Here is a 60,948-nt window from a genome sequence, read left to right on the forward strand (position 1 = left end):
TTTGGAAATCCCCTTTTCAAATCTAACATATATTCTTCCTATCTTCCTCACAATTTCTGTCAGGACTCAGGACAAATAAATGAAATAAATTTTCATGAAAGCCCGGAAACAAAACACCAAACTACACGGGTGGAACATAATTCGCTAGCTACAAATGGCATTATTCACATTTTTTTTCCTTCAAGTTGCTTAATTTGATTTGGAGATTTTGCGGGGATTTGTGTTTTGTTGAAAAACATTGAACAAGGCATATAAATGCCATGACCCTTAGGTTCAAACAAGTGGGGTTGTATGCTCAAATCAAGTTAAACAAATGAAAATTTAGGGGGATGTACCATGCTTAATTAGTTCTTGCCAAAACTAGCATAGTGGACCCATAAAAATCCGAATTATGGCCAACATTTTAACTCTAATTTCTAAATGTTATAATGATCTTACAATATTAAGGTATAATGTTACAGATTCTGAAGGATTTTCATTTGATCGAGAATATTGCAAAATGAATTGGCCAAGTGCCAAAAATGTCAATATACTAATAATAATCATAAAATAAGAAGCGAAATACATTGAAATCTGATTTAAGATGCTTGATATATGGGGGATAAGAAGGGTTTTTTGGCAGTTCATTGGAGAAATATAGAGAAAGAAAACAATGGGGTAACCCCGCACATGGGGTATGGTCAGATTTGGAGGTTTGCGAAATGCTGCCTTTTTAGAAGAGCTGTATATTAAACTTACGTTTGTTGTTTGTTCCAATATTTTAAGGTCCCTTTTTGAGAGATGAACAAAAAAAAAAACATTTTTAATGTTTGCCAGCCTAGCCTCAGACATTGATTGGTTGAGTTGATTAGGAAGAAAAGAAAGAAATACATTGTTTGGTAGAATTGTAATGTGATTGTTTTTCTTCTTATTATTATGATAATGGAAAAAAAGAGGGGGGAGTTAGATTTTTCCAGAAGCCATTAAAATTAGTATAATTTGTAACAAAAATTCTATTGTGGGAAATATATAAAGAGAAATAAAATCCATGCCAGAAAGTCTAAGAGAGACTCTAAGGAGGGGTATCTACACTAAGATTAGATGATTCTCTCAATGGATGTTAGGTTAGGAATTGATGGGATATATCATATAGTAGAGTACAATGAATGAGGTGGTTGTAGAGTAAAAGCTTTGATGTTTAATTGTTTAGTGTGTTTGAAATTAGTGTTGACACCACAAATTCACCACAAAAATCATGTCATCAAGCAATGTAAAAGCTATTTCTTATTAGTTTTGCTATCTATGGAAAGAGAGCGTTGATGTGCATTAGTGAAATGGTTTCACACACTAGTTAAGCAATAATTTTTGTAGAGTAATAACATAAAAGGATTCAAGAGACACTTGTGTGATAAGGAGTCTGATATTTATAAATTAGAGTGATTGGCGCTAATGTATGTGGTGATTATCAACTATGATGAGTTGGTGTCAGCCCACAATAGTACCACAAAAAAGAAATGTGGAGATCATTAAATGTCTATTATTCTAGCCAAAATCAATAATCGATCATGATTTACTCAATAGTCTTTGAAGAATACCAAAAAAGACATGAGACTTTCTAAGAAGACAATACTTCTTAATTGCAAGTAATATTTACTTGTAAAACTTATTGGAGTGGACTCGCTAAATATTTCAAGGTTGTGATGCAAGATATCGACCTCAACTAAGATATTAGGTTCAATCATTACGATATCTCTAGTTAAATTTATTAGGTTAAGTCTGTCTAGAAGTTTTCTCTTGAACAAAAATGATTGTGGGTCTTATGTTCATCATACTTATTATACAGATTTTTAGGTAAATTTGTGTTTATTAGATGAAAATCATAAAATAAATTAATATATATGTATATATTTTATATAAAGCTAAAAAAAACCAATTTTTGTTAAATGATATTAAAAAGAAAGCGATTATTTATATATTTCTGATTTCTTATAATTTTTTCCTTTCCTTGTGATTTTACCAAACTTGATAAATTTTTTTTGAAAAAAAAGTAATATTTTTTGTTAAATTTTCGGCAAATCTTTTGAATTAATTCGTATGTTTCTCTAAACATGCCATTTTCATCAAGGGCAAAGACCCCATCAGCTACAAGGTTCCCTATCCTTTTCCCCCCAACTGGTCTTGCGGGGCCTTTTTGTTTCTACTTTCTACTTTGAAATTTCAAACTTCCCCCTCGTGCGTCAAAAAGAAGCCTACCGCACGAACTAGGTAGGGACATGAAAATTTTAATAATTTTAATTTTTATAACTTAAATTATTTGAAAATATTTCCTATTGATTACAATAAAACTCATTGTAAAAAATGATAAAGCAAATATTGATCATTTATTGTATACATTCAACTAAGATTATAAATTATAGAGACGTTACGTTATCATTTAATAACGTTAAATAATTTAAATTTTAGTTTTGAAAACTATTTATAACTAATTAATTGACTGTCTACTTTTCTCATAAAAAGTTAAGAAAAAAATAATGCATTTCTTAATAGGAGCGGTGATAAATAATGACATATTGCAGTACTTGTGCTTATATTTTCTTTATAAAAAAAAATATTTGTACCCGAATCAAGAATAACAAAATGGATTCTGATCATATGAGCATCTACAAAAATATTGGCAGGTGAAGAAAGTGATTATTCGCTTATCGGAAATGGGATGAGAGCAGGTATTTATCCGTAAATTTCTGCGACTCGCACATCTCACATATATATATATATATTATACTTTATGTAATAAATAATTATGTTTTTCTAATTCAATTGATATTTAAAGTCATGGTTCATACTTTTCAATTTGAGTGTTAATGTAATAATTAAAGATGTGTCATATTAATTTTATCAGTGAAGAACATTTTAACAAAAATGGTAAAATATAATTATAATTTTGATTTGTAAATTTGATGTGAATTCTTTTATGTTAAAGACAATATTATTCATGTGCTTTTAAATAATATTTTGATTTTGAATTAATTTATAAATCTCATATTGTTGTGTAGAAAAATGATATTAAATTCAACATGTATTATATTATATTTGTTTCATTCTATTTAACAACATTGAATTATTATTTACTTTTATGTATAAATTTATGATTTTGTTAATAGATTTTGGAAAATATTATCATGATATCCAAATTTAATTAGATTTTGTCAAGCTATTACAACATTAACGATAAAAATCATTATGCTATGATTATCTTTGTAACATATTAACGGTATTAGAAGGCGTTCCCAAACTCTATTTATTATCATCCCTAACTCAAATTTATACTAGTGTGATTAACGGATTTATATACCTATTTTTACTCGTGAGGTACATGCATATTTATATCTAAATTCATTATCCATATTTAATTAACTGCGATTCCTTAGTATTATATTTACTTAATAAATCCATAAAACATGAATATAAATATATTAATATTTTTCACTGAAAAACATGAATATTATTATAATACTAACACTTATGATGAAAAAATAATAAAAATGTATTGATTAAAAGTATAATATATAATTTAATTCTTCATTATAAAACCATTACAAATAGAATTAACAAACATCATTTCAAAAATTATTTAAAAGATTTCAAATTTAAATGATAAAAATTTGATCATATTATCCAAATATAAGTCGGGTCAGTTACGTATATTGTAGTACTCACTTGTGTACTTAAAGTTTTTGGTTTTGTAAGTAATTAATAATCATCCATAAATGGAAAAAAATCCCGATTGATGGATGATAAAAATCATTCTCATGAATTATTATGAGTCATTTTTACGGATACCCATTAATTTAAGTGTGACTGTCATACTTATTTCCGAATGTAGTGAGTTGGAGTCAGTGGCTGAGCTTGACCATAATTTTTGGGAGCAAAATATTAAAAAATATTCATAAATTAAAAATTTAAAATAACATAATTATATATATTTTTTTGGTGAAAACATAATTCTATAACTCAAAACCGAAAATAATAAGAAAGTGATTTAAGAATTATAAGGTTGATTAGATGATAACAAAAAAAAAAGAATAAAGACTGCGGGTCCGCGTTAAGAAAAAAATATTAATAATTAAAAACTAATATTTATCAATAAAAAAATAAGAAATATTTAAAAAATATCAACACATATTAAACTAATTTAACAGATAAAAGCTATTTCAACTAATTACAATAAAAGACAATTAAAAAATGATATAAAATAATATATGTAACAATTAAAAATTTAAAATACATAATTTTTAAGTATAAAAATTAAGATAAAATTTGTATAATTATAATGCTTAAATGAGTAACTAAATCTTAAGATAATAATATTATATGAGAAGTTATGTTACTTCTGGGCATATATGATAAATAAAACCAAAAGAAAAATTTATTAACTTAAATCTAGTCCTTTTCTGTTTAAAACCCTTTAAAATAGGTGACATAATATCCTTAAAGATTCTCCCCATTATTTATTTTAATTTTTATAATTGATTAACAATGAGGATTTGTCTTTATAAATTATATAAAACTATTTTTTACTGCTTTTGTCTTTCAAGTTTAAGTTGTTATCTCTCAAATCCACGGCTAATAGTTACGTACGAGAATATGACAACACTAATCCTTAAAAAAATCTAGTTCATTTTTCCCTCGAATTGTTACATTACCCAATGCAACCAGTGTCACCCATGTTCTTGTTCCAACTTGTTCGAGCATTTTTTGGTGTTATGACCAATTTTTCATTTCTTTGTTTGACTGCTATCTGTTTACGTTATCAATTAATTATAAAAAATGTTAGCATTATAGTATTTTTAATTATTAGTAAAAAAATTATACAAATCTTATTAAATATACATTTAATAGGTTTTAATTATAACAACCACTACCGTACGTGCATGATAAAATTGAACGAAGGCTCCCATAAATTAAACTCGTAAAATGTCATAATAGATGTGGACAATTCAATTGGGGAGTAGGGTTTAAGTTTTTTCTTCTTCTTTTTTTCATGTCACGGCGTTAAAATATTCGGCTACTGAAAAAAATTGAATAAGATTTAGTTGTCATGTATTAATTGAAAATAAAAATAAAAATTGTAGAGTGCGTTAATTAAATGTATAAAATTAGCATTAATTTTACCAGAAACGTATTGTGATTTTTTTTATTCGTAAACACAAAGGTACGGAATTTTTCCTATTTAGTTACTATATTTAAAAATATTCCCTTTTACTTCTTTCACATATTTTTTTATCTTAATTCTTTGATTCATAAGAGGAAAAAAGATTTTAATTATTTCAAGATTAGGTCAAAAGATAAATAAAGATGAATCAATAATTAATTTTACCAAAATTGAATTTAAATAATATGCAACCGATTCAACCTTATTTTTAGCACATTAATTATTTGTATCAAATCACTTATTAAAAGAATTACAATAATTTAAAATGATATTTGTAGGGAATAGGAATTAAAAATGGTACATAGAGGGATTGAAAGATGATGTTAGTATAGGAACCAAGAGAATTTTTTTATAAATACATAAATCAAATGAGTAATTAACAAACAAATTAAATTATGTTTGTAATTTTAAGTTAATTTTATGAGATAAAAGATTGGATTAATGGTTGAAAAGGGAAGCTTAAGCATGAGGGGAGGAGGAACCACACAGATTATGAGTTCATATTTATGGTATTGATATCTTCAATAAACGAATATTTATCCTTAAAAAATCAACTTAACTTATTTTATGTTCCAAATAGTTTATACGAATCTATATTTTCTATAATATATAAATAACATAATGAATACAAAAATAACAATATTATAATTAAAATTTAATTCATATAAACTAAGAATTAATACTATTCCATTATATTGTTCACATTTACAAGTCAACGTTTATATTTTGCTTTACAAATAAAATAATTTTGGAGTATTTTTATAAACAAATCATTATAAAGTTTAAAAACATAGTAATGAATTTAAAACGTGTCCTTAATAATAATTTGTTTAACGAACGAAGTAGAAGTGTTTGAAAAAGATGTGAAAAAACATATTTAATGTATAGTGGTATAATGAAAGCTAAATTTTAAATGTCTAAATTTTGGTTCTTGTACACCGTCCAAGACGAAAGTCCTAGTAGTATTACCACTCAATCATTCAACGATTTACTCTTAGGATGCGTTTGAATATAAAATAGGATGCGTTTGAATATAAAATTTTAACTCTGACAAAAATAATTTATCAAAAAATTTAATTTCTTTAATCTAAAATTTATTATTTAGATTCTTTTTCATTTATTCATGTGAATACTTGGAAGGTTGCATGTCATTTGAGACGAAAGCCTTGGATGTCGACACAGGGGCAATTACCTCTTGCGTGCAACCACTATCATGTTTCTACGATGCAGTTTCGACATTGATTGTTGAGAATCGTCCCGAGACTTTTCAGGATTGTTTCTAGGCTCTCTTTGTCCCCTGTAAGTTTATTGCTTTATGAGATTCAATGGGTTATGAATATGGTGGGGGCTGAATACACCATTTGAATGGGGTTGTTCAATGTACACCATTTTATCAGTAGATGTGCAAAACGTACGTGTAGTTGCCTTTGAGGTGGATTATTCAACTGGTTGGAGCTGGTTCTGTTACGTCGACAACTAGTTTAATTAGTTTAATTTGAGTTTCATGGTTTTGGTTGTGAGAAAGTCATCCAAAATAAGTTCATGTTGATAATTGCAAATGAAATTGATTAAAAAGAAGCATCCCGAGAACTGAGTGCTTTGAACTATTTTACATTATTGAATGTGCTCCAACAACTGAATTAGGAAAAACTACTTAGTAAGTTTTAGCTTTTTCGGTACCGCTTGATATTTAAATCTGTTCACACCAAGTTCATAAATTATAATGTGCAGAGTTTTATTTTGAAATCGAGACCTTTAACTAGGGTAATTCTTACCTTGAATCGTATGAGATCAAGTCACAAATTATGGAAACTTTTCTTGTGTGTTTTGCATCTCTATGATGTTCTTATTTATTCTTTGCCACCAATCTTAATTATGTTGTTTGATGCTTAGTTCCAGTTTATGTTGATCTTTTGCTGACTAAGTTATATATAATTGGGAAAATGTAATTAGATACAATTATAGAAATACTAACTTGAAACATTCATGTGTGATCTTTTGCCTGGTTAATTATCGAATTACTGGATTGTTGAATTTGGTGGAGTGTTGTGCATTTCCAGTTTTCTATCAAGGTTCTTAGTATATCCTTTTTCGAGTTTTAAACTGTATGTAGTGATGTGAATTAATTAGTATATGCTTTAGGTGTTAATTTCAAATTAAATCCATTATATTCACTTGGTATTTTACCAATCCTATTTCCTTCAGTGCCAAATTATGTAAAGTTTTTTTGGCTTAAATTAGTACCATTTTATCACCCACTATATGCTGATTAGATCATAAAAACCTATAATTTTACTTACTATCAGTTGTCAGTGGTCAGTATAGTGTGTATCATCCAAGTAGTTTTTGACTGAACGAACTCTAGGTCACACATTGAAGAGCATTAGGAATCTCTAGCGAGCGTATTCTTTGTCATAAATACTTGCAACTAAAGTTCTTAAGTAAATGCTTAAGAAATTATATATATATATATATATATATATATATATATATGTGTGTGTGTGTGTATGGATTCTTGAAACCTGCATCGTCTATATGACATTATATTAAAAGGAAAACAATTATCACACTAGATTACTATAATATCATTAATTAATAATCTTCAGGCCACCCCTGATTGGCATTGTATTAGACTATGTACAATTACAGTGAACCATAACTTCTTCATTAGATGCAAACTTTACACATGTTCAATTGATTGAGTTATCTGAGAAATTGTAGCAACATGTAGAAGATCCATGTGAGACCACATTGTTAGGAGGTGGTGGTGAACTATATGCTGTTAAACCTCCCTTCAATATATCAGGGTCTGCCCTTTAGGTCTCAAGGGGTCTAATTTCCTTTAGCATTGCAACAACATCCTTCATTGTTGGCCCCTCAAAATAATCCATACCGTTAGCTCAGGTTTTTATGTCCTTGAAGTAGTTAATGTGACTAATAAATTCCTTACACAATGCACCAAAATAAATAAAACACCGAGTACATAAATTAATTAGTAAAAAATTGTTCTAATTTGTTATGTCCAAAATGATTGGGATAATATATTTGAATTAGATTTTTTTCATTCGTAAGAATAAAAAATAACTTTTAACTAATTATAACAAATTTATAAACCAATTCATGGTATAAATTAATTAAAAAAGAACTAATAATCAACGCATCAATTCATATTATTAGATTATTTAGATCTAAAGAATTAGTTAAAACAAAAAAATATAAAAATATATATATTATAGCAAATGAACTATTTTTGAGGAAGTCAAAATCATAAAATCTTATAATAGTTTAAGATCAATTTATTTCATTTTTTACTTTTTCGAAGATAAACCCATAGGATGTGTTCGTAATATTCATCTTAATTATATTTATAAGAGTCAACAAGTAATCTAGCTTTCTTAACTCCTTCATGTGGGATTTTTACTGGGATGGAAGTAGAAGATACTTATTTTATAAACAAGTTTAATGATTTTGAGTTAGAATCTTAATATATAGCAAAACAAAATATTAAGATAAGAAAAAAGTTATCATTCATAATAATTTTTTTTTAGAAAATAGTTTAATCAAATTCAAACAGAATCTCTTTTTTTTTTTTTCCTTACAAAAGGACGAAAACAGAATTCTTTTACGAAAGGTACACGTTATTTCTTGGGAAAAAATGAAACTAAAAATAACAAGTCATCTGATGACCTCTTCAATTTCTTTATTTCTTCCATTTTTATAAGCTTTTGAAACAATAAATCAAACCGAGAAGATACATATTTTATAGGAAATAATATTTATTTTCTCAAAAAGTTAATAATAAAAGAAATGAAGAGAATAGAAAGCCCTGAAGACTACTGCTACAAGAACCGGAGACAGTAGTGACTAGTTTGTAATTATCCCGAAACACCAAGGGTACTTTCTTAAGCCCCCTACTATAAATTCTTAACCTATGAGCAATCTTGAAATCCCCGCAACCTTTGATTTTTATCTCGCTCTCTTTCATGCGTTCATCATCACTTCCATAAATTGCAACAACAAAACACAGAACAAGCAAATCAAAATGTCAGCGAAATGCAGCCAAATCCGACACATTGTACGTCTCCGGCAGATGCTGCGGCGGTGGCGCAACAAGGCCCGCATGTCGGCGAACAGAGCACCACCGTCCGATGTGCCAGCGGGACACGTGGCGGTGTGCGTGGGCAGCAACCTCACCAGATTCGTGGTGCGCGCCACGTACTTGAACCACCCCGTCTTCAAGAAGCTCCTCCTCCAAGCAGAGGAAGAGTACGGCTTCACCAACCACGGACCCTTAGCCATCCCCTGCGACGAAACGCTCTTCCGAGACGTTCTCCGGTTCATTTCCCGGTCCGACCCGGCCAAATCGAACCGGTTCTTAAACCTCGAACTCGACGACTTTCAGAGACACTACTGCCACGTCGGCATCAGCAACAACCTCGACTTCTGGCCCGAGTCCAGACCGCTCCTACATGGCCCCACTGACAAAACCATTTGGTAACTTCCCAATCGAACCAAACTAAACCTTATAATATTCGGCTTTTTATGCTTTTTTGAGGGTTAGTTACGGAGACGGTTCGGTTCAATGATGACTCGGCCGAGTTTTTGCAAAGGGCGACAATTTTAACCCCTCATTTTGGTTGAGATTTGAGTGAAGACAAGTTTTTTATATAATTATTATTACCTCATGAAGATGGGGTGAGGGGATTTTAAGAGTACATAGGGAGAAGCACATTATTACATTATGGTCGATCTCATTTTATTAGATGTTAGTGAGTGTATGTATTTCTTTATGTGATTTGTATGAGAGAACGGTTCGAGAAAATCCACTAGGATCGGTCTAGTAGTAATGGTTGAGATAGATGTACGAGGATTTTATATGTTTGATCCTCGTTGTCGTCAGTATACACACAAAAAAAAGAATGGTTTCAAGAAATGTCGATCCAGGAGATGGCAAAGGGTGGGAGTCGTCCCGGGTTCGGATCGGAATGGAGGCTGTGATTTCATGGCTATTTTCAAGCTGAGATATGAGTCTCCAACTATGGTAAAATTGTAAAGTACTACTGTGTATGTATTTGATTTGATGAATGGAAATGAAATTGTAGAGAAATTTCAAATTGGATTCAATTTCACCGTACGTAAAGTTAGTACTTTTTTATGTTTATTAATTCTATAGTATTAAGCACTATAATTGTGTTGACAGCGGTGTGTTTATAATTGTGCCATCTTTGACAACTAGTTAATTGGTGGTTAATTGACAACTATTTATGTAATGTTAGTTCGGTGCCTTCAAGTTTCGTTATTGTTTTTTATGTTATTAAATATTGCGATAAAGTTTGTTTGTTGGTTTGTGTGGACGTTGCAATCACGGTAGCAGTTGTGGGAGTTATAATGACACCAACCCACGTGAAAGCAACGCAAAGTCTCGCTTGCTATAATCGAACCGGTTTGGTTTGGTTTGGTTTGGTCCCAAGAACACTGATGAATGCGCGGGGTGGTCTATTCTTGGCGTTATTCTACTCTCACTTGCTCTCTTTTTAATTAACCACTTGTTCTTTTATTGTGTCGTGTATTCTATTTTTACTTCAAATTGTTTGTTAAGGACTGATTTAACGATGTTGAGATGGAAAACGACACAAGGAATTTTTTTCAATAGTTTAATATGTAAGCACAGTTAATGTAAAGGAATAAAAGTTTTTCTAATATCATCTAATAAAAAATCACCATTTTTGTATATAACTTATAAGTTAATTGTTATAAAAGATCTTGACACTATTAAATACTATTAAACACTCTCTGTTTTTCTTATATGTTTCTTCTTAGTTTGCTTGAAAATATTTACTACTAGTATTTACAAATATTTTTTTTAATAATAATAATATCATTTATTAGTATTTCGTTTAAATGTTTAAATTAATTCACAGTTATTCTTATTCTTTAAATAAGAACAATTTTCGTAAAATAATTTATTTTATCACGATATAATTTGTATAATTAATATTTTTTTTTTAAAAAAAATGCATTACATTGATAGACAAATAGTATATGAAAAAAGTTAATCGAAGCATTTTAGTACTATATTATATGCATGGCAACTGATTTTTTTTTTAAAAGAATTAGAGTAAACATTAATAAAAATATAAAACAGAATTTTAATTTGAGAAAAATATAAGAACTTCATTGACCAAAAAAAGTGAACATGATTACAATAATGCAAAAGAAGAGTCTTTGTTTTCAAGAGAGATAGTCATTATGCCAGCTACGTCCTCACCTAATTAATCACAGGTATTTATTCATATAAAATACTAGTAGTATGTTAACTAATTAATATGCTGTTAATAATTCCAATTAATCATTAGTGTATCCCCTTAACAAGGGAGACTAGGTTTTGCAAATACTATTATTTTAAAAAGCTATTTATTAATTTGGGAAAGTTGCAAATAATTTTATTAATAGCAGTTCTGACGACTGTTTCAATTACTTAACTTCAATTAATACTTACCTAGAATGCGACAACAGGACTAAATTAATGGGCTTGATAACCTTTTTCTTCTGAGATCCTTGATCCAGGTGCTTTTTTTTTTTTTTAGAAAGGAGAAATATTTTAGTGGTTGTAATCAACAGATAAAATAAAAGAATTGCAAAATTGAATAACCGTAATAAAATCTTAATATATAGACTATAGTATTATTAAGGATAAAAGAAGGAAATGACAAAGGAATGGTGTGACACACGAACTTGATGCATGTATGACTATGACTAAGACTAAGCTTTTGTGTGTGTTATTTTTCATTGAATGTATACAACCTGGAGAAAAAGAAACAAAATATCTTGTGACCAATGAAGTCTCATGGGTCTCCACCATGCATGTTCGAAGCATTGCGTTCATTCGAATCCTTTGACGAAATGTATGACGACCCAACCCAAAGAATAGTATTGCTGTCACAATCAATCATGGCTTTGATCTTTAAGCCTAAGTGCTCAAGATACGGAAAGAACAGTTTCCACGACTTTACACACATTTGTTTTCTGGTGCCAGAAAAATCCCATAGAGAAAATTAATATTGGTGGTGGAAGTGGAGACCCTTGTCACTTGTGTACCTTGGAAAACAAGGGAGATAGAAAGAAAGCAAAAGACAAATTGACACGTTAACATTTTTTCTGTAGGAACCTGAATCGTACCAATAATTTAGAATTTGGAAGGTGGTGGTGGTGACCCAATTGACATTCCAATTTAGAACACACCTCAAGATATCTATCGCAATCAGAATTCAATTTAGAATCATTCGTAATCCATCACTTTATTTTTGTTTGAGATGACAAAATTAAATTATACCAATATAGAAGTGTTTTATTTGTTTTTAACCCCACTAAAGTGGAACTTATTTTTCAATACTTCCTCTTTAGTTACTTGTTTATTATCAATAGTTTTAATTTAGATTTATCCTTCAAGTTTAGGCTTGACAGACCACAAGGGTTGTTTTTATTTATTGTTTGGAATTGTTTTCCATTTTTAAGAGTTTAGAGACCAGATTTTTTTTTTCATTGTCTTGGGCATAAAGGTTGTGATCCATGAAGTTTTGATTTTTTAATTAAATCAAAACTACTTAATTTGTTTTTAATCATAAGAATCAATTTCAGATTTCAATAAGTTTATAATAACTGACGTACACATCACACCAGAGTCCTCAACAAACTGATTAAACTTTCTTGGTGCCTGAGAATGGGTTTATGAATTTTGTGCAATTAGCTCAAGTGGTTTATTTGTTAAAAATGTCTCAACATTTTGGACTTTTAACTATCTTTCTTATACACTATTTTATTTGTTTCTAACTCATCACCGTCAAGTTTATTTTCTAACAATACTAAATTACATCTATTTTTGTTCTTTCAAATGTATTTTTATTTAAATGTTTACTAAAACCTATTTTAACTCAAATGTGTTATTCATCAGTTCATAAATAAGGGTCAGTTTGTTTAAATTTAGAAAATAATTTTTTTTATATAAGTTCTTATTTAATCATAAAATCATAAAACATCTTATTTATTTAAAATAAAACATTTCCTTCAAAATTAAAAAAAAAAGCTTAAACAAAGTAGCCCTATATCTTGTATGGTAATATTGTGAAAATATAAATAAAAAAAACGTAGATATAAAATATGGATAATATGATTAATTCATAAAAAAATTATACATATATTTACGTTTGATTTAGTCTAATTTACATTAAAATAAATAAAAACAAATCTATATTGGTGGGATCTATATCGGTCCTAGAAAGCAAACTGTCTAAAGAGAAAAAACGGGATGCCAATAGAACGGGCCTTCAGTAAATCATAGCTTTTGTTGAAAGAGTCCAGTTCTATTGGGCATTGGCATTAATGGTGGGGATGTGTTTTTTCTGCAATTCGGGGAGTGCAGGAAGGAATTTCCTAACTGTGGTTATGACCAAATTAATTAGAAGAAAGAAAGCCTGAATCTGACCACATTCTGGGCTTTATAAAATAAAATGGTTCCAGAAAACTCCTCCTAAATCCAATCTTTGTTTTTTTATCGTAAAAAGAATAAGGCTTAGGAGAAAGAAACATCACTATTTTGGGCCAATATTACCCTGTCTCCAGTTAATGAACAGATACGGGATTTTCTTCCGGTGTAGGAAGAAAATCCCACAGTTGACCCATAATACAATAGGTCGGGCTCCGTTACGTGGATAATGTAAAATTGGCCCATAATAGAATAGCAAATAGAATATTTTTTCATTTTCAATCAAAAAAAAAAAATTGCTTCGGTCCCCTTTTTCATGGGTCTTGAGCTCCAAACTCATAAGCATGTTGCCTCGAAATACAAGAGTTTTGGTCCCTCGCCAATCACCATGATTGAAACTTGCACAATGCCAAAACTGTTATCCTGGTAATGACAATCGTACCATGAAAATGGACGTATCCTCAGCCACGTAGCAATATCACCTCTATATAAACGGTGAAGAATATTCAAAATTGTTTGTAGGTCCTTACTCTGGAGTATAAGATAACGTGTTAATAGACTTTTAACTGACTTATGTGCATAGCTTTTTTTGACACTTTAAATTCATTATCTTATTAGTACTTTTAATTTATTAATGTGAGACTTATTCTCCTATAAAGAAGATGAAGTCAAATTGAAATCAGGAGATGAGGAGATATAAAAAAGTTAATAATAGTTTTTTTCTAAAAAAAATAATAGTAATAGTCTAATAGTTCTATTGATAATTTCATATTTAATCCTTTGCTGAAAAGGGAGAAAATAGATATGGAAACTGAAAGTATGACCCAGAAATGGCAGAAATTATGATCCACTAATGATGAAGCAAGTAGATGGAAAAATGGTACGAAACAATTCATGGAGTGGGGTACGGTATATTAATCACAATGCTGGTTGTTTCAGAACCAAAGGTGCAAGGTGCAGAAAATCCCAATGTTGCTTTTCTTGATTGGTCGTACAACAGCAGCTTTTTATCTTGATTTTAAAGTTCAAGCATTTCCATATAATCATTCAATTGTATACATTTATATAAAATTAATCCATCCAATATTCTCCTATAACTTTAGAAATATATTCGATTTATTTTCTTTATGTAAATTTAAAGAATGTAACCGGTGAAGTCTACAAGTCCAAATCCATAAAATTAGCAGGTAGAGCCTTTTGTTTTTCTTTGAAGCACTTTAGTCAAAAGTTTAATCTGGAAAGACGTCAATGAGGTGCTTTACATAATTAATAAATGATATGACTGAATATATTGTTAAAATTCAACATTTTATAGCTGTTTTGATTCAAGTGATAGAACCTTAGATTAGTCAGCATTTCATTCTACTTTCAGATGTAAAAAAAGTCTAAAATAAAATATTTTATGTTTTTTTTTTAAATAGAGAATATCTCACTAAAAAATTAAGGACTAATTTATCAAGATAGTAATATTCATCTAAGACTGATTTTTTTAATAGATGTTTTTTTCATACACAAGTATTCAAGAATGAAATTCTTGATCATGTATTTAAGGAGTTAGATTATCTGTTAATTATGTTATACATGTTGATAAAATATTTTCTATATATTAGTACTTGTGATATTATATGAAAGTCAAACGTCTTGACTTTGTGCAAGGCAATGTGTAAGAATCATAAATAGTGGTAATTGGAAAAATGTAATTAAAGTGAGGAGGCTAGTGGGCAGAATCCAATGAAGTGAAGATATAACTAGGAATTGCATGTGAGAGTGACATTTGGACCTTTAAAACATGTCCAAGAAACTAGTGTTGTGGGCATGACCTCAACTCCACTTAGTGTGTTTGTTTGGTTTGGGTTCTAAAATTAATTTTGGGTCTAAATTAATTTTACATATATTTTTATATATGCATTTTTATGATAAAAAAATCATAATTAATTTTTTAATTTTATAAATAACTTTTATATTAACTTTAAAATTTTGTATTAAATTTTTTATAACTTAATTTTATAATAAAATATTTAAATATAAATCATATCATTTTAAAATAATTTTAATCAAAATCAATTATATTTAAAATTAATTTTGTCAAATCCATCCAAAAGACAGGCTGAACCCCTTCCTTTCCTTTTTCAACTGTGGTGACTGTACTTATTGCCAAACACACACACAACCCAACAATTCACATTCATGACTCATGAGATGAGGCACACTTTCTATGGCATCTTGTGAATGTGCACCATCTCACCACTCCTTGTGACAAATTCACACAATTACATAACCCACTCCCACATATGGGCCACTCGGAGACAATCAGCCTCACCTAATAATAAACAAAATAATAGGATAAAAAATAATAATAAAATATTAAATTAGATTTTTTTTATTTTTATCTACATTTAATGTTTCAATTTTGGTTTCTTACCTTTAAAAAATTTCACTTTAAAGTTTCAAAGTTTCTATTAGTTTATCATGTTACTTTTTGGTTAATTGAGTGACAGGTGACAAACTGTTGGATATAATAAGTCATTTAACATAAATATTGTTAATGTAAAAATCTGACAAAAGAACCAATTTAAATTAACAAAAAAAATATAAGGATGAATTTGGTTGTGTGGAAAATAAAAGAATTAAAAAATATATTTGAATTAATGTAGAAAAAAGAGGAGTGAGATTCACACTATTTTTTTTTAAGAAAAATCTTCCCTTTCTTCTTAATTTGAACTTAACCAAACACATTCTAAATATTAAATTATCAAAAATTAAATTGTAAATAAGATATAAAAATTCTATTTTAACCTAAAAAAAGGTAAGACAAATTCTTAAAGTGAATCTTGAACTAGACATTAATTTCTCAAAAATAGTACTAATAATTAAACATTTAGTTTTAAGGTGATGTATTTGAATGAATAATCTTTCATACTTAAACTAAAAGTTTACTAACTCATGTCATCAATATCTTTTCAAATTGCCAAATGCTTTAAAACGAAAATTAACCCGTCATGAGTTTCCAAGGGCCAAGGGGATCATAATCTTCATGCATGTACAATCAAAACCCCAAAACCAAAATACTGTTTTATAGATATGCATCAATTATGCATATTCTCCGGTGTTTGTTTATAAACATAACTAAAAATCAGTAAATTATTAATCAAATGAAAACTAACATAATCAAGTGATAAAATATAAATGATTAATATATTGAAGTTAAGATTGAATTATTTGAATATTATTTAAATTTAATCATTAGCAGAAATAATTATTGATCAAACTTTACTTATTTTTTTTATTAAATTTTGAATTAGTCAAGATCTCTTTCCCTTGATGAAAAGAAGGATTAAGACAAAAAAAAAAAAACATATCTTTGATCTAAGTGAGATCGAACTTGGTCTTTTTAAATGAGAGATCCTAATAAAGTTAATCAGCCATATTTTTTGACAATAATAAATGACAAACAAGATTGATGGATACTCTTAGGAAATATCAAGCTAATAAGAAAAAAAATTAATGACAAAAATTGCTCCATCCTTATCAATTACAAATTTGCTATATTTTAGTGATGATTTTTTTAAAAAGATTTACATATAAATTTTTCTATCACTAATTTCAGTTTTTCCAACCGTGAAACGTAGATATACGTCTGTGATCAAATTATAACATTATATTTTCCTCAACTATTATACTATCTAATAATTTCTAATTAGATAATTTTATTTCAAAAATTACTGTTTAATTGAAAATTTTCTCTACATAAATCATATATAAAAATTTTATTTTAATATAAATTATTTTAAATTCATTTATATAGATCAAAATTGAAGTTTTTTTATTCTTTTAAAGTAAACTAAAATATGAATTATTTGATATTTTTTATTGTTGTTTAATTTTAACAAAATTTACCATAAACAATTAAGATAATATAAAGTTATAATTCAATGATTGAATCACACCCAAGCAATATGATTCCTCACATATTAAACTTATTTATGTATGTACTTAACACTAGTAAGATTTTCTATAATCTTCTTTAATTTTAAGTCATTGAAAGAGTTTAGAAAAAAATTAATTTACAGAAATTTAGTCAGTGAAAAAGTATAAATAATGTAATCTTTATTATTATTATTATTGTTTTATAATAATAATAGACAATCTTAAATTAATATTTCAATTTGTTTTTATAAGATCAACTCTTTCGGGTGACTTTAAAATATTTTTTAAAATTAAAAATTTCATAATATAATTTTGTTTTTTAATCTTCTTAAACTCATGTTCTTTGAATTTTACAATCTCATTTTAGTATAAGAAAACATATACAGTATGGCTTCTGAATTATCAACAAGGCATTGGCGTGAGTGAAACTGAACTTAATTTTCTTAAATAAGATTTCAAATTCAATTTTTATTGATGAAAAAACATAATAATATTTCACACTAACATTTTGATTAGAAGATTATATAGTTTTGCAAGCCATGAGGGTTGTAAACTGAAGAGCTTAATGAAACTCACCATGAACCTTAGGATTGGAAGCGGGCACAACCCTATTGACTTTATTGTGTTATGTGTTTCTTGTCCTAAAGTTGGTCGTCTCATTTTTCAATGCATTTGGAGATCATGTCCATTATCTTTGGGGTTCTTCCTTAAATATTGGACATTAGCATACATTATTTTGATGTGGTAGTCTTAGAGGCTTAAACTCAATTTCATCTCTCACACTTGTAATACAAAATGGCTCCTATATGGAAAAAGATCTATGATATTATACTCTAAAGCATATAAACTTATAATAATTTTGCATAATGGCTAATTTTGCATAAACGTATCGTGTTTGAATTCTCGTTGGAAAACAAGATTATTTGATTATGTCGCATGATTGTTATACCTTTGTTTTCATTAAAAAGCAAAATTGTTAAGTTATGGCACCATGAATAATTAAATAAAGACACTAATGAATATTGTCATAATTAACCTCGATTAAAGTTGCTAGAAAATGGATTGAGATCTGGATCATTGGATACAATACGGTACATTTAACATTCAGAGGAAGACGGGGAAAAAACACACAAAGCACAATGGAAAGTGCTGGCAGGAACTTTTTGCTTGTACAAGTACCAAAGGCAAATCGAATCCGAAGAAAAAGGTTGAAAAAAAATCTTCGGGGGTAATGTTAATGTGAAAATAATTCCTATTCTGGGTCCGCAGAGTGTATATATAATATGATGCCACACCCATTATAATTATATTACCCGATTCAGCCACGCATTGTTAAAAATTCTTTCGTACCAAGAAAGCAAGGTTGAAAATTTGGACACCAAAAGATCAAACGCATGGGTATACAATTATTAAAAATGACGCGCTATGTTTTGGTCATCATTGTATCCCACCAAGTCTATAAAACGCTGTTTCACCACCGCGCTTATTCACAGACATGCCACGTTCTACACTCTAGGGATTGAGCCATACTGAAATGAATTAATACTTATTTATGTCATAGACCTGATACTTGTCTTCTAATAAAGAATTTTCTATTATTCGGAAGGATCTATCGTGCCGAATAATTTTTTCTTGTATATATTTATTATCGAAGTCTCAGGTACATGAATATTTGGCAGAATAAAGAAAGATACATGCAAAAGATATTTTATCGCTCAAATAAGAATTTGATTTAAAACTATCAGTAATATATAATAAGTATGTGAAAAATAAATTAATCTTCTTACTTAGAGAATTCATCCATTTTTATACTAACATGACTGAGTCCGGGTCTATGAACCTATCACATATAACAGTCGTGTAATATATCTGATCATTATATTTTGATATTTCTAATCAAATAATTATTCTTAAGAGGATTTAGTGATGATAATCACCATCAAATTGTATTCGTTATTTACATATGGTAAAGGTCGAAACATATTAGCTAGGCATATATTTGATTTGGGTGCAAGTGTCTCATCAACCTGATTGATTACTTTTATGTGGTATAATACTCACTTTAACTTATTACTTACTAGGCAGTATTGGCTATAATAAACGATGAATATAATAACTCTATGATTTTGGCTCGGCATTAATATGAAGTGAATCACTCACCGAATTGACCTAATCTGCTTTTAATTTGATTTACTGATCATACGGGTGGAAAACATTCACTTTTTTTGTTTACCCTAGTTGATGAGAATTGGGTGCAAAAATATATTAGCGGCAGCATTGTGATAAGTGTCTCACACCTTTACACATGAAGATGCGCATAAATTATTGGCTTCGTAGCTGGAAATTTTTTGCCAAGGAATAAATTTCATGTTACTTTTATACATGCATGTGCGTGCAACTAGAGAAAAACTATATATAAGCAGTGGCAAATGAGATGCTTCCTAGTGCTTTTTCTAATTAAGTTTACACGTCTTTTCACATTCATGAGGATTTGTTTAAAAAAAAATTACATGTATTCGACAAATGAAAATAAGGTTTTGCTAAAAGTATCTACGTACGTGTAAAAGTAGTGTTAAAATAAATAGAACCAGGAAATTAACTCTATATTCTAATTGAAAATGTGTCAATATATAGATATAATTAATCTAATTAATATATATATATAACATAAAAATATTCAATATTTAAAAATTAAAAGTGAATATTTTTATTATTATAATTAGTTATTGATATTTTTAAAAATTATAATATTTTATACCGTTCGATTATCATTGGGCCGAGGAGGCAGGGATAGATAATTTATTGTTGATCTCTTTTTTACTCCATCCTCTTTGTGCTATCTTGCACATTCGAACCTGGGAGGTTGTTTACTCTTTGATCGTCATTGGATCAAAGACAATTCATATATTGTTGATCTCTTTTCAATGCTCTTCGTGTTATCACAATATTCGAGCTTGGGAGCTGTGTATCTTTTGGTTGTTATTGGGCTTGCCCAACCTAAGAGAAGACTCTATTCAAGCTGAAAAGTGTATAATATAATAAATAATAAATTAAATTAACTCTTTTAACAAGTTTCTTTTATATACATAATGTTCAAACTCGAATATTATAGAATTTTGTTTGAGAATAACCAGAAACATTTGCATTTTTTTTAATAAATATCATACTGCCAATTACAGGTAAAAATAAAGAACAAACTAAACATACCCTATTTATTAATTATTAACCACACTTAACTAACTCTAAAGAGTACTATTATGAAACCAACAATGATTAATGAGTTGATGCAAGATACCTTAATTACATGGAAATAGAGGGGGTAAAAAATACTACTATATTGTATCAGTGTCCACACATAGTACTAAACACTAATATTTGGGGACAAGAATTTGGAGCTAGCAGCAGTACGTGGGGCACTGAGCAGTGACCACAACCAAACCAACAATAAAGAGCAGAACGCCCACATTGTCGCTTGATTCGCAGTTACAGACAAACCATATATATGCATATATTTGTTCATTTGTTATTTCTATATATTCAATTCAAGGATGCTATTTTTCCAGCTGGCCAATTCATTGCAACAAATTAAGCAATGCAACAAGGAAGCATCATATTCCTTACTTCATAAATTTTCTTAATTCAAAATATTTCTTAGCTGCAACTCTTATATTAGTAGTGAGATGGCTAAGGTAGGTATATATTCATGTAAATTTTGAGATTGAAGTCAAGGTTATATATGTTTGATTAAGGGACTTGAATTTCTAACATCTTAATTATTCCTTTTCCTTTTAATTTAATTATTCAGTCAAATTTAATATTCTTTTACAAACAGATTAGAGATACAAGTACGAGGGGGAAAAAGATGGCAGAGAATGGAACCGTTGACATTAACATTACTGACTTTTTTGGTCTGCTGACATCAACATTACGAAGCCTAAAGTAGATGCCAATTCTTTTTCTTTTTCTTTTTTATAATTAAGTAGAAGTAGATGCCAGATCTTTTTTCTTTTTCTTTTTTTTTACATGAGTAGATGCCAGTTCTGTTACAATCAAAATCTAACTAATTATTTTAGTAAATTTTCGTAAGATATATTCATTGTGTATTTATGCTAGGAAAAGGATATTTAGATGTTGTTTAATTATAATTTTACATTATTATCTTATGATCAAATTTAAGAAATCTTAAATTGGTACACGCAAGAAAGTTTTCTATAATTAAATTCAATTATATAAGTTCAATGATTCCTGCGGAAAGATAAGGACTACACATAAGAAGAAATAGAACATTTGTCTGACATAAAATTTAGCAGCAGGAGGGATTAAACCCAAACTAGAACGGAATATCAAGATGGACTATATATATTGCAATATAAATCTATAAATTTTTTTCCTATTATACAACAGTTACCGGAAAACAAATATAATTATTAGATTTAGAAAAAATGATCAACGGTCCCCCCCCCCCCCCCCCCTTTCGTTTTATTTTTTATTTTTTTCTTACAACTTCTTGTTATTAATTGAGTGTCACCATCTGGTCATTATCCGAATCGCAATTCTAATGATTGTCAATACGTAATTATATTATCATTAGGCTGTGTGGTTGACATGATGTTGATGTCTTGGAATTATCGTAGCCCTAGTGCGTAATAATTCCTGTAAATGTTTGCATGTCTAATGAATAATCATGATGCTAAAAGACAAAGAGGACAAGTCTAAAGTGAAATAATGAGGAGAAATAGTAAATTTTTTTGACCCAAAATATGGAGTTTGTGACACCTTTGGTTGGGAGTTGGGACCAACCCATATATGGTGGATTTCTAATATGAAATTCATAGCAAATGTACGAGCAAGATAAGATTGATCCTTGCTCCTTTCAACACAAAAGTTTGGTGGGTGTGTTAACGATTGAAAATAATATCCATTAGCTTTGAATATTATTACAAGGACCCTTGATTAGGTATTGTGTTTGATTATTAGATAATAATACTCTTCTATTTTGGTTGTTAGCTTGTTTTTTTCACCTGTCATTTCTTAATTATATATGTGGTGATACCATTTCCAGTTAGCGTTAGCTTTCTCAATTAGTATTTAGACTTCTCGTCTATATATACATTCATTGAATGATGATAATAGGAATTAAAAATAGATATTTTTTAACGAATCAATTAGGAGGAGATATTTAATTTGCCAGGAATAAATAAAGTTTGAAGAGAAGAACGACTACATATAGCACATTAAATTAGCAGGGGTGCGCTGACTTTTTACATAATAATTTGTTTAGCACCAATAAGCTTAAGCTACATGCTATTCTAAAAAAGGGTGAAAATTTATACAAAGAAAATTAAAAAGCTACAAGAAAACAAGTCTCAAATATCTAACACAAATGAGTTATACCCTACTTTGGTGACACATTAACAATTAAGAGATCCATTGATTTATTGCAGTTGATTTTGTATTTGGGTAGCATTAATTATACAAGATCGGATTAATTATCTCCCAACCCCCAATAAGCGTGCAATTTTATTGTAGTATCTTGTAGTACTGTTGTATATAAGTTGTACTGCTCCTTTATGGCGAGAAACTGCAAAGTCTTTATTTGGCCATGACTATTTTGTTTGTAATTGACTCTGTTTCATCATTTCAAGAGGAAAATAAATAAAGTGAATATGCTTCACCAATTTCTTGTCTCATAATTAGATGATACTTTTCTTTTTATTTTGCCTGCATACAACACATTTATTCGTTTATTTTCAAGAAAATCATAAGTCATCGTTAGAAATTTAGAATAGTATAGTATAACATATCTTCTTTTATATGATCTTTGATCATACAGAGTCATAAATTTTGCTGCTCTCACCATTTACTTGAATTAGTCCGTTAAATTATTGTACAAAAACTAAGAACATTATTAAACACCTTTAGTTGTAAATTTTTTTATTAAATATGAAAAAATTATCTTGTCTTTAAATTTTTTTGTCCGATCAGTATCTGTTCTTTCATTTTGTTAATAGTATTTTTTCTTCTCTCACTCTACTACACAAAAGGCACAATTTGGAGCAATTAGTTTTACGAAGTACTGTTAAAATTAGTTCAAATGTATTGTATTTGCACATTGTTTGGTATACAAGAGTTAGGTACGTAGAAAGAATGTGTGAACAGTAGTTTGAAGAAATTTTGAGAATCTCCTAGATTGGATTATAGAAATTTGTCTTTTTAGTTTTAGTTTTAACCACACCTACTACAAGAAAAAAAAAAACTTGAATTAGTTTTGGATTTTGACCGACAGTACTATATCACACAAAAAAATGTTAAGTGACAATTTAGCATCGGCTTTGTGATAACCTCATAGTCAATGATATAAAACTTGATTTTCACCTCTTGATAAAACCTCTCAATCTCATAATCTTGTGTGAGACCCCAAAGTAAAATAGGAAGTGTCTCTAATTAATTCTTGGAGTAAATTACATTAATTATCTTTTTCAAGATTTTGTCAAGTTACATAAACTTTTTCATGCTTTAATCTATCCTTATACTGACCTTCTTTAACTTTTGAAAATTTTGTCTCAAAACAAGTAAAGGGCTGTGAAGTTATTGAAAGAATGGATGAGGGCGAAGTTTGTCTATTGGCATTGGCATTGGCATAAAATAAAATAAAAGAAGGGTGAACAACATATTATTATTTGCAGTTGGTGGTGAATGGTGAGGGCGTCGCGGTTTGGTTTTTTTATGTTAGTTGTGATAAAAAAAATGAGGTTTTGTTACTCCAGACAGTGACACCTGCAGACGCACAAGGTAACTAGTTCTCTATCACGTTTATTTTATTTTTATTTACCTTATTGGGTTACCCACATTTGTTTCGATTTAATTTTGGTTCCAATATCAAATTCACAAACATTCTTTATGTATTGTCCGTTAAAAGGTTCGATAAATTATTATAATTTTTTTTAAAATGATAAATTGAGAGAAGAGAGGGTTTGTGAATGATGGTGATTTTGAGTTTTAAACCATGAGAAACTTTATAACTAGTAAAATAATTAAAAAAAAAGAAAAGAAAGTAAAGTGTCTCTGCCGACGCAGTGAGATAGAAGTAGAGTTTGAGGTTTCTAGAATTAAGAATGAGGTTGGGACGAAAGGAGGTGAGTGTCCGCAGACGCTTGTGCATGAACTGGACCCCTAGGCCCTATCTCTGAAAACGCCATCCAAAAATCAATGGATAGGAGTCACACCGTGTGGCTCAATGGTACCTTCTCTCCTTCATAAATAACTCCTCGTGTCTTTTTCTTCTTCTTCTTCTTCTTTTTTTTCTTTTTAATTATACTAGTATTTATTTATCATTGGATCCTTCATAGTTCTTAGTTCTCTCTCTCTTGCCTGTTGCCTGTGTCAAAAAAGACTCAGAGAGTCAAAATAAGTTTCTATTTTAGATTTGGTGTCGGGAAATCAAGCATGCGTTTTAATTAATATAAATTTATTTATGGTTAAAATTAATTTAAATATATATTTTAATTAGTTAAAAAGTAATTTTATTCCTATTATAACAAAACAACTATAAATTTTTCGGGATGTGTTTTATTTTTAAATAACGTTGCTTTCTATTTTTTTTATGAAATATAGATAACTTTCATTATTATTGTTGTTAAGTTTAGTTTCGTTTGTACATTAATATAATTAGTGTATAATTTTTCTCTTAAAAATAAATTTATTGAAAGATTATTTTTTAATTTATTTACTTGTATAATTAAATTCTTTCATTAAATTTAATTTACCTAAAATAATTCCTAAATCCATACTTTTTATTTGAAATTTCTACAAATTTAATGGTTCCATTATTTAAATGTTTGTACTCAAAATATTTTAATCTAAATATATATTTTGTCCAAAAAAAATTAATAATTTCACTTCTTTAAAATATTTGCCTCACCGACTATGTAGTATAAAGTCATTTTACTTTTTATCAAGTTTCTAAATTAGGAGTTATTCAAATTATTTTTTATTTGAAGTTTGTCCCAAATTTCTATTTGGGTTAAATAAAAAAATTCAACAGTTTGGGTAGATAAAAAAAACTAACTAAAGGATTTAATCCAAATAAGTAAAAAAAAATGAATGATTCAATTTGAACAAAAATTATTGTTAGACAAGAATGTCATATTATTGATCACAAATAGAATAGCAACGGGATTTCCGTTATTCACCTTGCTAGATCCATATTTATAAAATATTCTTTAGGGTTCATTAGTGTTGAGGCCACGGATGAGATGTTATATAAGAATAAAATAAGAACATGATATTTTATAATCTTACTTTATGTTTGATATATTCTAAATAATATTTTTAAGTTATCTTAACTTATATTTTATACCAAATCAGATAATGATAATTTGATAAGTGATTGTAACGACAATGATAATAACAATGATGATAATTGTATTAACAATAATAATAATAGCAGTAAAATAAAGATGATGATGAGCATAATGGTTATGATAAGGCGGATAATAATGACAATAACAATAATAATAACAACAATGATTATAATAGGAGTAGTGGTAGAGACGATGATGGTTGCGATAATCATAATAGGAATCATAACGATAATAGTATCAATGAGATGGTGATAACAATAATACTTATGGTGAGATTGATAATAATGATAATAGTGAGGATGATGTATGAGTAGTGAGAAAAAGAGAAATTGAATGATTATTTTATTCTATTATTTTTTTATACAATCTCATCTCAAGATAAAAAATACACTATACCAACAAGATATGATAACACTAGCATAAGCAAATCATATCTTAATGGTGCACCAACCAATTTATTACATAGAGATATAGAATAGTTATCATATATATAGATATTTATATTTATTTAGTAAAAATTAAAAAAAAAAATAGGTTAAAATAGTTCATAAATCACTTCAATCACAACTTTTAGTTATTCTGAAATTTTTTGAAAAATAGTTTAAAGGTTAAAAATATAAAAGAATACTAGAATTTTTGTTTGTTAGTAATGATGAGTAAAAATAACTTAATAATACGGAAATGCTACCAATTAGTATAAAAAAATCTCATTGACGTATAACAATAGAAAAATCTTAAACAAATAACTTAAATACACAAATACTTATGTCCTATAAAGTGGTAAATATATAAAAATTTAGAGCAAAATTTGTGCAATATTATATAGTTAAGTAAGAGTATTTAAGTTATTTTGGGTCATTTAGACATGATAATTATTGAATTTTAATCTTTCTGTTAGTTTAGCATTAAATATTTGTTATTGAGTCTACAGAGATGTTGCTTGACACATGAGTTGGTACAATATAATTACATTTTTAGTCGTTTTAGTATCATTTTTTTAAAGACTTTTAGTATTATAACTGTAAACTATAATATCATCGTTTAATGTAACATCAATAAAATATGTTAAATATTTAATTGAAGGCCAACTGATGATGAAAAGTGCACAATTATGATATCTTGAAAACTCAATTTGTTGGATTGAAACTATAGAAGACTAAAATTACATAATTTTAATACTTATGAGTTAGGAATAAAAAATATAATTAATAAAATTAAAAGTCCCTCGAATTATTAAAATATTTTTTTACTGTACCCACTTTTTTTCATTATTCGTGCCCTTTCCCCTTTTTGAGTGTAACCAATACTTTTTTTTTATTTATCTATTTGACACCCAAGCTATATATACTTTTCAGGTCCCAACATACGGTATCTCAAGGACACACAAGTGTAGAATCCAAAGAAAGGGGCAAGGTTTTCAATGTGGATTGTCTGGCTGCACTTGGAAAGTTTCGTAATATATTGTGAATAGATTTTGCAAAGGAAATATATGGACGGGGATACCCTTGTACTGGAATTGAGCACCCCAAATTTAACGTGCATATCAAAATTTGCTTAAAGCAGTAAACAAATCTCTGAATCGTTTTCTCATTCATTCATGTAGATGCTCTTGCTCTGATGGCCATTTATCATTTGTAATTGCTATGGGGCCATCCAATAAAAAAATGATTTCTTTAGTCCTTGTCATTTTCTCTGGCTTGTATATTGGTATTCGTCTGAAAAAAAAAACTTAAGAGTGGATGATAAATTTATAATAGGTTACTAAAATATAATCCAATTGGAAAAGGAATTTTATATTCGCAACCCATAATATGTTTTCTGGTATGCATGTTTGTTAGACCTAATCTCCAACTACTAATCTCACAGTTGTTTCGGAAGGTTTTAAGAATATCATGTCATATGGAAATGTTTGACTTAGTCTCACACAAATCAACGGTTGTATTAACAAATTGTTGATTCAAATGATAATGAAATCGTTCATTTTTCGTAAAGTCTCAAATTCATGTTTTAAGAATGAAATAGAAAGAAAAAATTATAATATGTACATGTCCAAACATTATTATTTTTTTAAAAAAAAGTCTTCGTTCCCACAGCAATCTGTTTGGTAATCACTACATTATCAACAACATGTAATTAAAAAACGTATTCGACCTGACGATTACCATTGGACCAACGAGCTATTTATTTACTTGACATACAGCAAAAAATCAATGTCGTTATATTTCTTTTATGACAAAAATTAAACCGCTATGAAATTATTTAACGAATTGAATAAAACTTGATGTGATTTGGTAAAGTCTCGTTTTCAATTTCAACACGTATTGAGGGGGGAAAAACTTCAGAGGACAGATACATCTAATTACAGGTAAATTTCTTGTAAAAAAAAAGTTACAGGCAAATTTTGTACTGACTCATACGTATTAGCAAGTTCTAAAGCTCATTTGAAATTAGACTTATTTATTGCAATCAAATTTTTTATGTGTGTGTGTAATCACAAGGTTAGGTTCAATTTAACTACTCCCAAGCTTGATACGCGTGTATTTTTTTAAGGGATGCGTGTGTATTTAATTTTCATTGGATTTACCTTAGAGTTAACTATAAAGAAAATTCTCAAATTTACTTTTATTATACTCGTCATTCTTTTCTTTTTTGATATCACTTTTAATCTCATCTGTTAATTTTAGAAAATTTATGTTAGTAAATTTAATAAAATAAAAAAAATCATTTATGAAAGAAAAAACAAAAACAAAAGAAAATAATGTTTAAATAATAACATGAAAAATTATGTCGACAATCATTTTTGTTAGTTGTAGTTTAGTCGGTTAGTTAGTTTGTTATATTGTTAGTTATAGTTAGAAACTTTCATATATATATATATATGAGAATCATTAAGAAAAAGTGGTGTGTATAGTCAAAGTATAAATAATAAAATTTCTCTTCCTATCTCTTTCTCTATCTTTGAGTATGTAAGTGTTTTAACAAATTGATATTCATAGCTAATTTCATTTTTCCTGGAATCACATGTTTATGTGCACAAAAATGGCATCCTATAGTTATAAGGTGGATCTACAATATTAAAGTGAAAGCCAACGAGAGAGATTTTTAAATACAAGGCTAGATTAGTGGCCAATGGATTTTTGCAAAAACCTGGCTTGGATTACCATGAAGTTTTTGCTCCAGTTGCAAGGATTGAAACAATCAGACTTGTGGTTGTAATTGCTAGTTATCGAGAGTGATTGTTGTATCAATTAGATGTGAAGTCAACCTTCTTAAATGGGCCCCTAGACAAAGAATCCTATGAAAGTCAACCACTTGGATTTGAAGGGAAAGGACAAGAGGACCAAGTGAACAAGCTTAAGAAGGCTCTATATGGCTTGAAACAAGCCCCTCGAGCTTGAAACAAGAGAATAAATAGCTTTCTTATGCAGCAGAAATTTGTGAAATGCACTATTAAACATGGTGTTTATATTAGAAACTCAATTGCTTTGCATCCATTGATTGTGTGTCTCTATGTGGATGTTTTGTTAGTGTTTGGTAGCAATGAAGCATTTTCATGTATCAAAAGAAGTATGAGATCAATATCTTGAAGAGATTCAACATGACTAATTGTAATCCAACTACTACTCCAGCTGAAACAGGTCTCAAACTTTAAAAAGAAGGAAGTGAGCAACTAATTGATGCTACATTGTATAAATAGATTGTAAGATCATTGAGATACCTATACAACACTAGACTTGACTTGGCCCACTGTGTGGTGATAAAAATGATCGAAAGAGCACAACAAGATATGTTTTTATGTTTGGTTAAGCACCAATCTCTTGGTGTTCAAAGAAGCGAGGTGTGGTAATATTGTCTTCATGTGAAACAGAATATATTGTTGCATTTATGGTAGCTTATCAAGTTGCATGGCTGGAAATCTTATTAGAGGAGTTAAATCTAATAGAGGATAAACCAATGAGGTTGTTGGTTGACAACAAGTCCACAATTGACTTGGCTAAGCGTTCTATTGCACATGGTAGGAGCAAGCACATTGAGACAAGATTACACTTCTCATGTGATCAAGTGACCAAAGAGAAGCTTGAATTAGAGTATTGCAAATCAAAGGAGCAAGTTGCTGATATTTTGACCAAGCCTTTGAAGTTGGTCAAGTTTCATAAGTTGAGAGACAAACTAGGAATATTATCTTTAGCTGATCTGAATTAAGGGGGTGTGTTAGTTGTAATTTAATTAGTTTATTATATTGTTAGTTGCAATTAGAGACTTTCATATATAAGAAAGTCATTAACAATAAATGGTGTATATAGTCAAAGTGTGAATAATAAAATTCTTTTTCCCATCGCTTTCTGTATTCTGTGGGTGTGTGAGTGTTTCAACAATTTTAATACTCAAATTACATACAACTTTTTGGTTTAACTTAAATAAATTTTAAATATTGATCCAGCTTGTAGAATTTGATGTGAATCATTTTACATCTACACACTTTTTAGCGGTCACTTCAAGGTGAAGCAATTGAGAAGTTAAAAAGAATGAATAAGGGTATTTTAGGCAAAAAAAATCATTAAAAATCATGTGACAGTTTCAAATTAACATTTCTCACGTCTAAAACATCAAAGGGTGGCCAATGAAACAAAAACCAACAACTAAGATATTTTTTGTAGGGTTAAAAAAAATAGGAGTATCTAATGTAATAAAAGCAAACCAAAAGGATGATCATTATAATTTTGATAATTTTTGTGAACAAGTATATTTTGGGATTAAATCATATAGAAATTGTTAATTTTCCTCTCTTAATTCTTCTTTTTTATGTGAATAATTGGAATTTTAACATCATTTATTTTTTGTGTGCATAAAGTGTTCAAGTTTGTAAATTTATAGTGTTTGGTGAATAATTGCCGCAAAAAAACAAAGTAAAGCCCGAGAAAGCAAATTGAAGATATGAAGATGCTTGCTTAGCGCGTTTTAAGTGCTCAGCGGGCAGAACACGTTTAGCGCAAAGAGTCACATGGAGAAATCGGATCGTGAAGGCGTGTTCAATGCAAGTCACGCGCTGAGCGCGAGGTTACCGTCATACTCGCTAAGTGTGGCAATCACGCTTAGCGCGAAGGTTGCATGAAATCTAAGCTGAATTGCATCTATAAAAAAAAAGGAAGAGGAGAAGGAGAAAATACACACAGAATATTCAAGAGAATATAATTTCTTACATAAGGTAAAGGCTAGAAGTAGGATAATCAACCATTATGAGTCATTCATTTCCCCCTTCTCTATTCTTTTTCCCTCCTTATCAACCCCTTGCAATTGTAAAGTCTCTCATTGTCCCTTATTGTTGGAAGCCTAGCAACCAAACACTCTGATGTAATTTCTTTTCTACTATTTATTTAATATTATTTTAATTATTATTGTCTCTTTTTTGTGCTTAATTTTATTAATTGTGGCTTGATCACCATATTTATGATATGTTGTAGGATTTAGACATTGAGAAATGTTTATATTCTAAGAAGTGGAAAATGATATCTAAATGATTCATATCTAGAGATAAAATAATATTGTTTAGTCTATTTTATGCATCTTTGTTCATAATGTAATTTGACTAGTTTATTATCTCAAGGTATTAGGTAAATTAGACTCTTTCACTTGAGGGATCATGATTAGAATAAACAAGTAGATGTATATGATAATTGGAATAATATTAAATAGAGAAAAATCATTAATATTACATCAAGTGTAATTTTGATAAGTTAGGCTCCAACATATTTGCATTGCTTCATCACCACAAAGTGTTTGTCTAGTTGCTCTTGTCTATTTTAAATAATTAGTTTAAATTTGTGTTAATTTATTGTAGTGTTTTCTTCACAACTATCTAAACCAATTTATTAATTGCTTGATGATTGAATATACACCTACCAAAGTACAAACAAAGTTCTTATGGACTCAACACTTGAACTTCTATTTTACTTTACTACTTATATAAATTGGTGTATTTGTCAAACGATTAACAAATTCACTCTTTATCTTAATTATTTCTCATTGTTAATTGATTTTGTGAGTAAAAAATGATAAGTTATATATATATATATATATATATATATATATATATATATATATATATATATATATATATATATATATATATATATATATGTATGTATTACACTAATCTGCTGTGCTGAAGTTTCTTGAAATTACATAGATACTTTATATTTTTTTTAACCATTACAAATTACTATAATCTTTCTTGGAGAGGTTTAGATGATGTCAGTATGATTTATAAGGGTGTGTCAATATAATACTTTTAGACATTAAAAGGCGCTAATGTAATATTTTTAAACATAAATGTGAGTCGGTATAGAATAGAAAATACACGATGATGTTATGTGTAGTTTAAAAAATAAATAGGAATTATGAGTGTAATTTCTTAAAGATAAAAAATCCTAATATCCGTTAAAGTTTTCGAGATTACCAGCAACATTAGTAGGTTATTTTTATTTAATAAATAAATGAGGTAGGGTACACTAATTAATTAATTTTACATGTAACTTGAATCTAAATAACCTGATATAATTTGGTTGGTTTCGGGTTAAGTTATCATGGCAAGTAAAAATTAAACCTTTTCGAAACATATTTTTAAAGAATTTTAAAGCATTTATTTTGAAAACCCAATTTAATAAAAATGGAACGAATTGGGCGATTGAATAAATTTAAAGATTATTGAAACAACCCGACTTTTAATATTTGAATCGAGTCACATTGATAAATTTGTTTCCCAAACTTGTGGCTATCTATGTCTTTAATTAATTGTTAGACATGAAAATACTAATATTAGGATATTATATAAGAATATTAAAAATAACTCAAACTAGTTTTTTTTTTTATAATTCTATAAAATATTATAATTTTAAAAGACTTTCCTAATATAAAAAATTAAAAAATATTGCAATTCTATGTTTAATTCCCAACACCATTATCCATATGTCTTATTATCCGAGTACAGCTAGTTTTATGTCATTTTGTGCGTACTCAAAAAATTATATTTAGCCAGTTTAAGTAAAGATAAGGTGACGTGATTGATAATGAAATCCATTAAGCATCATTTTTATTTAACCAAACTTCATAAGTGAATACAGCTTACACATTATTTTTTAATTAGAAATATAATGTCGCTCCAATCCAATGGAACATTCGATAGGATTGGTCAGTTCTTTGAATTATCGGGTCCTTCAATTTAAGATTAAAAAATAAACGTACGTGGATTTGTTTTTAGATCCATAATTAGTTAAATATATATTCTTCGAACCCTTGTTTTCACCCTTCGGGGTTTCCCAGGCGCATTTTATTTTGATAGCATTACCATTTTGAAAGTCCATCGTGCTTAGTAAACGACGCCTGTCACCCGTTTAACCTTAGATTAATATTATTTTTTGAAATGAAAATCTGATAGTTAACCTTAGAAAATGGTTATATTAAGTTATAAAAATGGTATGGTATATAATTATAAGTAATTCTTTTTGAAAGGAGTATTTTTTATTAAACAGAGTATCCTGCAAACTGAATCAATGCTAGAGACTAGTTCTCGATATATCAAGATTCATTTCTTTAAATTTAATATAACTTTGAAAATTAATTTATAAGATGAAAATTTTCTTCTCTTATATATTAATTATATCATTAATCGAGGTGAAATTCTCAATATCCTCTTATAAGTTTGGATTAGACATCTCAAAATATAAAATTTAGAAAACTAAATATTTATTAATAATCCAATAAGAACTTGATAATGAATTCACATATCATTAGTTAACATGAAATTTAAAACCTTTTAAAGTGTGTTTGGATGAAAGATTTTGGAATTTTAGAAAATTTTAAATTTTAAAAATTTTAATTGCTTTAACTAAAATTCTTTTATTGTTTAAAAAGATGATTTTCTAGACACTTAGATGAATTTATTAAAATAAATAAATAATGGGAAATTTTTAGAATTTTTTTCTTTATCTTTACCTTCCCAAATTACTCCTCTATTCCTTGGACCATCGTCTCCACCACCCGTCCACTACCCTATCGTTGGACTTCGTAAACGAGCGAACTAACACTAGATCCTACAAACCATATCACTATTACACCCTCCACGTTTTGGCCTAGCCAAGTCTCCACATAGCAAACAATAACAATTAGCAACAATGACGACTGTGCTGTCGTAGAGAGAATAGATATGAGAAGTCAACGTGATTGCTTGATCGACAACACAGACAACATTGTCGCAACAACCACGACGATGTTGATTAGATTTGAGAAGTCACCACCATCAAATAGATCTATCGCGTTAATGGAGGAGAGGTCGAGGGTGAGGCTATATGAGAGCAAGCGAGCTATGCAACATTGAAAGCATGTGAGAGTGTGCGAACAACGTGACTCTGAGAATGAGTGAGCAAGCGTTCGCCTCTGTGAAAACCGCTAGAAATTTTAGAATTTATTTGTTTTTGAAAGAATTTAAAATTCTAAGTTTATAGTTAAAAACAAATTCCATTTTAAAATGTCAAATTTTAAAATTTCTTTTAAATGAACATCCAAATAGATTATTTAGGTGGAGAAAAATTTAAAATCCTCTGGATAATTACTTTTTCCATTTTAATTCTCTCATCCAAACACACTCTTAAAGAATTATCATCTTTTAACAAACATTAGTATATTTTCTTTTTTACAAATAAATTTAGAGATCAAATTTTGGACCACAAACACCTAACTATATATACCTTAAAGAGATGATTATTTATACAGCACACATTTGTTACAGGTTACAAGTAACCTTAAAAATAAAAATAAAAAACTTACAAGTAGTAAGATGTAAGAGGGTGGACTTTTGTATCTCCACGTTGATGTCATGTCAAGAAGTGGCAGCACTAAACATTTAGAAAGCAGCCAACTCATACGTCTTCGCTGCGAGCGAGCTAGATATCAAACTCGTGAGCTGTACAGAGTAGAATGCCACTGACGGTGGTCCAAACTCCACTCTTCCTACTTACGCACGCCTTCTCTCTCTTCTCTACCATCATTAATTCTTTCAAATCTCTTTTTTTCTTTAAATTTAAACCCACTCCATTATTTTTTTATTAGTATTATTATATTAAAATTAATCATTTATCAATTTTACTGATGATTATTTTTTATTAAAAAAATTTAATTAATAATATTTAGTATAATTTTTTCTTATCAATCATATTTTTTTATCATCTATAAAATTTTAATTTAAAATCTTACTTAAAAAAAATTAAGTTGAATATCATTTGAAACAATAATTTGTAAATTCATTTTTTTATTATTATATTATTGATCACAGTATCTACTGACTTTATTCATAAATAATATCCGTAAAAAAAATCTAATCAATCATTTTTAATATTTTTTTTCTGTTTTTTCATAAATATATCTAAAAAACTAGAGAACTTGTTTACAAAAATTAAGTCTAATATTACTTATAGATCAATTTTTTTTTAGTTGAATCATTATTATTAGTATTAACCAAAAAGCAAAACATTATTAATATTATTAGTATTAACCAAAAAGCGAAACACAAAACACAAAAACAATCCCTTCCCATTATCGGATACAGCTCACCCTCAGACCTCAGTCCCCTCACTGTACGCCTCCTTCTGCCGCAAGCTTTCTTACCCCTCTCGCTATTTCCGCGCATTCACAGGGCCAATTACGTCATTCAACAAAATTAAAAAAACAAAGCTTAGAGTTATTTATTGTTTTTTGTACATACGTAAAAAAAAAAAAATGGTGACAGAGGAGTATATTAATTAATATTTATTATTTATTGAATTCGAAGAGAACAACACACAGATAGAGAGAGAGAAAGAGGTGTGTGAAAAGGTGATGGTTTTTGGAGCTTCTGCAACGTCTTGCTTTTTAAGAAGCACCTAATTCCGAATATATATATCTTAGCACACCCAACCACCACCACCACTCCACCATTGTCACTGATACTGCCACCTTCACTTTCAAACCTTTCTCCCAAAAAAACCATTAAATCCTAATCCGAATATCTTAGCATTCTCTCATTGCTGCATCAGCTACTCGCATTTTTGCATTTTTTCCGGTAAGTCGATTTTGCCCTCGCCGGTGGTATTTCTTCTCACACCCAATCGCTGAATGCTGTTGTTAACTTCCTCGTTTTTTCTTTTTCTTTCTTTTTTATTATTTATTTATTTATTTATTTGTTTTCCATCCACTGTAATACAACTTCTATTGCTTGATTTGTCTTTCAGTTTGTTTTGTTTTGTTTCGATTACGCGCCATTGTGGCGATTTTTCTTAATCTCTTTTATTCTCAATTTTTTGTCGGTGACTCGAAGTTGTGTTCAGAGCGCTTCCAATTCAATTGCTGCGTTCATATTCCATCTTCCTTGTTTCTAAATTAGATAGAACGAAGTCGCAGAGTGTCCAATTCGGCCATACATTTTGGAAAAATCTATACAATTTTTTCCTCAGATTAATTTATTTCTGTATTACATAGTTTCCATTTTTAAAGAGTTCGTGATTAACTTGGATCTAATTTTGAGCCACGAATTCGTAAACGAGGCTTTACAATTGAGCGTGTGAATCCATTTACACGAGATTGTTTTAGCCTAGCCAGTGGTTTCAGTTTCGATTCAACTATTGAATATTCGGTTATGTTAAATACCGAAAGAGCGTTAGTTCTATCTGGCTCTAGCTTTTTCTCTCTCTACAAATTATCTTTCATTTTCAATTATCTGAAGAGAAAATGCATATTTGTTGGAGTGTACGGTTGTATGATATCATGGGATAAGAATAAGGGAACTGCGATGGTTAGATCTTGGAGATCGCAGTTAGCGTCATTGGCTTATGTTTGCTGCTGTGGCTCACAGTTTTTTTTTTATGTGTGAGAATTGAAAACACTATCGTGTCAATTGGGTTTATAATAACTCATGCATTCTGCGCAACTAACACGTCTAGCATTCTGCGCAACCAACACGTCTAGACGCTCAGTGTTTGAGTGAATGCATTAGCATCACAATCACAAAATAAAGTAACATGAGAGTCAATCAGGGACCCAAAAATGGGTGCCAAAATTATGAGCAATCAACAATTTGGCCTTACCCGGTTGCACTGTTTGCTTTTGGGGTCGTGTCTTGTGTGCTTTTTCTATCGCCACCGACACTACCGACGAGTGCATGGAGTCATTTACTTTTGAGTAGTGTTGAAAACGGAAGCCACTTGTGTGGTGGTATCGTGATGGCCTTTTGTGAATCGGTGGGATGGTTGAGTATTCGTATACGGTTTGGATTACTATTTGTTTGTGTAATAATATAGTAGTATGTGTGGGAATTTAGCAGTGCCCACTGGGTAAAAAAATGGAAAAAAAGAAAAGAAAAAGAGAACTTGCTTTTAATTTTAGTGATAATAACTGTTTTTTTGGATTATAGGGTGTCCGTACTTTTCAATGGACCGACGCTGGCCATGGAAGAAAAAATCGTCGGACAAGGCTGTGCTTGAGAAAGCAGCTGCGGAATTGGACTCTGCTGCGGGTGCTGCTGCAACTCAGGTATGTGTATTCACTGTCGTTTCACTAAAGCTAAGAACTGGTTTCATCTAAAAAGAGATAAGAACTAGTTTCTAACATTTTGTGCTGCAGGAAATTAGTCTATTTTTTTTTTCTCTCACCTTCTTGATTTCCACGTGATAATTTCAAGTTCTAACAAGAGGAAAATGTCCAAATTGGTCCCCCCCGAAACAATAGGGAACAATTTGATCCCTAGGAAAAATAAAATTCCATTTTGTCCTTCAAGATTACAAACATGGGATGTTTTAGTCCTTTTGTGCATTTGAGTTAACTTTTTTAAGGACCAATTTGGGTCATTGATTATTTTGTCAAGGACTAAATTAGTACAGGATAAACTTCTTTAGGGACTGACCGGGTATGCTTACAATGGAGAGAAAATGACTGGAGAACTAATGTGTTGTGTTCCACATTTGAAATCTTGAAGGGCTACATGATTATTATTATTATTATTTTCTAGGGACTAAATTGTCTACTGTAATTTTTTCAAGGCTCAATTAGGACCTTCAACTATTATTTGTCTTTAATTTTTTTGCACACTTTACATAAGATCATTTTTTGTTTTTTGTTTTTGGGTTAACAAGAAGCCGAGCTACATCCAAATCTCGGTAGAGTCATATTCCCATCTGACTGGTTTGGAGGATCAAGTGAAGACATATGAAGAAAAAGTTCAGACACTGGAGGATGAGATCAAGGAATTAAATGAAAAACTGTCAGCAGCTAATTCAGAGATAAATACCAAGGAAAGCTTGGTAAAACAGCATGCTAAGGTCGCAGAAGAGGCTGTCTCAGGTATTACTACTTTAATGGTTCCTATTTAAAGATATTCAAAGCTCAAAGTCTTCCTTAATTTGAAGTGTTTCTTATTGTTCTTGGAATTAAAATTCTATTAAAACTCCACAGGCTGGGAGAAGGCTGAAGCAGAAGCTTTGGCGTTGAAGAACCATCTGGAAACTGTCACTCTTGCAAAACTTACTGCTGAGGATCAGGCATCACAGTTAGATGGTGCTCTTAAAGAGTGTATGCGACAGATAAGAAACCTGAAGGAAGAACATGAACAGAAAATACAGGAAGTTACTCTCACAAAAACTAAGCAATTGGACAAGATTAAGGGTGAGTTTGAGGCTAAGATAGCGAACTTTGAACAGGAACTCCTCAGGTCTGCTGCAGACAATGCGGCTCTGTCAAGGTCCTTGCAAGAGCGCTCTAACATGATAATCAATTTAAGTGAAGAAAAAGCTCATGCTGAGGCTGAAATTGAGCTTCTCAAGGGCAACATTGAATCTTGTGAAAGAGAAATCAATTCACTCAAATATGAGCTTCATGTTATTTCCAAAGAGCTTGAGATTCGCAATGAAGAAAAGAACATGAGTATGAGGTCTGCAGAAGCTGCTAACAAGCAGCACATGGAGGGTGTTAAAAAAATTGCTAAACTAGAGGCAGAATGCCAAAGATTACGTGGTCTAGTGCGGAAAAAGTTACCTGGTCCTGCCGCACTTGCGCAAATGAAGCTAGAAGTTGAAAGTCTTGGCCGAGAATATGGAGAAACTCGATTGAGGAAGTCTCCTGTCAAACCTGCTAGTTCTCACATGTCCACATTGGCTGGGTTCTCCCTTGATAATGCTCAGAAATTCCACAAAGATAATGAATTTCTTACAGAGCGTTTATTGGCAATGGAAGAAGAGACAAAGATGCTGAAAGAAGCTTTGGCAAAACGTAACAGTGAGTTGCAGGCTTCAAGGAGTAGTTTTGCTAAAACTTTGAGCAAACTTCAAATTTTGGAAGCACAGGTTCAGACAAATAATCAGCAGAAGGGATCTCCTCAATCCATCATCCATATAAATCATGAAAGCATTTACAGTCAAAATGCAAGCAATGCACCAAGCTTCGTCTCCTTGTCTGAAGATGGAAATGATGATGTGGGAAGTTGTGCTGAGTCTTGGTCTACAGCATTTCTCTCTGAGTTATCCCAATTCCCTAAAGAAAAGAATACTGAGGAATTGAGCAAATCTGATGCCACTAAGAAGTTGGAACTAATGGATGACTTTCTGGAGGTGGAGAAATTGGCTTGGTTATCAAATGAATCCAGTGGAGTTTCAGTTACTTCAAACAATATAACAAATGAAATTGTGGTCAATGATCTATCAGAGGTCAGTGCTGGGAAAGATGTTCCCTCTAACACCCAAGAGAACAGTGAGCCAAATCCATTGCCAAGTGAGGTTTCTTCTGCTGAGGAATTGTCAGCACCTGATCCCCAATCTGATGTTCCAGCTGGCTTGTCGCTAGCAGAGCTTCAATCAAGAATATCATCAGTTTTTGAGTCCTTGGCTAAGGATGCTGACATGGAGAAGATCCTGAAGGATATTAAACACGCTCTTGAAGAGGCATGTGGCACTTCCATCCAGGACTCTGTATCTGCCATTCCCCATGATGTCAAGCCTTCTGATACTACGTGTGATGAGCTGGGTAATGCTGAAGATGCTGGCTCAAATGCAGAAAAAGAAATTTCGTCCCAGAAACCTACAGAATTTGTGCAGATGACTTCGGATTTAGAAGCCGCAACTTCTCAAATTCATGACTTTGTCTTGTTCCTAGCCAAAGAAGCAATGACAGCTCATGATATATCTTCTGATGGAGATGGAATAAGCCAAAAGATGAAGGAGTTCTCTGTTACTTTTAATAAAGTTACATGCAATGAAGCAAGTTTGCTGCAGTTCGTTCTTGACCTGTCTAATGTTCTAGCCAAAGCAAGTGAATTTAGATTTAATATCCTTGGTTATAAGGGTAGAGAAGCTGAAACTAATAGTCCTGATTGCATAGATAAGATTGCTCTGCCAGAAAATAAGTTAGTTCAAGACAATTCATCAGGAGAGAGATTTCAAAATGGTCGTTCACATATTCTTAATCCCTGTTCTGATCCTGAGATTCCTGATGATGGAAATTTGGCCCCAGGCTATGAATCAAATGCCACGTCACAGAAGTTCTCAATGGAGAACTTTGAAGAATTGAAATTAGAGAAAGAGAAGGCAGTTGTTGATCTGTCAAAGTGTGTTGAAAATCTTGAAATGACAAAGTCTCGATTACTAGAGACAGAGCAACATCTAGCTGAAGTTAAATCACAATTGACTTCTGCTCAAAGATCAAACAGCCTGGCTGAGACGCAACTAAAATGTATGACAGAATCATACAGGTCAATTGAAGCACGCGCAAAGGAGTTTGAAACTGAGCTTAATCATCTGCAAATGAAGACAGAAACTCTGGAGAATGAACTTGAAGATGAAAAGAGGGCTCATGAAGAAGCTTTGGCTAAGTACAAGGAGCTAGAAGAACAACTACAAAGGTTAGAGACACATTCAATATTATAAGTGCTGAAAGTATACATTCAGCATAATCCTGCCCTAGCAAGTTTTTTGTCACATCATTTGTGTTTTGTTTATGTTGGTTTAAGTAAGAAGATATAGGATAATGGTAGCACTGCATATATTTAATTTCCTTGCCAACATTAACTTGGAACTCATGCTTTCAAATATTTTACGTTAATCTCTCTTGCTGGTTCCATTTCAAATTCCTAATTTCCCATGTTTCTCTGTCTGTTAGGAATGAGAGCTCAGCTGCTGATAATGACATTAAGACTAAGCAGGTAAAGCTGTAACTTCATTCAAATAGACAGCCGTATGCTGGATTTAATGTTGCATTGGTAAATACATGAAAATATTATCAAGTTGGAAAACATTAAGATCTAATGATAATATCATCATATGTATTTCAATCCAGGAGCCTTTGTGATGAGTTGACAATCTAAGATTGATGGTTTTTTTTTTTTTCCTTTATCACAGGAGAGAGACTTGGAAGCTGCTGCTGAAAAGTTAGCTGAGTGTCAGGAAACCATATTTCTTCTTGGCAAGCAGTTAAAATCGATGCATCCTCAAACAGAGCCAACGGGGCCTCCTTATTCAAAGGCTGAAGGCTTCGCAGAGCGTGAACCTAATAGCCCAAATTTTCAGGATCAAGCAGAGATGGACAGTGCTAGTTCTGCATTTGTGCAAAGACTGGGTGGAGAGTCCCCCTTACATTTTTCTAACAGTTTATACAGTCCATCAGATAATGAGTCAAACTTTCCAGCCATATCTTCTGTACAGAATCCAAACCACAGGCCTACAAAGTCAACCTCTTCGTCTGCTTCTTCCACTCCTACACCGGAGAAACACAACCGAGGTTTCAGTAGATTCTTTTCATCAAAAGGAAAAAACGGTCATTGAGCATGCATGACCGATGGGAATTCTTGACTTAAGGGACCACACAGCAATGGCATTTGGAAAGCATCAAGGTTCAATCCGCTTCATGATTTAACAGAATTGAGTTTTTAGGAGGTTTGTGTAGTTAAAGGACAGGATGCCATGAATATCGGGTGATTCTTGTATCTAATGGTTGTACATGGTAAACATGTCTTTTCTTCTTTTCCTTTCCATTGTTTTGTTCTCTGTTCTGTAATTTAATTAGCAAACATTGACATAGCCTCTGAACTATTACAGGATATGTTGAATATTGTTGTATTTCACAAATTTATGCAGCATACCTTGATTCTTTAACAACGACAACTTAAAATAACTCTTCTTCCCTTCAATATGTCAAAGGCAGTGCAGAGAAACCTCTCCTCTCGAAAATTTAATACCCCTCCCATCTCATTGGTTAAGGGAGGGCTCTCTCTAATCACTAACCAAGATATTTAAAAAGGCCATGTTTGACATTGAGCCTCGAGGAGTCAAGAAGAATGGACTTACCAAAATGTGGTTAAGTGTGGTATGTCAGGCAGTATTAACTACTATATTCCATTAAGTATGATATTACACGCGAATGCCAGTTCAGATTAGATAGATTTCTAAATGATAAAATAAACTAAAATTTCTTTCGTTCTATAATTAAGATATTACAAGCTAGTACAGTTCATATTTTGATAAATTTGTAAATCTCTTATGTAGGAGAAGAAAATGATAAGACAAATAAAAATTTATTTCATGCTTAAAAAAGTTATTTATCTCATTTTTGTAAAAAGCTCCTTTTGTTTAATTTCTTTATAAGTTAAGGTACATTTAAAAGAAAAGTTTTATTCTGATAACAAAAGAAGAAAAGTTTCATTTGTTTTACTTTCTTTTCCCATTTTTTCTGTAAGTATTTATTGGAAACTTTATCCAGATTAAGAAATTATACCAACTAATATTTGCCACAACTCATAACTAGTTAGCTTGAGTAAATCTTCAAATTGGCAATTTGCAATGATAGGGATTTAGATTTAACTAAATGTGCTATTTGAATTAATCAATATTTTCTAAAAGTTAAAATAAATATACTAAATATTTTCAAAACATATTTTTATATAAATAAAAGCAATTTTTATGAAAAAAAATGAAACAAATGAACGCTAAGCAATAATAAATAGCCTATTTAAATCTTAATTAATAAAATGTTTATTAAACGGGCATTTATTTGTAAATTTGAATGTTAATTCATGAAATTTATTCGAATAAATTAAAATAATTTATAGAAAAAATATAATAAAATTTCATGAATTTAAATAAATTTATTAGATATCCCTCAATTCGTAATAGTAATAATAATGATATGATGATGATCACAACTTAGTAATTTAGAAATCTTGTGATTTTCATCCTCCTATTCTTTTATAATTTTATTTCTTTTATTTTTAAATCAAGACATTTTATCTTTCACTTTTAATAAATTTTTATTTTTTTTAATTTTATCCCCCAATTTTAAAAAATCCATGATTTTACCAATTTTAGAGGTTGATGGTATACTTCTTAATTTTTTTTATATAAATTAATCCTATTAGCAAGTAAAAAATTTAAAAAACATTTGGCGCATAACTAATAAATAGACACTTGTTAGTCAATGCTAACAAAATACACATTAATATTTGAAATTGATCATTTAGACTAAAATCAGATTAAAATTATGAATTTTTTAAAAATAAAAAATAAAGTGTCTCAGTTACAAAAAAAATTAAAATCCTGAATTTTGAAAAATAAAAATACAAAAATTACTTTTTACAAAAAAAATATTGATGTAAACAAACTAAGATATTTTGAAATATAAGAGTACAAAAAATTACATTTTACAAAAAAAAAAATATTGATGTAAACAAAATAAGATATATATCACTATCCTATGTTATCAATACACCTTCCACTGAAGCTGTAATTCCAAGGGGATTAGATTCACATTCAAAAACTAATGATAAAATTAATATTTGATCATTATATTTATCGTAATAAATAATAACTTTTTTCCAAGTAAGATAATTAAACATAATACAGTACATAGTCTGCAATTTTGTTACTCAGAGAAAAAACAGTACGCATTTTGAATCAATAAATTTACTAACAAAATTAAAATTGAAGTCTCTCGAATAATAATATTTTTTTTGAGTAAAAAAAAACGGATTATTTCACTTTCACATAAAAGTAAAATAATATTATTCTTAGGACACATCGACCGTAAAATATCTAGCCGCGCTGAGCCCTTAAACCTAGGCTACTGCAATGGGATGACGATTAAAACCTAACAGATCCGGGGCATTGCAGAAAGACTAAAAGGCTCTCTTAAATATCATCAAAATCTGTAATAAATCTTCAGCAGTTAGCGAAATTCGGAAAGGGCAGTTTCGTCCCTTCGATCCAATTCTGTGCCCTAGCAATCCAACACGCGCGAGTGAGTCAGTGTTATTATAGCGCAAACAAGCAAGGAATCGGGCCCGCGCAGTAGAAACTCGAAAGGAATCAGTGTTTGTGTGTTTCGCATATTCTTCTCCGTTTTAGATTTGAGAGAGAAGAAGAAAGAGAAAATTGGATAAGATAGTTTTCGTTTTCGGCGAAGAATTGAAATCTGAGTGAACGATGGGAGTCCCAGCGTTCTACCGATGGCTGGCGGAGAAGTATCCGATGGTGATTGTGGACGCGATCGAAGAGGAAGCGGTCGTAATCGACGGCGTTCAAATCCCCGTCGATACGAGCAACAAGAACCCTAACAACATCGAATACGATAACCTCTATCTCGACATGAATGGCATCATTCATCCTTGCTTTCACCCCGAGGATAGGGTAACATTTCTCCTCATTCCTCAAATTTACTTCAAATTCCTCTTCGTAACTTGATTTCGTTTATTTATTTATTATGCGTTGTTTTGTTGCAGCCGTCTCCGACGTCGTTTGATGAGGTGTTTGAGTGCATGTTCGACTACATTGACAGACTATTCGTCATGGTGCGGCCGCGGAAGCTGCTCTATATGGCTATTGGTGTGTGTTTATTTCTTCGTTGTGATTATTTGTGATTTGTGATTTGTAATTGCGTTGTTTGTGTTATTGGTGAGGCTTATTTGTTTTTGTTTTTTTGGTTCAATTTGTAGACGGTGTTGCGCCGAGGGCGAAAATGAACCAGCAGCGGTCTAGGCGGTTTAGGGCTGCGAAAGATGCAGCTGATGCGGTATGTGTTGTGCTAAACTTTTTTTTCTCCATTCATTGTGTTGGTGGGTTTGGATGCTTTGAGATGCGTCAGAGACTTCATTCTTTCGTGTTTGTTAGTATCTAGTAGAGAAATGTTATTTGTACAACAAATTTTACATTCAAGAGAGAAAAAATAGTGAGAAGTATGAGATGTCATGATGTATGAATAACACAGCTCTATCTAGCACTTGTGGAATTTGTATGAACTTACACTCTTGGGTTCTAATAAACAATTCAGTTGAATCAATGTCGTGCCATACTAGCTGGTAATTGAAAGCTTTAACTGTGCACTAGTCTGATTACTGATGATATATTGAATACTCTGGTCTTGGTCTTGAGTATTTAACCATTTATCTACTATACTTTTAAAATTTTTATATCAGTTTTGTGGCTTACATCTACTGGTAAAATATTTGTTGAATTGCGAGATAATCTTATTATAAAATATAACTTCTCTTGTAACTGGTAGTGTCTCTTGCTTTCGTCCCTTCCTTTGTGTGATTAATGCTGTTGTTGTTGTTGTCTTATGATACGGGTGTGTATGTGAGCAACTTTCAAGAAAATCATGAAATATTTGAGAAGATACCTAGATAAGATTTTTGCCTATGTTTGCATGCTTTTCTCGTGTGATAGGCTGCTGAAGAAACAAGGTTAAGGGAGGAATTTGAGAAGGAGGGAAGAAAGCTTCCTCCTAAAGGAGAGTCACAGACTTTTGATTCAAATGTCATTACACCTGGAACTGAATTTATGGCTGTTTTGTCAATTGCACTTCAGTACTATGTTCATCTTAGGTTGAACAATGACCCTGGTTGGCAAAATATTAAGGTAGAGAGTTCATTTTATAAAAACTGTGTGGCTGTGGCTAATGTGTACCAGTTGAGAGGAGGATCTTAATTAATTTTATGGTTTATGTTTGTCTGTGAAGGTTATTCTTTCTGATGCAAATGTTCCTGGTGAAGGGGAGCATAAGATTATGTCCTATATCCGCCTGCAGAGAAATCTTAAAGGTTATGATCCAAATACACGACATTGCCTCTATGGTTTGGTATATATCTTCCAACATCTTGTTGCTCTTCAAAATTTAACTTTTGATTTTGTTTATCAAAAAAAGAAAAAAGAAATCTTTTTGACTTTCACTCAGTGTCTTTGTTTCTTTATTTATCATGGATATAATTAACTTCTTATAATTTGGTGTCTGATGACAGGATGCTGATTTGATTATGTTGGCATTGGCTACCCATGAAATTCATTTTTCAATTCTTAGAGAGGTTTGTGCCTAATGAGTTGCTCGCTCTTTGTCTCTGAAATAGAGCTTATTAGTGTAGTAAAATAATTACATGATGTTGACAGTGAAGAATGATTGATACAAATTTATGCAATGTTTTTCGGTTCTTTCCAACAGACTTTTTTGTGATTGAATTGTTTGGTAAATAATGGGTTATGCAGGTTGTATTTACTCCTGGACAAGACAAATGCTTCCTCTGTGGTCAGATGGGTCATATGGCTGCAAACTGTGAAGGAAAGGCAAAAAGGAAGGCAGGAGAGTTTGATGAAAAAGGAGAGGCTATTGTGGCGAAAAAGCCCTTCCAGGTTAGGATTTGTGATTTGAAATTCCTACATGTCATAAAGTTATCTTATATTGTGTATGACAACATATTTTTTGTTACTTTAGTCCTTAATTCTCACTTCCTTTTTTTCTTTTGTAGTTCCTAAATATATGGACTCTGAGAGAATATCTGGAGTATGAGATGAGAATACCTAATCCTCCTTTCGAGATTGATTTTGAATGCATTGTGGATGATTTTATCTTCATGTGTTTTTTTGTCGGCAATGATTTTCTACCACACATGCCTACACTAGAGATTCGTGAGGTCTGGTATTCTAGATCTCTTGTTATCTCACTCCCTCCCTTTTCTATTTTCTATATATTTGGTGTGAATCAAATTATAAGACTGGTCTTCTATTTTCTAAGCATTTGTTGTGGATTTTGTCCTTGACTTAACGTAACTGGTCTTGGACGTATATTGGAGCTGTTTTTTTCCCTTTTCTCATTCTTTGGAGTTTGGTAGCTAATGTAAACAATTTGGGGCAATTTTGAAAATGATGGGTTTGTTCTTTTATCAAAATAACAAGGAACCAACTATCAAGAAAGCTTAAATTGTTAGGTCGAACAAGGCTAAAATGCTTTGCTTTGATTTGTTGAAACATGAATAAAGTATCAAACCCCTCTTCCTTCTCTGAAATTTAACTTAATTTAAATCGTGATTGGTCATGCAGGATTTCGTAGCTTAGGATTAGGAACAACTAATCCCAAAAGTGCAAGCTTTTAGATGGAGGCAAAACAGACATTATAATATATCTGACATGAAAAAACTTTAGAAGTAGCTTATAGACTAGCATGCATTTCTGCATGTGTCTGTCACTGAATCAAAACTTTTAATATATATGGTATTGGACTATGAATCAGTTTTCACTGTTTTCAAAAGTAGTAATGGCTTTGAAATAACATATCTGTTTTTTCACATATTTTTGTTGGAAGATGTATGAAAGTTTAGGTGGTGTTTAATTTGCAGTGACCTAGCATTTCATGAGGTTTGCTTTGTATTCAGTTTTGGACAAGTTTGGAATTTGGGTTGAGTTTAATTTTGACATGTAATAATGAGACAAGCTGTAGGGTGTTATCATATCAAATTATCAGTATGAACTTTACAACGGGTTTACTGGAATAATCATAGGGAATATAATATGTGATTCAAACCTCAGTTGAGTTAATGATTAAGACAAAATATATGGTGATTTTTTTTTTAATTTTTGCATAGCATAATTCATTGTACAATTTTTAAGTGCAGAAAAATGTGTCAGAATTTTCTTTCTCTCTAAATTTCAAGAATTGTGTCAATGTTGAGGCAGAAAGAAGTCCTAAACTTTACCATCCTATTTAATTCTTTATTTTTGATGTTTGGCAGTAATTATGGTGTATCTGTTATGAACTTATGATATCAGCAGTGTATTATCTGACCTGATGTGCGATATTTTATGCTGCTTTAGGTTATGTAACTGATCAATTTGTTGGGAATTTCATTTTTTCTACATAGGGTGCAATTAACTTGCTGATAGCAGTATACAAGAAGGAATTTAGGGAATTCGGTGGTTATTTAACCAATGGAAGCACGGTACGTGATGGTAACGGGTGATTTGTGTGATATGCTGTGCCACTTTTCATCTAAATAATGTTCATGTACAATTTTTCTTTTTCTTTCGTGCTTTTTTCCAGATAAATTTGAGCAAGGTGGAGCACTTCATTCAGGCTGTTGGATCTTATGAAGATAAAATATTCCAGAAAAGAGCTCGATTGCATCAGGTCTGATTTTAGCCTGCAGTTAGCTTTGGTTGATGGCCAAGTAGTACTGTAAATATTATTCTGGTTCTTATCTTGAGAGAATTATGAAAAGAACCCGGAGGCTTTGTTATGCAAGCATCTGAAATTGTCAAGTTTGTCTGGCTGCATGATAGTGATGTTTAAATTATTCAGATTTTTTCACGCACATTGAATTGCAAGACTCTATGGTTTTCTGGTATTTAATTGTTTTTCAATATATCCTTTTGTCATCATGTCTAGTTGCATCTCTTTTCCCTTTTAAGGACTAGATAGAGAGAGATCATCCATTTGTGCCTATGGGCAGAGTGTGTATGTCACACTATTGAAGAAGTGTGACTGTTCAATTTTTGTCACAGTTTAGTGCCATGTGGTATATACAAAAGGAACATTTTTGAAGGAGTGAGAGATAATAAAAATTTCTACTCATATAGTTTTTCATCATGGTTAGAGATGCTTGGCTGTTTATGAAGGTGATTCTTCTTTTGTATTTATTGTTCTGCCTTCAGCGACAAACAGAAAGAATAAAGCGTGAAAAGGCACAGGCAAGGAGGGGAGATGATGCTGAGCCTCAATTTAAACCAGAGTCTTTAGTTGCAGTTTCACGATTCCATGGTTCTCGTCTTGCTTCAGCTCCAAATCCTTCACCATTTCAACCATCTGGGCATTATAATTCTCAAGTGTCTGCATCAGTTAGAAAAGACAATAAAGAAGCCTTTGAGAGGCCTTATAAAGTTGCTAGGGTTTCTTCAGGAGCAACTGTTGCTGCTGCTATTGTTGAAGCTGAGAATAATCTTGAAATAGATGTATGTTTTCCTGCTTCAGGAGAGGCATTCTTTAGAACTATTATATGGGCTAACCTATTACTGGGTATGAGCCTGGCAAGAAATTTGTCATGTTCTCAAATCATTATTATTCTAACTTCTAAGGTTTTTACATTGAACTTGTTATTTCCTTTGTGTCTTGTCTGAGTTTATTTTTCTTTTACCTTTTAGGCTCAAGATAATAAAGATGAATTGAAAACAAAATTAAAGGAGATACTTCGTGAGAAATCTGATGTATTCAACTCAAAGAATGCTGAAGAGGATAAGGTAAAACATAGAGTTCTTACAGTTCTTTTGTTTGTATTTTAGTTTTCCTATGCATTTTTGCTTGCGGCTTTATTTGTATTTAGTAAGTAATAAATGTGTAAATATCCTGCCTTTGGATAATAGGTTAAATCTTAGTGAATTAATTATATTGTATTACTAATTTTCCCATATTCACGTAGAGGTATTGGGCATCATGATGGTAGTTAGAATTTGATGAATTTGTATCCTGATTAAATTATATTTGCTTTTTTTTAAAACATTTGCTATGGAGCTGAATTTAAACTAGTTTTTTCCCCATTATTTTGAAGTTTACATGTCACTTTATTAGCTGTTTAGTAAGTTATTTCACTTTAAAATACCAATACATTAATATTTTTAATGGTTTTGTTTGTTAAAATATTTGTTATGGCATATTTAATTATTGATCATGAATTGATTCATGATACGGTTCAATTCATGTTTCGGTAAATAAATCTTTTGATTCATGATATGAATTCCGATTTGATAACCTTTGTGAGTTTTGGAGATAAGTCTCTTTTGTTGGTAATTGTTATTAATTGTCCCATACAAGAAACTATATAAGAAAATTATCTTGAGGAAATTTTGGGAGTTTGTTGCAATCTCAGAATGTTAACTATGCTGATGTTGACAAGTTAACTTTCCCATAAAAGAAAAAAATGAAAGGAAATATTAAATGATTAAATTGATGAAACAAACTGAAATGGATTAATTTTGGGCTTAATAATACAATTTTGGTGCCTAAAGTTCAATTGGGTTCCTTAATTATTAAAAAGTTCAATCAGGTCTTCAATTGTTTAAAGCCACTTCAATTGGGTCTTCAATTATTAAAAAGTTCAATCAGGTCCTCCAATTGTTTAAAAACACTAACAAATGGAGTTGACGGAAAAGGGTTTGATTGTAGTGTTTTTAAATAATTGGAGGATGTAATTAAACTTTTAATAGTTGAGGGACCCAATTGAATTTTCAATTATAATTAATGGCAGCTTTTGGTAAATATTTGTGTTTGGGTGTTCTAATGCAGATGCTCACCTCATCTTAATTCGTTATGCTACAAGGACTGGGATGACCACATTTTGGAACTCAATTTTGTCCAAACAAACCTAAGTTCTTTTTGGATATAGGTTATAGATAGTATATTGAGAAGTATGACATGCTTCCATATGTAAACTTGCAAGTGTGACTTTTATACTGCTTTTTTATTTGTCGAAACTGATTTCTCCTTTTCTTTTTAAGTTATTCAGTTCATTCAGCTTATATTTCTGGTTTCAACAGATTAAATTGGGAGAACCTGGCTGGAAAGAGAGGTATTATGATGAAAAATTTTCTGCCAAAACTCCTGAGGAACTTGAAGCGATACGTAAAGATGTTGTAAGTTAACAAATTGAAGTGTTGCTAATTTTGATTCATATGGAGATCTGGGTGTTCTTATTGCAGTTTATTGTTTAGGTCTTGAAATACACTGAAGGGCTATGTTGGGTGATGCACTATTATTATGAAGGTGTTTGTTCTTGGAATTGGTGAGTTCCTTTTCTAGCTTTTTTCTGGAGACTGTATGAGTCTGAAATTATGTTGGCTTTTGTTTACCTTTAATGTATGGCACTTGTATTTTTCTCTTTTCTCACCTTGATGATTAAATTTGTGATGATGTAATTTTAGGTGTTGAGTACTTAATTTTAACACTAGTTTGGTTGAAACTTGTCTGATGCTTGCTCATGACCTTGTTCCTGGCCTGTTATTTTATTCTTCTGCTGCAGTTTCTTTACCAAACTCCTTATTTTATATTTTCGGTGAATTTGGGTATCCGTGTCTTAGGTCCCCTCAGACCAATTCTTGATATTATAATAGAAACTGGTTCAGATGAAGTACAGAAATTAATCTTTATTGGAAATTCTTCCTCTGACCCAGTGCCAGGGTGGTGGCATAGTAGAGGAAATAATAAAAAAAAACAGTAAACCTTACTGATATTTGAGAGACCAGTGCTCTCCTCAACAATGCCCTCCTACAGTTTTGATGCCTTCCCTCCTTCCCATTTTTTTTAATTTTTAATATTCTTTTTTACCATATTTTGTAACTAACTACTGTTGGTCTGTTAACATGATTATGATCTATTTTAAGGGAATGATCCCTTGTTTCGCCTCTATGCCTCCTCAGTCCTCACATAAACCTTCTTAATAGGGGGTCGGAGTCTATCAGATTAACTTTGATAGTTTTAGTAGAAATGAAGAGGCTAAAATTTTATGGCAATGTGTGATCTATGAATAAGGTTAGAATTTGTGAAAGTACTTTGAAGTAAGTACATGTTTGGTTGGGGTTGATATGTGGAAATAAGCACTTTGTTTATTTAATCTCTGTTATCTAACTGGTTCTAAGTATGGCTTCCTTTGATTTGTTGTAATTGTTGATTTACAATTTAGCATCTTAGCTTTTTCTAAAATGTCAAACACACCCCTTTTTTAGAGATATTGATGTCTGATTTTAATTGGAAAACTGTAACTCCCACCCTATGATTGCGAACTACTTCAATTGGACTAAATCCTTTGTTTGAATATGTTGGAACAAATGCTGTTTTGGGCCTTTAATACTTTCATCTCATCACCTGTATTGACAATATTAACCACAGCACAAGCTAATTGCACTAATGTTTGCTGTGTGACACTGGTAATGCTACATACATCTATCCTTCCTAGACCTACCAGGGGTGGGGGGACCTTGTGCACTGTGTTTGTTTTTTAGATAAGGAAATCACGACAAGGACAAGAACAATAATATACTTCTATTGCCTGTGAATTTCATATGTTTTCTTGATCCAGATGGCATCTACAGGAATTGCATGTCTTATTTTATAAAATTTATTTTGTTATAAAACAGGTTTTATCCTTATCACTATGCTCCCTTTGCGTCTGATCTCAAGGGCCTTGGTGAACTTGATATTAGCTTTAAGCTGGGTACCCCATTCAAACCATATGACCAGCTTCTAGGGGTTTTTCCTGCTGCAAGGTTTGCATGCTACGCAACTTATTATTTTTATAAAGAATTGTAGCTTTCTAAACTTCAGTTAGTGTGACATTGGGACTATCATATGTCTGCAGCTCTCATGCACTTCCTGAGCCATATAGGAGACTTATGACTGATCCAAGCTCACCAATCATTGATTTTTATCCAGTTGGTATGTATTTATTAAAGTGGGTTATTAATTTTAGTTTTAGAAGTTCCTCTGTATTATGATTTGCTCCCTATTTAATATTAATGTTGTGCCTCAGACTTTGAAGTGGACATGAATGGCAAACGCTTTGCTTGGCAGGTTCAATCCTAATTTACCTTTGCCTTTTCTTTAGTATTTTCTAAACATGGCTGCATCATAGCTCATAATATATCATCCTTCCTCTTTGCAGGGTATTGCTAAGTTGCCATTTATTGATGAAGTGCGTCTTCTTGCAGAAGTTCAAAAGATTGAAAACTTGTTAACAGTATGTCTCTGTCCTCCTTTGAGTTCGGATGCACATTTGGTTCAATTCACTCCCCACACCCCCCCCCCAAAAAAAAAGATTATTTACTTATTTTTGCTTATATTTTGGTCATATTTCTATTAAAAAAATAAAAGCCAGAGGAAAAGCGACGGAATGCTATAATGTTCGACTTGCTCTTTGTGAATTCTTGTCATCCTCTCTCTGCGTGCATAAGTACACTTGACAACAAGTGTAAAAACATGCCCAACAGTGAACGGGCTGTGGTCAAGGAAAAAATCAATCCCAAAGAAAGGTCAGTGCATAATGTTTTGCAATTTTGTAAGAAAACATTTGATGATAAGGTTTTAATCGAATTTTGTTCTGGTCATAGTTGTGGATTTGTTCTGATGGAGCATTATTTATGCTTGTGAGTCACAATTTGTCTCAAGATTATGCGGCAAGCCATAATATGATCTTTGATCTTGTATGGAGAATACATATTGAATTTAAAATTTTCTTAAGAAAAAAATTGTGAGGCCTCTGTGTTTTTCATCTTTTGATTGATAATGAAACAGTATTTTGAGAAATTAGTCAATTAATACAGAATTGCTAGGTATCTATTACTTTTAAATTTAAGCTTGGATATAGTGCATGTGAGTGCTAGGAACACACTCTCTAACACTCTTTTAAACACCCTTTCTGTAATTGGTTGAAATTTATTGAAAACTATAAAATTGGGAGAGAAAATATTAAATATGATGTAGGACCCACAAAATTTTCAGTTTTAATAAATTTCCAACTAATAAGAGTGTTACAAAGCATGTTCCTAATATTTCTCTACATGTATTACTGTCACTTTAAAAGACATACTAAAACAATAGTGTGCAGCATGGCTGATCAAAATGTGGTTTTAGGTAGTGAAGCATTTATCGCCAGTAAGCTAAATGCTGCTGAAATTCTCAAAATGTATTGGTTTAGTCACTTGGTTTATAATTTTGAAGTAGGCATAGCTGTTGTTTTAAACGATACATGCCATTTGTGTATGCCAATTGCTACATTATTACATGAACATATACATATTACTATATTATGATATGATAACATGAAGGGGCCTTGTTGTAAGTTTTTAAGGAGGGTAGTGTTTTTTAGAGTAGCAAAAGACGCACAATAGCTGCTGCTGCTGCAATAGAACTTCATTATAGTTTTCAAGTGCATGAAATTGTCAAGTTTGTTTACTTTATATATTCAAATTCAAAATGACATTTTTAAGATCTTGCTGGACTATTTTCTGATGTTATTTAGGGATACATGCAGTGGTGGAATGAATGGTTACATATCCTTATGTGGTGGAGAACCTTGCCCTCCTATCTTTAGGTCTCCTGTCGCAAGCATGGAAGATATCATGGACAATCATGTTATGTAAGTCTGTCGAAGCTGTGGGTATAATTTAATAAGAACATGATTTATGGTCATGAATCTGAAAGTTGCTGTGATTTATCTTATTTCTTTTTTCATACCTTGTTGCTCAGATGTGCAATATACAGACTCCCAGATGCACATACACACATTACCCGACCACCTCAAGGAGTTAAATTTCCAAAAAAGGTACTAAATTTAGTAGCTGCTCCTTATTCGTACCCTCCAACTTCCAAGTCCCTTTCCCAGTCTTGGGTTCAATTTCAAATGTTTGTCACATTAAGACACTGGTCTTTTTAAAGTAGTATGCTTCCTTGTGTTTCGTCTACTTATACTGTAATGTTGGTGGGAAAATAAAATTATGTGCTGTGTGTACAGATTGTTGGAATTGAGGATTTAAAACCTGAACCTGTTTTGTGGCATGAAGATTCAGGCAGGAGACACCATGCTGAAAATGGGAGGTAAGGCTTTCTTTTAGTGTTATATTGAGTTAAATTTATGATTTACTGTTGTATTGCATGCAGCAGCTGGTCATCTAGTTGGGCTAAAACTGACTGGTTCTCCCTTTTTCTGTATCAGGAAAAACCCTCCAGGATCTATTTCTGGTCGGGAGCTTGGGGATGCAGCACACAGACTCATCGTCAATTCCTTACAGGCAAAGGTTGATACTAATGGATACCGCCATCCGCATAATGGTCCTCCTATATCTTATCCTGCACCCATGGGTCATCATCGACAACCATTGCCTTCACATGGTTATGAATCATGCCCGGGATACGTTGCAATGCCGCCACCTATTTCAGCTCCCTCACTCCAAGGCAGACCACAGTTTGCACCTTACAATGCTGTCCCTACTGCTCCGCAGTATGGTTATAATCAACCATACCCTGCGCCACCGGTGGGGTACAATCATCCTCGCCAGCAATCAAATCCTGTCGAAAGAAATGACTATCAACACCCTAGATCACATAATTATGAAAGAAATCACCATCAAGGTAGTGGGGGTAGTTCAAGGCATGGATATCAATCATCAGGAAATAATCACAATGCTAGGTTTAATAATTCACATGGTAGTCACCACAGCCAAAGCTTCCAACCTAGAGCTCATCAGAATTGGACTCCACGAAACAACCCGAGTGGGCACAGGGATCATGGTCAGTATTCGTCCAATCAATATTCTTTGTTAGATAGAAGAGGAAACAGGAATCAAATGCCACCACCTGGTTACAGTCGCAAATAAATGCACTTCGTTCAGGGAATATTCTTCCCTACGAAATAAAAATTGTTGTACCATATCTTTTTCTTGCATTTCTCCTATTAAGTCTAGTCGAGACAATACTTAACCAATTTTCCATTGAAGAGTGTCAAATTATAACCCCCAGAACTCAGGTTTGATAACATTTTTATACTTTGATAGGTTATTAAAATTGATTGTGTATTTTGTCCCGAGGCTTGATTGTATATCTCTAAAACTTAACTTTTATTCAGTCTATGACGCTTGGTTCCTGTTTTCTATTGATGTGTTGAGCATGAGAAATGATGGGTAATTATGTATTTTCTATTGCACATCTGTTAAAAATGTATTTTTCAATTTTATAACTAAAAATATCAGTAGTAATTACGTTAACCAGTTATAAATCTAGCAGTAATAAAATAGTTATGAATCTTGCATATGTAGAAGAGATTGTGCAAATATAGCATCTTTTGGTACAAATGTTTTTCGGTCTAAACCGCTTTATAGTTTATACGTGAAAGATGCAAAAACTACATCAGTAGCTTCATTTTAGACGTGAAAAACCGCATCTCTGTTCTAGGAAGGAACATGTTTTTTACTTTTTAGAAATGTGTTACAAGTGGCTAAGTTAAAATTTTATTGTCTTGTGAAATTAGTGGGTCAAATTTTCCTTACTAGTTTGATTGGGCTTGGTTCTTTGGGTGTGTAACAATGAATGGGGACTTGAATTCTGCACCTCCCATTATTTAGTCAAAAGATCATTATATCCTTAATGAAATTTTCACCTCCCATCTCCCCACCCTAACACCTCCCTTATCCCTTCCGTCAATTTTAACACCTCCAGTGATGGCATCTCCTTTGACGGCCACCTCTTGTGATAACATCTCCTTCGGTGGCCACCCCCAACAATGACATCTCCCTCCCTTGACACCCACCCCTTGTGACAACATCTCTGAGAGGATAAATGACAATTTTGTAAGCAAAAAAAGTTTTTGGAACTGTTGTTTTGGAAGTATTTTTGCTCACAGAAAGATGATTTTGGAAAATATTTTTTAAAATTCAAAACAACTTTTTTGGAAGTGTATTTTATACATTCTGAAAAGGAGATTCTTGAAATCAATATTGGACTTACAAAAAACCCATTCCAGAAGCATAAGATACAATCTGGAGTAGCCTTTCTAGAAGTATATTTTGCAACTTTTAGAAAACATTATTTTGGCTTATGGAAGGATCATTTTGGAAGCAAAAATTACAATCTATAATGGGCTTTTTTAAAATACACTTCCATAAAATCTAGAATAGTCTTTTTGGAAGTATAATTTGTACTTTTTAGAATGGTCATTTTGGATAACACTTTTTTTTCCTTATAGAAAAGGTGTTCCATAACTGTTATTCTTTTGGAAAGGTCATTTTGTAAGAATATTTATAGCCTTACGAAATGTCTGTTCTAAAAATAGGTTCACAACATAAATGTGAATGTGTTTAAACATACCTGTGGAGTGGAGAGGGACTTCTATGGTGTTGAGTTAGATTTGCTTTGTACCTTCATTAACTACGAGAAGAAGAGAATAACTAGAAAGGGAGTCTAGACTTGCACGGTGGAAAGAAGAGAAGAACATGAACGGGCTACGATTGCAGGAGAAAGAAGAGGAAAAAGATAAAAGGAATAGGTTGGGGTTTTTCAAAAAATGGGAGGTGTAGGATACATTTAAGAAGGTACAAAATTCAATTTCCCAATGAATGAATTTTTTAGTTAACATTATGACAAATTGACTCATTGAGATTGAGATGAGAATAATTAAACATAATAAATAAATCAGGTGAAATGTCATATCCATATTGAAATGTGTCATGTCCATATTGAAATGTGTTAGGTGTTGAAGAATGAAAGATATATTATCTTAAATATGATATTGACTTATTGAAATTAAGACGAGAATAATTAAATATAATAAATAAATCAAGGTGAAAGGTCATCTCCATATTAAAATGTGTTGGGTGTTGAAGAACTAAAAATAAAAAGAATTATTTAAAAAATTAGTTAAGAAAGTCTAGAATCAGGGTAACATTGTCAAACACTCAAGTGTAATGCGGTTAAGATTTAGAGCAATTGCGATTTTTGCTTTTGGATTTTTAACGTTTGTTTTACTATTACCAAAAAAGAAAAAATCGTCAACCGATATGCGCACGAGGATTTCATAGAAACATCCACATGAGTTTGACAACTTTATAATCCAACAATTATTGGATAAGCATAACTTTTCCCTTGTGAGCCCCGCTTTCAAGTGGTTTATTTTAAAATAAATAAATAAAAGAACGAAATAAATAATTCAGTTTTGTTGTTTTTATTATTATTATTACTTAATCATGTTTAGTTCCTGAAATTTGGGATAAATTCGGGTTTGGTCCCCAAATTGAAAAAAAAAATAGTTTCTTAAATTTTAATAAATGCATTTTTACTCCCTACACTATCACACCACATTAATGGAAATAATCAAGGTAGTGACATGTCAGCATTTGATAGTGTCTACTTCCAAATACCAAGTCACCACTTTTGTTAACGCTCTTAGGCTCCAGGGATTGAAATGTATTTTTTTTTCAATTTGGAGAAAAAAAAAGATTTATTTCAAATTTTAATGACTAAAAATATAATTAAGTCTATAATTATTATTATTATTTAAAAGAGCAAAAAATATGAATCCTAAAACCACAACAGTTTGCACTCTCACGCTCTTAGGTCTCCAGCCCCAAACAATCCTAACCCTAAAACCAAAATCATTTTGAACAACACTGGCTCATTTTTGTCATACTGGATTTCTAGTTGTCTACAGACCCCAGCACCACCGCCACACCAATCCCTCTGTCATCACCAATTCACTGTCCAGGAACAACACTTGACGCGTATTCACCTTTGGTTTGACTTGTTTACACCTTAATAAAACATTTAACACTAACGCTGTTAATAGAAAACTGACTAAAAGATCAAAACAAAATGGACCAAGATGATATTTTAATCAATCTTTTATTTTAGAAGATATTTTAACCAATCTAATACTTAATTCTTCCGCACTCGGAAGACCTATCAACATTGTTCTTTAACAAAACAATTAGTAAAAGTCAAATCCAAGAGTCTTAAATCAAAACTTTTTTGTCCTAATTAACCAAACCATTATTTACTAAAGCTATAGTACAGTTAATATGATGTAATGATGTCTTCCCTTTACGAAAAAGCATGAGGATACCATACATGCATGTTTCCCAAAACAATGCATCCGATCATGGATTCCAAATATCTGGATGCAAGATGCGAGTAGTGGTTTTCAATGGTGGTTGCCCACCTGATTATTTAGTATTAAGAATAGTTTTTTTCCCCACCTGATTAAAAGATGAGATCTAATGTTTTTCAGTTAAATTCAATCAATCAGATAAAAATTAAGAAAATCAATTTAAAACAAAAGCTTTTGTTTATTTTTTGTTGTTGGAATTCCAATCGTCACAAATACCATGAATTATTATCATTTTTTTACTATTAGGACATGAAATTTTAAAGTCACGATTTCTTATCGCATTCTCAAATCATTCACTAATCAATCTATACTATATCACTATTAATATATAGTTTCATGAAATTGATTTTTGCAACATGAGTCTTGGCTCTTCCAAACATGTCACCACGATGCTATGGCTACTATCTCTACTTTCTTACTTAAAGGGGTGTTTGTGGATCAGTTCGAGTTGGTTTTGGCTAATTTCAAGACCTAACCAATTAAATTTGATTGGTTTGGTTCAATTTAGTTTTTGTAATTTTTTTAAAATTCAACTCAATCATGAATAGTTTGGTTCGGTTCGGGTTAACGAGTTAACCATTTAAACTTGTTCTTTTTTTTGTCTTAGAAGTACTATTTTATATCATGATTCATCCGAATATCCAATACAATTAACACAATATTATCAAATGTCTGAAAGTAGTAAAATTGATTCATTTAATATTATCAACATAATATTCTAAAATAGATTAATACAACATAAAACAAAATATTTTTCAACGAGATGTACTATAATAGTCTGAATCACAATTATTTCTTATCAACTAATTCTTTGTAATAAGCTTTGCTGCAATCAAATTTGTTGCAACTAGATTTATCTTATATTTGTGATTTTTTTTAAAAAAATGTGTTATTTTCATCTAAACTTTGAAATTATAAATTAAATTATATTTGTGCCAAAAAAACACTTTGAAATTATATGTTATCATATATTGCCATTTTATTGTGATTCTCTGTGAACTTAATTTTTTTTAAAACAAAATATAAAAGAGTATAAAATTTTATTATAAATTTATGTGTTTATATATAAAATAAAATAAGTTCTTCGTCCCTTTTAAATTTTAAAAGTTTACTTTTAGTTACTCTAAATTTTTTTTGTTACAAAAAGCTTAAATCTGTTCTTCTTTTTTTTTTTTTGTCACAAAAAGTTTAAAATGGGCCGAGAACACGTATGACGTATCCCTTGCAAGGTTAAGAAAATCACCAATTTTATTAAGGATTTATAATGAAATTTACATATTCTCTACCAACAAAAACAATTCTGAGAATCAAAACTCAAACCACAGTTAGTGTAAGCCAAAGATTCGACCAATTACATCAATCCATATTGATTCTTTGGACTGTTCAAGTATCCATAAATCATCACTCTACCGTTAGTGTAAGCCAAAGATTCGACCAATTACATCAATCCATATTGATTCTTAGGACTGTTAAGTATCCATAAATCATCACTCTAAAGTTAAACATCATTCATTACTATTACTTTTAAAAAAATCTACTACTATGACAATTTTGAATTTGAGAAAGTATGAACTATTTGGTGGAATTTATGCAAATTACTTTTGTAGAAAAACTAAGAGTTAAGAGCAATTTTAATTAGATTGAATTCAAAATTTTAATTTAAAATGGTTGTGAATAATTTCTTATTTTTCTTCATATGTGATATAGACTATATAATCTCCTTAACAATCTCTATGTCCTAGGTCAGTGTTTTTTCTATGAATATTAAACTCATTCGTGGCTAACCATGTTACGGGTCTGTCATTTTGTGTATGAATAGCATAAAATTGGGATACAATGTTTCAGGAATATTTCTTCACTTTACTTATAAAAGGATATTAAAACTCACACTTCAAAGAAAAAGAAAAAAGAAAAAAGAATGATCGATTTAGCTAAATGGATAAAAGTCCATCTTTTCACAGTTGTTAAGGAGTGTGGATCACTCTTTCCAATTTTCTTGCCAAGTTAAATGCTTTCATATTGT

At 30.8% G+C, this 60,948-nt stretch overlaps 3 protein-coding genes across 4 annotated transcripts; all 3 read left to right on the forward strand.

Moving 5' to 3' along the window:
• The first annotated feature begins 8,955 nt into the window (after window positions 1-8,955).
• Window positions 8,956-10,068, forward strand: LOC100782525 (auxin-responsive protein SAUR50). Its single transcript, XM_006601281.4, has one exon. It carries the CDS (start codon window positions 9,123-9,125, stop codon window positions 9,687-9,689), a length of 567 nt encoding a protein of 188 aa, XP_006601344.2. The 5' UTR covers window positions 8,956-9,122; the 3' UTR covers window positions 9,690-10,068.
• A 25,710-nt stretch (window positions 10,069-35,778) lies between these two features.
• LOC100813544 (filament-like plant protein 4) lies at window positions 35,779-42,129 on the forward strand. The gene is made up of 6 exons (XM_006601282.4): window positions 35,779-36,056; window positions 37,404-37,522; window positions 38,122-38,329; window positions 38,441-40,877; window positions 41,135-41,177; window positions 41,374-42,129. Exons 2-6 carry the CDS (start codon window positions 37,421-37,423, stop codon window positions 41,794-41,796), a joined length of 3,213 nt encoding a protein of 1,070 aa, XP_006601345.1. The 5' UTR covers window positions 35,779-36,056; window positions 37,404-37,420; the 3' UTR covers window positions 41,797-42,129.
• A 1,959-nt stretch (window positions 42,130-44,088) lies between these two features.
• LOC100783068 (5'-3' exoribonuclease 3) lies at window positions 44,089-55,917 on the forward strand. Of its 2 annotated transcripts, none has more exons than XM_006601283.4 (23): window positions 44,089-44,652; window positions 44,745-44,847; window positions 44,958-45,034; window positions 45,688-45,879; window positions 45,980-46,099; window positions 46,260-46,322; window positions 46,501-46,644; window positions 46,761-46,925; window positions 48,150-48,227; window positions 48,329-48,415; window positions 48,940-49,236; window positions 49,426-49,521; window positions 50,815-50,910; window positions 50,989-51,059; window positions 52,411-52,539; window positions 52,632-52,708; window positions 52,803-52,843; window positions 52,935-53,009; window positions 53,144-53,301; window positions 54,291-54,407; window positions 54,518-54,593; window positions 54,783-54,865; window positions 54,984-55,917. In XM_006601283.4, exons 1-23 carry the CDS (start codon window positions 44,449-44,451, stop codon window positions 55,642-55,644), a joined length of 3,210 nt encoding a protein of 1,069 aa, XP_006601346.1. In that variant the 5' UTR covers window positions 44,089-44,448; the 3' UTR covers window positions 55,645-55,917. The 2 variants fall into 2 exon arrangements, with proteins under 2 accessions (XP_006601346.1, XP_003549459.1); XM_003549411.5 differs by having other exon boundaries at window positions 54,303-54,407.
• The last annotated feature ends 5,031 nt before the right edge of the window (window positions 55,918-60,948 follow it).

This window comes from Glycine max, chromosome 17, assembly GCF_000004515.6.
Source record: "Glycine max cultivar Williams 82 chromosome 17, Glycine_max_v4.0, whole genome shotgun sequence".
Lineage (NCBI taxonomy): Eukaryota > Viridiplantae > Streptophyta > Magnoliopsida > Fabales > Fabaceae > Glycine > Glycine max.

Coding starts and splice junctions, on each gene's coding strand:
- LOC100782525 (XM_006601281.4), top strand. CDS start 9,123: ATGAGCAATCTTGAAATCCCCGCAACCTTTGATTTTTATCTCGCTCTC.
- LOC100813544 (XM_006601282.4), top strand. CDS start 37,421: ATGGACCGACGCTGGCCATGGAAGAAAAAATCGTCGGACAAGGCTGTG. Junction 37,523..38,121: donor CGGGTGCTGCTGCAACTCAG/GTATGTGTATTC, acceptor TGGGTTAACAAG/AAGCCGAGCTACATCCAAAT. Junction 40,878..41,134: donor CTAGAAGAACAACTACAAAG/GTTAGAGACACA, acceptor TCTGTCTGTTAG/GAATGAGAGCTCAGCTGCTG.
- LOC100783068 (XM_006601283.4), top strand. CDS start 44,449: ATGGGAGTCCCAGCGTTCTACCGATGGCTGGCGGAGAAGTATCCGATG. Junction 45,035..45,687: donor CGAAAGATGCAGCTGATGCG/GTATGTGTTGTG, acceptor CTCGTGTGATAG/GCTGCTGAAGAAACAAGGTT. Junction 52,844..52,934: donor GCAAACGCTTTGCTTGGCAG/GTTCAATCCTAA, acceptor TCCTCTTTGCAG/GGTATTGCTAAGTTGCCATT.